This window comes from Vigna angularis, chromosome 6 (genome assembly GCF_016808095.1).
Source record: "Vigna angularis cultivar LongXiaoDou No.4 chromosome 6, ASM1680809v1, whole genome shotgun sequence".
Lineage (NCBI taxonomy): Eukaryota > Viridiplantae > Streptophyta > Magnoliopsida > Fabales > Fabaceae > Vigna > Vigna angularis.
The window spans coordinates 5,233,234-5,305,322 of NC_068975.1; the positions used below are offsets into that span (position 1 = coordinate 5,233,234).

Consider the following 72,089-nt stretch of genomic DNA (forward strand, 5'->3'; position numbering starts at 1 on the left):
TGTTGATGATGATGATATGGGCTATGTGTGTTCGGGTGTTGGGGATGAAAACGAAGAAGGTATTGTAATGGAAGTGTGTCGGGAGTATTGAGAGGGATGAAGATGAAGGTGATGGCCGTGTTGTTGGCAATGGCCCACGGTCAAAAGGTGGATGAGGAATGAAGAGTAAAATGAAGATGATCGCTCCCCAGTAACCGTGGGTATATTTGGGTTGTTGGGAATGGATGAAGATTGAAAGATTGGGTGATGAAGAATGGCAGTTTGAGGTTAGGCCGTGTTCAGGATAAAGATGATGGATGTTGTTGGATGTGAGGAATTGGGAGTGAAAGGAAGTGCAGTTGGGATGGTTACGGGTGAGGGACTGAGGGAGCCAGTGTCCCACGGCTGTGGTTTCTGGGTTTCTGGATTGTGCCCCCCTTTTCCTTTACTTTTTGTGATCGCAGGTGTTAAGATGATGGACGTTGGCTGTGAGGTCCCTTTTGAAGGGATGAAGATGTTGTTGCGGAATGATGAGGGAAAGGACGATGGTGAGGTACATCGGGATGGTTCCTTTAGGAACAGAGTGAGGTCGAACTGGAAGTTTGAGCTGGATTTTGATGAGTGAAAAGGAAGCACTGGAAAATAGAAGGATTCTCTGAATCTGTGGAGTGATCAAAAGCCCAAAAAAGATGTTTTCCCCCGCCCCTTTTCCCTCTGCTGCTTGTTTTCTTTTATAGCCAAATCTCAGAACCCGTGAGCCTCCCAATCTGTTCAGAATTCCTCCCGTGATCCTCTTTTCTTTGCATGCTGAGCTACAGTTTTTTGGCCGTGAGAAAATAGGGTGAGGGCCCCTCAATCTTGTCTTCTTCTTCATACGGTGGACACCCTGTGCGTGTGGTTGCTTCCTCTTCTGTGCATGCTGGATGGTGAACCGAAATTGCTTCCCAAACTGCTGGAAGCGTGAGCTGCTGTTGCAATTTTGGAGATGCGCTTCTGCTGAACGTAGAACACCAAAGTGAAGGCGTGAAGGCTTGCTTCTTCTCCCATGCTGGATTGGACCGTGAACTGGTGTAGATGAGTTGATTGAAACTGGAGCTGCTGTCCGTGTGTGCTGGACGGTTGTTGGACGCTACTTCTGGAGTTGGACGTGTTGGAGCTGCTGGACAATGGCAGTTGCTCTCCAAGGTTGGCCACTTGCTGGATGTGCTTCTCCCAAGTGATAGCACCTCTCCTTTTTCAATAATATCACATGTGTGGCAAAAGTAACGTGGAGGATGCAATTCATGTTTCAGCTTTGTTAAAATGAAGCATTTCCTCCAGCTAGGCCGTGGGCATTTTGTGTGGCAGGAGCACTTCTTTACGCATACTCCAAGTTGCTTTCCTGGACGAGTGGTAGAAAAGGGTGAGTTGGACGAGCGTAGATGAGGGGGAACGAATTCGGCGAGCGGTCGCGCAAAGGACGAGTGCTCAAAACCGAATGCAGGGAATACGAACGCTGGAGGAGACCGAACGTTCAAAAGAGAAACCGAGTGTCCAAGTGATGACCGAACGCTCATTAAACAATAAAAACCGAACGCTCAATAAACAATATAAAAACCGAACGCTCACTAACACATAACACTTCAAAACCGAACGTTCACTAACACAAACATGACCGAACGCTATTTGCTGAACACCACAATGGGACGAACGTGCAAAGCCGAACGCTAAAGACATATATCATTGAGCCCGAACGTTTGTCAAAACATTATGACCGAACGATTGAAGATGAGGACGAACGTCCTAACACAACGAAAAGCCGAACGGTTAAACAGTGCAAAGGACGAACGATCACTGTTTGGACGAGCGGCCACAGTAACAGACGAACGATCACTGTTTGGACGAGCGGCCACAGTAACAGTGGGGAAGGACGAACGGCCACTGTTTGGACGAGCGCGAGATCATAGGGGACGAACGTCTGATCCTTTTTTTTTTTTATTATATATTTTTTTCTTTTTATATACACACATTTTTTAATTTTTTCCTTTATGAGGGTAAAACAATAAAACAAATTATTTAGTCAATCCGGACGAAATTGAGTGTTGACAGGAACACATAGGTGGCTTCTCTACATAGTATTGATAGTGATCTGAAGGCTAAGATTATGAGTGTTATGCTTTCTATCGAGTTGGTTGCGGTTGAGGTTGGGTTTCTTTATGGCTTGACCATGTTAGTTTTATCTCTCGCTAAACCTAATATTGTTCTTTGGTATCATAGAGGAAGATGGAAATGTTGTTCAGCCAGGAGTGAATGCTTAAATTTTAAAATCTCTCATATTTAGAGAAGGTAATAAATGTGTTTATAGTTTAGCAAGTTTACGTGTGGATTTGAAGCAAAAGTTCGTTTGGTTTTAAAATATACCTTCTTGTCTAAAGCAAGATTTTTTTAGAAAGAGTTTGATTTAGTATAAATTTTCTTGATTACATAAGTTTTAGTTTAATCCTCGTATTTTTGTTTTTATCCTTTTTTCTTTTTGTTGGTTTTTCAATAAAAAATATGATCAAGGAACATATAATTATTAAGATATAAAGTACCAACCTAGTTGGAATGTCATACTCTCCAATTGATACCTTTATATAGAAAAAAATATACATTGAGTATAATTTACAAGTGTACTGTACATAATGTACATAATGTAATTTGTACTGTAAAACTCATCAAGAAATAGACAAATGTAGGAAAGAAACTCGGAGAAAAGGTAAAATCAAAATTTGTTACGATGGAAAAAATCTTAAATTGCTATCAGCAGTCTATTGAGTTTACCCAAATGACGTGTTGTGTTGACGTTAGGATCGTCAAAGATGTCAAATTTGTTGTCAAATACAATCAAACGTTCTTCTTTTCTTCCGCCTGCAAAATAAGCGTTAAGGATTATAAAAATGTTTGAAATGATAGTTTATTTCCACACACAGAAGCAACATAAAAGTGCAAGGGAATGCCATCAAAGACATTTGGATTTTGAAAGTCTAAAAAAATAAAGATCTTTAACTTCAACAACAAACTAGTATAAGTAAGATGGAGCAATGCTCTGACTTGAGGAGAAGCAACTAACTAAATTTCGTAGAAGCAACATGTTATTGATTTCTTTTATGCAGTTTCAAAGAATCCCATTTTAAAATCATTCAATCAGCTAGTTTTGCTCAAACCTGATATTCACCTACCCTCTAAAATAAATATCAATCAGCATGGAATGAGAATTTGAAAAGTCACAGCTAATTATTACAAATAATGTTATACAGGAGTTGCATCACACTCAGTTTTAGAGTTCTCACCAACTTCAGTGTCAAACCATTTTTTCCACGATCTCCAGAGTTATCTTGCCGCGATCTTTGGCAAGCACGATATAGTCTTCGGATAAACTCCTGTACATGATTATAGATGCTGCATAGAATTACGTCAAATCAAGGTTAGACACATACATTACTTCATTGATTAGTGATTGTTCAGAACTATTACTGTTGTACATAATAAAATATCTCAGGGAATATCCTAACAGATCAAAAAAGCATTATTTCCACATCTCCAAATTTCCTAAAGTCCTATTGTTGGAATCTTGTTGATTTTAGAGTCTTATGGATATAGTAACTAATGATATTAGGATCAATTATATGGATTCTGTATTTTTTTATGTTATTAGCCTAAAATAGGGTAAATAATTATTCTATAATTTTGTTTTCTCCCCTATAAATTGAATAGCTCTCGATTGTGGTCTAAACAAATCATTCGTCATGTCTTCTCAACATAGTATCAAGAGTATAACGAGAAGTGAATTCTAATACTTGCTTTCCTTATGGAGCCACTACTCATAGGTTTACACACTTGAGAAATTGTAAATGTTTTCAGTTTCTGTTTTTTTTCCTATTGTGTCTCACTGTTCACTTTCCTAGTGGTATTAAAATCGCGAGTAAACTTGCACGATCCTGAGTTTGCCCTGCCAAGCAGCAAACAGACGTGGAGGATGAATCAAAAGTTGGGTGCACTGAAGCGATTATACAAGGATGTTCGTTCGGAGGATCGTGTGGCCGTGATTTTTCTGGAAGGATTGTGTTTCGCATTTCAGAACCAAAGGAGAAGACCCACATAAGGTACGAGGAACTCATTAAAGAGCTCAAATTTGAAGAAAGTTCTCACAAGGCACATTGTGTGACAACTAGATAATGCATTTGACATCAGCTCTAATCTTGTCTTTCAAGAAAGAACCATATATATTGAGGCAAATTGTTATTTCGTAAGAGAAAAACTCGAGTTGGGGATAACATCACTAGATTTGTCAACTCTAGTGAATAGTTGGCTGGCATATTCACGAAGTCGCTAAGAGGACCAATGATTGATCATAGCAAGCTACACATGTTCAATTTATATGCTCTAGTTTGTGGGAGTGTAATAATTATAGAAGCATGGAACTAATCTGTATGACCAAGAATGTCTAGCTTATATAATTATATAATACACACACACACACACACACACATATATATATATATATATATATATATATATATTATTAGAAATGTTTTTATTTATTTCTGAATCATATCTTTGTAATTACAAGATATCAAGTGTCCTCTATATATTATATTGATTTCTTTTTTAAATGTAAACAAAGCCAGAGACTGTTATTTGAGAAACACATGGTTTCGGCTTAATGTTTATCTCCTTCCTAGAGTTTAACAAACACAATATTTACGATCGACCATCAACACCAAATTAAAATTGATCATCGACCAAAATTAATGAAACCCACAATTTCTCAAGACAAGTTTACCAACCACTGTCCTTTAAGCTATAATGCATAACTCAACCATCACACGACCAACATTTTACTTGAAATGCCATTTTATGTTCTTTCAATTTAAAAACAGAATATTGTACCTTAGTCGATGCCTATTGCAGGCTGTGAAGAAGGCAACAAACCCATAGACTATGCTCTTGAGAGCACGGAAAATCTAGAAAAGGAAAAAGAAAAATATACCAAATTAGGATAGTCTTTAATGAAACCACTGACAACCAAAATAATATTGTAATGCCATCTTACAACCTGGGAAAAAAGATCATTCCAAAGAGTTCGCCACATGGATACTTCAGAGGCAGTCACTGTAGCTTCAGAAGTTGCTGCAAACTGAAAAATGCTGCTAAAAAACTGCCACATCTTGCCAAGTGTATTGAAAATGTACAAACATGTTGAGGGCAAAAATCTGAATATCATCAGGATGAGACGAACAGGAGCATATAGTAATTCCCAGAGAACCCAAAATAAAGGATATAAGATACATGTAGCTGCAGTATATTCAAAAAACGTAAACGGAGGCAGTTAGTAGAATATCAGATGACAATTGATGTTGCCAAAAACAAGTATAAACTTAACAAATAATAGACAGTACCAGAAAACTAAAACATATGACTTACCGATGCTCCAAACAACATTGAAGACAAACCAAAAAGGGGAAAACAGTAGCTCCAGTACATTTCCCACTATATCAAAAGATGTATCAACTACTAGCCAAATAACAGAAAAGATGCTTTCAGCTATGTCAAACAAAAACTTCAAGCTTGGGAGAAGAAATCCAAAAATCTCCACCAGTGATTCTACAAGAGGTTGAACAAGAACTGAAAAGAATGACCTCGTAGCATGTGAAAAGGCAAGAAACCACCTAACAGCCTTTTGGAAGTTATGTAGAAACAGCATTGTCCCTAAGTATTTGACCCTTGAAACCATCTCCCAAGTTTCAATCCAATCAAAAAGAGGCCCACATATACGAGATGCAGTTGCCTTAAGAACAGGAACATTTTTGTATAAATCATAGAATCCAATGAGAACAGTAACAAATGATATCAAAACATATAAAAGTCTTGCAAGTGGGCACATCCAAGGACGATAAAGATTGCATAACACTGGATATGACTGAAGGAAGATGACCCAAGATGGAAGACCAGCCTCCAACAAAGTAAGCAATCGCAGATCAGATATAATGACTTCCCTTAGTTTAAATGGGAGGTCGTGATCATCAAACCTAAATAACAGTAGAACATCCCTATATTGTGTTGCTTTATCTGCAACATCTTGAGTGGTTTCAACTGAATCATCTTGAGTGACTTCAGCTGTATCATCAGAAAAGCAGCTAGAGGTCTGAGAATAATCCAATGAGTCATCAATTTCACCTGCAGAGTAGCCATCAGCTTCAACTCCAGCACTAAAGGAATTCATTAATTTTCGTCTCTTATAAGGTCCAGAAGGAGGAGGTGTGTGTAACATATCTGTTGTGTCTTCTATATCATCAGAATATACTGCAACATTGGTACCTAACATATCTTCAACAGTGACATTTCTGCAGACATTATCATTGTCCTCGTTGTCATCATCAACAGATACAACACCAGAAAAATCTTCACTGGCATCATAAAATATTTCCCCTGTTAAAGTTGCAGCAAAGAAGTAATGTTCATTGAAAACCCATTGGTTTAGAATTTAAAGAATTTCTATAGCCTTTAGTTGCTATAATGTAAGTTAGAATGTGAAACCTTTCACAATTAGGCTATGTGTGCTGGAAGTTGATAGCAACAACAAAACAAGGGTTTATAAAAACAATGAAAAGGATGAAACATGGGGGATAAAGGGTTATGATATGAGTTTAAAAAGACAGGAATGGAAAAGGTTAAAAGTTTTTAATAAGTGTCACTATTCATGCCCCCACCTCAAAAAAGGAAAAATAAGATTGGATGCTTAGGAAGAAGATTAAGTGGGGATGAGATCCTTCCTTTCCCTTTATTTCTGAAATTTTATAACCATTCAAACAAGGTAATATCTCGGCATACACAGGGTCCTATTATCAACACAACTTAAGTGTTAAGTAACTTACAGCAATTTTCTATATAGTGAGTGCATGTGCAAGACATGCATGCATGCATGTCTTCCTACACATAAGTATATTTCTACTTGCATGAAATACAAATAGGTGCATGCTTCATACATTACTATATTCCTACTCACATGAAATACAAATGCTACAGCCATAAAGGCAATCCTAAATCCATATGCATTATGCACACTAGGTAAGAAAAAAATTATGAGAATCCCAATTACCACCTGAGGCAGAATCCAGGTGTTCTTTTAGAAGCATCTGTTCAGAAGGGGTTCCTGAGAACCATGAAGACATGCACCTTGCAGCTTGAGCAATACTATCAAATTCCCATCTTTTCATCAGTTTAGCTTCTATAGCCAGTGATGTATCCGTCTGCAAAACAAATGAAATAAATCAATACATGAAATTGTGTAGAATCTAATGAGAACATAACAAGAAACATGCCAAAGAGAGTACCTGAAGCTCATTATAGTAGTTGATACCACGAACACTAGACCATGCAACTTCAAATATGATAAAACCATAGAGGGTTCTATGCAGCTCACTGCTCAATTGTAAAGAATTCCTTAAGTTTTTCACAGGCAACAAAACTCTCTTCCTTGATAACACCAATGCTTCAATCAATGAGAACCATCTCATAAGTTTCTTTGAATTGCTTGAGCTTGATTGAGGACAAACTTCCTTGCCTTCACTCCTCTCTCTTCTAGCTTTGGAATATGCAAAGGGAGATAGCCTTGACTGCAAAAACATACTTATATAATTCTTATTCTAAGACTACAACTACTTGAAAATCACTTTCAATAATGAGTTTACAAACCTTAGTAACCATTAATTGCCAAATGTGTATGCCCCGTGAACCAAGGTCACTCAACCATGGTCTATTGTCAACCAAAATATACATTTTTTTGCTATCATTTGCAAGGAAAAGGCTAAGATCTGCAAAATAAGATTGCAAGTCTCTGCAGAATACACATCACGAAGAAGAAATAAATCAGCATTAGAAAAACAGAAACACAAAACAACTCTGCTAACCCAGCATAGTTGATCAATTCAAATACAGCAGATAACAAGCATCCAGCTGTGACAAATGTTCTTGAATAGCCAAAGAAAATTTTTAAATGCTGAATCATTAAGCTGCTGTAACTCCAGGTTGAGTAGAAGCGGTAACAGTTGCACTTCCACATTTTCCAATTGTCCCACACGATATATTATTCAAGATAATATGACAATCTAAACGCAGTAAGAACTGAAAAATTACATAAAGAACTTCGCCAAAAACGTTCCTGATCCATTGCATTTTATGAAACCAGAAAATGCAGGTAAACTGGCAACAGAGTTCAGAACATCACGATATTTTTCTTTAAAAGATCAGGAATACCATTTGCAGTTGACTGTAAAATAGCATCAGTGAACTCAAATTTCATACACAAATGTATCCAAAAATAAATAAAAAGATGCACAACACTGTGTAGAGCTCATGATCATGAAAGAAACAACAAAATTTAATTTAAAAAATACAAAAGGAGAGGGCGTGGAAGTAATAATTTTTCTCAGATATAATAATTAATAAATTAAGGGGGAGAAAAACAAACGCATCATGCATCATCAAATAAAATTCAAACCCTTTCACCCGAAAAGTAAACAAATAAATACATTCAATCCAGCATCAATTTAACAACAGATGCCATTCGTTAATCATGTGATAAAATATACAACAAACCACGATCGCACATCATCAGAGCAAATCATGAATACGAAAAGAAGAAAAAGAAAGAAAGAAAGAAAGAAAGAAAGAAAGAAAACATACCCAATTTGCAAACTCGTAAGAGAAAAAATGCAGCGTCCATCGTCACCTTTCCCCATTAAGATAAACAACACCCTCGAACCCCGTCTTATTACCAAAACCTTCTTCTCCAGATTTCTCACTAGCACCTGCTCCAATTTCCAAACACAAAAGAACAGAAAGAAAACAAAAAAAAAACATTAATTGTCCACAATCATTCTCTTAATTTCCCTTAAAAGAAAAAGAGGCGTAGAAAGAGGACCAGAGGAATGGGTGTTCCATGAAAACGAAGAAGAACGAAAGGCAATGGAACCCGGAGCGAGTAACTTCATAACAAAGAATATAAAAGACAAGGAAAAAAAAAAGAGAGAAAAATCCAAAGAGTTAAAGGTTGAAAGAAGAGTGCATATATGCTCCTTTGTAACTAATTTTTCTGATGGCGATGATGCTAATTAATTTGTAATAAATTTGGTTCACCGTAGAGAGAGCGAGAGGAGAATCAGAGAGAGAAAGTAGTTGTCAAGAGCACGTTCCTTGTGTTTTTTACTCTTTTCGATGCTTTGTTTGTTAGTGCTGTTATTAAAACCTTAAAAATAGGAAGGGGACAAGAATTTAGTGCTTTTGTTTGGATATTATGGCTTTTCACACTGCATCAAGATTAATTCTACAGCCATCAAAAACATTTAGTACGTTTGTTATGAGGTTATGATTCCTCGGAATAGTAATTATTATATAATTAAGAAATTACTTTTAAACATGTATTAGAAATGTGTTTGATTAACTTACTTATACTTTTATGAATTCTAATTAGTAGAAGCTAAACTTACCTTATATAATGGAGGGATCTAATCCTTTTGCAAATAACTTTTTATAATTTTCTAACCAGTATTAGAATAGGATTCTTTCTATTTTTATACAAAGCCAGCCAAAAAAACTTATGTGAGAAAAAAACACTATCATTGAGATACTCTATAAATAGGAGAAAACTGATATTAAGAAAAGTAAAATAAAATTAAATATAAGTTGCTTCGTGAAAATAAAAAATAAAATGGAAAGATAAAAATATTTAGATTGAAAATAATAATTTTGATATATTTTCTCATTTATTCTTAACGTAGTTTTTCTTATTTAGTACATAACATTTTTTTACCATTTAACAATTTATGTTTAATGTTACATTCAATATGGGTCTCTCTTTTTAAGTGTAAAAGATGTATGAATTTTTAAGTTTTGTTCCTCTTAATTTTCCCTTTTATCTAAGTTACTATATTATCTAATTAATATATTTACTTTCTTCACCTTTTATATTAGATAATATAATTTATTCTCAACATTCTTATCTCTCTTGGATTTTCAATAAATTGAAAAAATAAGAAATGAGTTTAAGATAAGCTCATAATATTCTAATAATTAATGAAGTCTACTTGATTTTTGACTATGAATTCTGATAGTCCTTACTTTTTATGATTTTTCCTAAATAGGTTCCTCACTATTTTTTTTCTCTCCATTGGGTTTCTATTTTTGAAAAATTGAAAACAATTAAGTCTTTGTTGTTAGTTCCGTACTAACATGGTTAAAGAGGTGTCACGGGCTAATTCATGATTTTTTAAAATTTTTTAAACATTTTTTGAATTATTTTTATATTCATTTTTTATTTTTTTGTTGATAAATAAAAAATTTGTCACGTGTCAAGCTGACATTATGTCACATAACAATGATAATGCACTTGTCCTTGTATTTTTTTGTTTCAATTTTGTCTTTGTATTTTTATTTTCTCTCGTTCGATTTTTTTTAAAATTAAAAATTTTTTTCCTTCCCAAATGAAAACGTGTTATTGAGGAAGTACTGAGATTATTTTTGTGTAGATCACCTTCACAAAAATATTTATTATTGAAATGTTAACTATTGCTTATTCATGTTATTTAGGTTAAATGATTTTATTTGTTGTTTAATTTTGTAGAAAAATTTTAAATGACTTTCTTTATTTTTATTTTTCTCAATTTATTTTTATTTTACAAACTTTAATACAACTAAGTTATTTTCTTTAGTACTATATAAATAAAAATGTGTTATATGTTAGTTCGTAATTTTTTTTATTTTTCTAATAAAAAAATATCAATTTGTATAAAAAAATTGTAAAGATTTATATACAAAATAAATTTTGTTTGAATTTGGAGAGGAACAAAATTGTTTAATTTTTCAAAAAAAACATAGAACAAATTGAGACAAAATAAAAATATAGGGACCAAATTGAGACAAAATAAAAATATAGAGACCAAATTTAGACAAATACAATGACACGTGGCATTGTTAGTGCTATGTCGTACTACCATTGCCACGTGACATAATGTTAGCTTGACACAGGACAAATTTTTTATTTAAAAAAAATTAAAAAAATTAAAAAAAACCATAAGTTGACACATGAAATCCTCTTTAGCAGTGTTAGTACGAAACTAACTGTGAGGACCTAATTGCTTCAATTTTTCAAAAATAGGAACGTAATTGAGACATAAAAAAAGTGAGTGACCTAAATGAAAAAAGTAACTAAAAATAGGAACTATCTGGATGATTAAACATTTATCTAATGAGAGTCACTACGACGAGACAAAGATTAATAGTTATTCTACTTCTTCTTTCCATTCAAGGTCTTACATAAAAACCTTCTTTTTTAGAGGAATTTTGTTTCTTCTAACTTTTTTTTTTTGACCTTTTTGCATTTTGATCTTTAAGTATCCAACTTCTTACATGCATAATAGACCACTTGAGTCTTATTTTCTTTTTAGTTCTTTTCTTGTTGAAGTTGTCACATAACCTACCACTCTCATTTCTCACACTTTTCTCTTCATCCTCCGTTACTTTCTTTTCCATTTATTTATTCTCTCAATTTTCACCTTTACATCTCTTTCAGAATTTAATCCTCATAATAGTTGAGGAGTTAAAAAGCATATTTGTAGAGTAAGTTCCTATTTACTGTAGATTCTTTTTTTTTCATACTTTTTGTAAATTTTATCATTAATCTTGGTAGGATCAATTGATAAACGTCATCCTCATACTACAGAAAAAAAAAGTTGTTATTTACTACTAAAATTTATATCTAAGGTAAAAAATTTATAAATAAAATAATGTTACATATATATTACATACGAAAAAAAATTTCACAGATAAAATGATTATAAATAACATTATATTCAGATTTATCCGTAAATAATTACATACGAATTATCTACAAATTAAATTTGTATATAAATCTATGAACTTATCTGTAAATAATTATCTACTGATAAATTCATATATAATTTGTCTATGAATAAATCTGTATGTAATTACTTACGTATAAATTCATAAGTAACATAATTGTTAGTTTTGTTGAATAACTTCTTTTTTGGAATAATTATACAGATCCAAACATAGATTGAGATAAACATATTGTGACAAACAATTTATATTTAAAAAATACTGAGTAAATAAATAATGTTAATATACAACCATTTTCATACATAAAAGCTATAAAATTCAAATATTGTAAAATTGAAATGTCTAATACTAATAAATAAAGTCTAAAGTCGATAAATGCTTAAACATAGTAATAAATAAAGTCTAAAATCTCTCAACGAGCAAATTAAAGGATTCTTCGTCTTGTTGTACTTGATCATTGTCCTACAACTCTCCGTTTGAATCAAATTGGCCTTCTCTACTACATTGGTGTTAAGGAGTTCTCCTTATTGCTTGTAGAAGAACTTTCCGTCCTCCACAACAATTTCATATGATTGAGGGGGGATGGTGGACGGTGGACGTTTGAGTGGTGTTGCAAGAAGATAAGCCTTCACAAGTTTATAAACTAATATATCTAAAGGGAGTAGTCGGCTGTCATCCCTCAACCAAGGATGACCTGCATGTGCAGAAATATGCAATAATTAGTTTAACAGAGCAATACCATTTAATAGATTACTTTTTTATGATAAATTCTAATTTAAGGGGAAATTTATAATTACATTATATTTAAAAGAGTAAAATTTTGTGGGGGCAATTGCCCCCAAAGTCTACAAAGTAGATCCTATTTTCAAACACTTAAATACTCTCAAACATACTAACTCGGTGTGGATTTAGACACCACCACATAATACTCAATTCCTTGTCAAAATAAGAATCTCATTAGAGGTGGGCAGAGTATACTAAATTGCATTATACTATAAAGATTTGTAGTTAACTATAAAATGGTTTACCTCAATTGAACTGAACTAAAAGATAGTTTGGGAGAACTTAATTGAACTAGTTTTTAGTTCACTTATAGTACAGTGCAGTTCAATGATCTTCTCTCAAATATTTATCAAGCTTTGATATATAATCAAATCTACCTCCCGTAGCTCTTAGGTAGAATTTCATGCCATGAGGATCATCATCATCATCATCATCTAGTTGAGAACCCTCCTCAATACCTTGATATTGTTCATAAAGTGTTTTTAAAGATGACAATAATTTTGATTTCAATTCACTGGCCATACTAGATTCAAATAGGTAGTCAATGAAGTAAGTAACAAAAAAACTTACTCTTAGGGTTAAGCATAACAACAATCAATAATAAGATTTTAATTCCATTAAGATTTCCCCAATATTTTTCATACTTGTCCTTCATCCTCATTGCCATCAATTTTATGCTCACATCACTACTCTCATAATATTGTTGAATCCTTTTAACAATTCCAAACACCTCATTCATATACATATGACTGGTGACATAAGAAGAACCAGAAATGCGTAGGGTAGAGTCATAAAACATCCTTTCAAATGGTAGAACAGACCTCACATATTTCCAATCCTCTTCTAATGGCACACCACCATTACTTTTGGCCATTTCAACACCAAATTTCTTATCTTGCATATCTCTGTACTTCAAGCTTGCCTCTAACATTAAGTGAGTTGAATTCAACCTAGTTTCAACATCAAAGCAAACAATACCTTTATAAGAAATTCCTTCTTGTTCAACACATGCCTTGAATCTAGCAAATCTAGATGAAGAAGATTTCACATATTTAACTACACTCCGGATTCTTGAAATTGAATCTTTGATCTCTTTTAAGCCATCCTTCACAATCACACTTAATATATGAGCACAACAATACATATGGACATATTCTCCCTTTAAGAAGAGACAGTTCAATGATAACATCTTTCTTTTTAGGTACTGGACCCCAACATCATTTGCTCTAACATTATCCAGAATGATACTAAGGACTCTCTTCAACTCCCAGTTATTCAAAAAAGCCTCAACATGTTTAGCAATGAGCTCCCTTTAATGTCTCGTTGTTTGAGAAAAATTCAAAAATGTTCTTTTGAAGTTTTCAATCATTATCAATAAAGTGAGCTGTTAAACTCATGTAATTTAGGTTTTGGATTGAAGTCCATGTGTCTATAGTTAAACAAACCCTCTCACATTGCTTTGATAGAAACATTTTCAACTTTGCTTTTTTCCTTTTCATAAAGTTCCCACATTTCATGCCTCAATGTTGTGAGGGATGGAAAATCAAATTGTGGGTACAAGGACCATACAAAGTCACAAAAGTCCTCATTTTCCACAAATCGAAAAGGAAGCTCAGACTTCACAAACATCTTCACCAACTTCATTCGAGATTCATTTTGGTCAAATCTATAAATAGTTGGTGAAGGGCCAACACTAACTTCTGTAGTTGACGATGAAATTTTTTGCCTTTTGAATGCTTCTTTATAGGATTTTCTTTGCATCTCGTCAAATAATGATTCCTCATCCCACTTGTTCCAGCCAAATATTTAATCAAATCACCACAATAATTACATTTAGCCTTCTTCTCAGAATAAGAATTTTGTTTAGTAAAATGTCCCCACACATTTAACCGTCCTTTACTATTCTCAGTTGACGACATATTGATATAAGGAGGTAAATGATCAATTCTAAAAGTATCTAGTGTGAGAGTTTTTACGATTTTAGGCAATGTAAAATCCATCTAATAACAAAAATTAAGATTTAAAATTTTTGTATTTAGTATGTTCTTTGTCAATCTTCTATGTGCCCCTCTCCTACCAAAATTATAAAATGTAGTTGAGGATACAAACCTTATTAATTTAACCAATCAAAACAACCACACAATCTAATAAGAAAACTCCATGACAGAAAAATCTTTCTAGTTAACTTTCTAATAGAAGCTATGAGTAGAAAAAAAAAGGTTTGGAATATAAGGTTTAACTTTCCAAGGCAATGAATATAAGGTCTTCACTACTTAATAAGTTAAATAGGATAGGATAAGATGAGAATGAATATTAAGACAGTATGAAAACAACCAATCCATTAACTCGCCTCTTCACTTGTAAGTACAATGTCGTAGTTTTGAAACATGGAATTTTGATGTAAATAAAAAAGGGAGTACATAAAACATGTTCTGATATATTAATGACCGAATCAAATAGAGATCTTCAGAATTCAGATTAATAGCAATATGCATATAACAAAAACTAGAACATTTAAATGAATTCATCTCTTAATCTTTTATTATAATTGTCATGAAAATATAAACTAGCACTCAAACTTCTTCTGTTTAGCAACAAGAAGTAGGAAAGTGTAATTAGATGTGTACTCAAATAATAAACAGTTATGTAATGATCGAATGTTGAAATCCTCCTGTAAAACTTCCCTATAATGTTTCATTCTCTATAAGATAAAATTATCTCATACGCAACTTAATTTATAGAAATTTTCTCGTGTCACTTCACTAAATCTTTATCTTTTAACAGTGCAAGTCTATTTCTTTTCGTTCTCTCCTAGAAATCATTACGGAGAAGTTCATTCAAAGACTCTAAATCAACAAAAGCGTAGCCAATATTTTCAACAGAAAGGTACACAAAATCAGCAATTCATGTGCGATGAGGGAAAGCAATCCTCTTCGGCCAAGCGATGCGGAAAGAGGATGGGTTCGAGTGTCGTAACCTCTCGCTTGTGCAATGTAGTCAGGAAGGAAAATATGTTTCACTCTATAGCTCTGACTCGTTGTTGAGTATAGTACTCAGTGTGAGATGCTGCGATGGCAAGACGACTCGACCACGTTGTTGTGGGTATTGGTATTGTTGATGTTAGACCATTAAGAGGAAGGTATCAGAAAAGAGTTGTTGGTTATGTTAGGAAAGAGTTGTTGGGTATGGTCAGGAAAGAGTTGTTGGTCATGGTTAGGAAAAGATTTGTTGTTATGAATGATTGCTTGGATGTGTCCTTTTGTTATGTATTGTGTTGGTTGTTTTTACTATGCATATGTTTTTACAGTTAGCTCATCCATATTTGTTTGTGTTTATGATGATGATCGTATATAGTTTGTGTTATACGAGAACATATGTTAATGCATATGTTTTAGGTGTTGTGTAGACATAAGAGAGATGGGATAAACTAGTAGCAGGGATTTTATAAAGTTATTTTAAATTTTATTTTAAGTTATCAGAGTTTATGTATTTGAAGGATTTAAACTTACTTCTGATCATGTAATGGTTATTTTGAACTATGTTAAATTCAATTTCAAACATTTAATTGTAATTGTGAAAAAAACTAAGTTTTAAAGCATTTTAATGACTAAACTAATTAGGGAGTTACAAATACAATTAGTATTCCCCATGGAATACACACTCTCACAACCACTTATATTCACTTTACATATAAAGATAGTCCCTAATCTGCGATGTTCCGAAGTTTTTACTCTAAAGACCTTGATGAGCAAGGGAGACGGATCTGATGTTGCGATGGTAGGACGACTCGACCACCTTGTTGTGGGTATAGTATTGTTGATGTTAGACCATTGAGGGGAAGGTACCAGAAAAGAGCTGTTGGTTATGGTCATGAAAGAACTATTGGTTGTGGCTAGGAAAGAGTTATTAGTAATAATGAGGAAAAGAGTTGTAGTTTATGAATAATCGTTTGAATGTGTCCTTATGTTATGTAATATGTTGGTTGTTTTACTATGCATATGTTTTTACTGTTAGCTGACCCATATTTGTTTCTATTTGTGGCGATGATCATATAAAGTTTGTGTTATATGAGAGCTAATGTTAATGCAAATGTTTCAGGTGGTGTGTAGACGTAAGAGAGAATGGATAAACTTGTAGCAGGGATTTTATAAAGTTGTTTTATATTTTATTTGAAGAAGTTATCAAAGTTTATTATTTTGAAGGATTTAAACTTACTTCTGATTACGTAATGGTTATTTTGAACGATGTTAAATTCAATTATTTAATTGTAATTGCGAAAAAAAAAATTAAGTTTTAAGGCGTTTTAGTGACTCCCATAATTAGGGTGTTACAAATACAAATAACATTCTCTAGTGAATACACACTCTCACAACCACTTATATTCACTTTACATATAAAGATAGTGCTCGATGTGAGATACTCCGAAGTTTTTACGTAAGACCTTAGTGAGCAAGGGAGACGAGTCCGATGCTACGACTCGACCACCTTGTTGTGGGTATTGGAATGGTTGATGTTAGACCACTAAGGGGAAGGTATCAGAAAAGGTTGTTGGTTATGGTCATGAAAGAGATGTTGGTTTGTGGTCAGGAAAGAGTTGTTGGTTATAATCAGGAAAATAGTTGTTGTTATAAATGATTGTTTATGTGTCCTTATGTTATGTAATATGTTGGTTGTTTTACTATACATATGTTTTTACATTTAATCACGGTCCAATGTCATCTAAGCATGTTTTTACCTTATTAATCAAATTGTGAAATCATTGATGTGTAACATACCGAAAGGTTACCAAGTCGGTTGGTGACCGTTCGACTAACTTTGTTTGAGATTTTCGAAGTTGACTTTCTATGTAGTTGACCAACCGAATGACGTAGATCGGTCTATACGGTACATTAAGCAATTTAGATTCTTCAATTTTTAGGTTTTCATGACTTTATTCAACTTTTGACATGATTATCCATATTTTTTTACATGACTTGAAAAATAAGAAAAAAAATTATTTAATGGCAATTAATATAATTTTGAAACTTTAAATTAAGCAAACCTAAACATATATTCTAATAAGTCCAAAAAGTATAATATCACTTAAAAGATAAAACCAATAATAGTTTATATACGCATTTTCATCTTAATCCACCAAGACTTCTTTTGAGACAAAACAATACTTCATTAATGTACTTGAATTCACATCACTATAAAAGTCTACAAATTACATCTAAGCCTTCTTCTATATTCGATTGAATCTTAACCAATACATGATTCTGTTCGAAATTTTTGAAACACGATCATACCTTCCGATAAAATGTTTTCCACAAAACATTGTATACAAGAATAGTATAAAGCAGAAATAACTTTTGATGATGAACTAACCAAAAGACAAATATAACAAAATACATGTTTTTCTGAATTTATTTGGAAAAAGTAGTATCAGTTTCAGAGGGTATATCCACAAAAAGTAGTATAAACAAGTTTCTTCAACCCAAGACTTTTATTCCTGCGCCTTATAAAATTCTTGGACGACTTCCATTCATTCTTAGAATATATAAAACATTTTAGAAATCCTATTTCAGAATAAATGAAAGAGACTCAAGAATCATTTGAGATCCAAGAAACACTCAGTTTAAATAAACTATGCAACCATAGGCAAAGTTACCTTCCCAACTATGCTACGATATTGATAAAGTAAATCGACTAAATTCAATTGTTGGCATACAAGTTATTATTCATAAATTTACTTCTGATTCTACTTTGAAGAACCTTGCCAATCTCGTACCAACACATGAGAAAAGTTTACTTTATTGAATCTACACAGCATAGTCCCAAATGCTTTACAATCCTCTGCTGGACCAAGGTTTTAGATGGTCAACAAAAAAATCGGGTGTTGATAAAGGAAGAACAGCATTTGTTAGTCATAACGAATTCTGGAATGTGCAACTCAAAGAAAACCTAAACTACCTTGGCTGGTTCTCATTTTCCATCATGTAGGAGGGAAGAACCTGTTGAGATTAAAAGGCAAAGTATAGAATTCTTCGTTTCTGTTGTCACCTCTAAATGTTCTAAACTTCACCCACCACGGCATTCCTCGGTCCTTCTTCGACCTCTCAACCTCAAGAGTGTTGTCAAGGAACACTGCCACGATCAAACCTACCGTTGCCGGCGACGAGAATATGGTGTTCAAGAAAGCATTGAACTGCAATTAATAAAAAGTATCATTCTAGCATTTAGAAAAAACTACTAATTAAGACAATGTGACAGTAGTCAATATAGTGAGGAAATTCTTTTGTTGTAATCATTAACTTCTCTAGTTACTATAATTGCGACAATGATTTATCCTAGTGATAGTAACTAGGAAAGCCTAAAACATTGGTCCTAATGTGAGTAACTAGCAAAGCTAGTAGTTATGAGAAATCATGAAAGGGGAAGAAATCGATTTTGCTCATTACAAATGTAAAGGTCCATAGCTATTAACAAACACTCACCCATCCAGCATTAGTATGAACAGGACCGTGGTGTGAACTGGTCCAATATTGATTGAAAAAATGAGGGACGGATATTCCGAGGAACAGTGTGAGCCCGGTGATAATAAGGTTTCTCATAGAGTTCATGTTTGTGAACTGAAGAAATGATATGCCAACTGCAGCTGATGAGTATGGAAAAGCATTAGTGAATATATGAGCAGGAACAGCTTGTTACAATGCAATCTCAGTACTTACCAACAAGGCCAAACACAACACAATATATTGCAGCAAATATCGGGAAGGGAATGGATGCAAACACAGCTCCAAACTTTCCTGCAGGTGGTAATACAAGTGAAACAAAGCACAAGATCATGTAAGCAAAACTGTCTTCTTTTCTCTCATTGCCTACTGTTGTAATACAAGTGAAACAACTTTGATTGATCAAATGATTTGGAACCAGATTGCTCTTATCATAGTCAAAACTTGTGTCTGAAACATCAATACTTACCTAAAGTAGAGAAAAATATCATAAAACCAGCTGAAATTTGAACAACTCTGCGACTTCCAACACGGGTTAGACCAAGGAGTCCCACATTTTCCCTAACCAATCATCAAAGCTCATCAAGCTATCATAGAAAGATTTAACGGTCATATTCAGGGATCAAACTAGTATTAGCGATTCCTATTGGGCAACTTACACAGATACAGTGGAACCTGTTCCAGTTCCATAGAGACCGTCAAGCAAGATACCAATCCCCTTAAATAAACAAAATAATCTCTTAGATACATCTATCATTATTATTACTATAATTAACTAGGGGTTTGTTTGACCAAACTTCTCTATAAGGACTTCTACAAAAGAGAAATAAGAGGGAAAAAATGAAATAAGTTTCACCAAATGTTAAAATTAGCTAATGCAAAAGTTCTCTCATGACTTTTGTAAAATTTTATGTTCCGCTTTATTAAGTTTTAAGTCTTTCATAAAGTTGGGTATTTTCAATAGGGTCTCTGTTAAATATTTCTATTTTACTGTGTGTCCAAAAGTTTTATATTTTTTATTTGAGTATCTGCCAATTGATTTTTCCGTCAATGACGTAACATGACCATTACCTTGCATTATCATTGGTTACATGTCTCCACATGGAAAATAAAAAATGTCATAATTATATTTTAAGTTCTTCATAAATTTGGATATTTTCAATTGAGTTCTCATCAAAAAATTTAGTTGTATTGCATATCCAAAATCTTTCATTTTTCAATTAAACAAATTTTTAATGGAACGAAAATTATTAATAGGGATTCAGTTGAAAATACCAAACTTTAAAAGGAACTTAAAACTTAATTACGTTATTTTTTATCTTTCATGTGGAAACATGAAAATGCAAGATAATGACCATATCACCCTAGTTAAAAATTCTAGGCACTCAATAGAACAAATTTTTTTAATAAGGATTTAATTGAAAATAATTAAATTTATAAGGAACTTATTAAAACTTAATTAAGCTTTTATGTTTTAACTTGTACATGAGCTAATTTTAGCAAATGGAAAACTTGTTTCATCTCTTTTGTTATCTTTTTCTCTCATAAATCCTTACATGGATGTTTGTTCAAACATGCCCTCCCCTTGTCAAAGTAAACTTACCTGCCAACCAATGCCTCGACTCAACACATAAGCAGGAGGTGGAGTAGCAATTGCCAAACGAGATGCTGCCTTGTATGCACCAGTTGACTGCATGAAAATTGTATCGTCAAGCCATTGTTGGAAATTCAACCAAATGAAGGAAGGGATTCTTGTTATGATTATAAATCTCCTCTGAAAGTATTACTTTGTCTCTACTAACCATGATTGGGGGTAAAATACTTTACAACAACTTAAGCAGGTTTCAAGATGAGAATACTGTCATAATCAAGTTATAGAAGCAATATAGTAATTTTCTGATCTGAAGATAGGCAAAAGCAAACCCAAATAACAGTTGTCTGGGAAGGGGAACAAAATAAGAAACTACTAGGAAGGAAAAAGGTACCTCCACCATTGATACAATAACTGCAGACATCATTGCAAATGAATGACCAGCAGAAAAAGTGGGTGGACCCCATTGGAGAGGATATGGTAACATGAACCTATTAGATTTACGAAAATAAGTAAACTTAGAACTCGCCAAAACAAATGAAAATCGATTATACAAAATTAGTTTTTCAGGGTACCATGGTGCAGTAGATATCAAATTAGCTCTGTCTGTGCGACAACTGTTCTGTGTTATGGTGGCTTTGTGCCTATAAGCTCCACTGGCAGTCAAGATGACAGAGTATATCCAAACAATTGTGACACAAATCAAAACAGGAAAACGCTCAAAGATAGGAATGTCTCTATACAGTCTCACATGCTTTAGATACTGCAAATTACACCAAATTAGCTTGCCTGAAGGAAAATTTTTAATAATTTTGTGAACACCATTTTCTGGTTATACTAAATCACTTACTTGTGACAACCCAACAATCAACAACAGCATTGGTATGCCAATTTCTACACAGTTCCCCAACTGAAACCAAAAGTAATAAAGAAAGTTATGAAAAATAGTATGGAAATATTGTTTTTATCAGGCTATAGTGACCATGGTTAATCAAATATTTTTGTAAGTGTTAAACAACCATGAAAAATAAAATAGATTGAGCCACACCTACCGCAGGAAATCCTCGTTGAATGAACCCTAATCCAACCAATCCAACAACAGGTGCCATGCCAAGAGGACTGAAAAATCTGGAGAAATACATATAATAAATGCTTGAAAACTTGTTTTACTATTTTCTAATTTTGAACACAAGCAACTAAAATACCTTGAGAAAAGACCCCATATTTGGCTGTAACCGAGGACTATCTGAATACTAGAGGCCACAATTAGAGCTCCTTGTATAGCGCGCATGGTTTGTAAAAATCTCTGCAAACCAATCAGATTGCAAGATCTCTTTCAATACCCTATCAAATAAGAAATTATTTTAAGTATATTTCAAAGAAAACTTCAATAACTTTATGGAAGATCCCCAAATTAGTTTTGGTTGCCAATATGATCTATCCAAACATCTAGTTCACATGTCACTGGAACATATAATTTTAAACCAGAAAACCTATTAAAAATTGAGACTAAAGTCAAGTTTGATGATTTGGGACTTCCCTAGTACCATGATGCTTTAAAACCCTGGGATTCTACAAGTCATCTAAAACTCGTCATATGGATTCAATGAATTTCATAAATACTGGCAAGTAATTTTAGAGTTGATTAACAATTGGCATATCCCCAACTATAATCCTCCTATTTTCCCTTTTGAATTATTATTGTAAGATGTTAGTGCAGAATATCAAATTCGGGCTTCTGTGACCTCTGAAATGGTTGTTTCCCAAAAATGCATTCGGAGAATATCTGTCATCCATCACATCCAAAATCCGTAGACGGCTATTTCAACCCCCAAAATCAAATTGAGTCACCCGGCTCGATCCATCACGGGTTAGTTACTTAGTGAGTCAATGTAACCTGGTTTATTTATCATGGAAAAAATTTGAACTCAGTCCCGCCCATCACGGGTTGGTGGGTTAGATGGGTTGCCTCACTTACTCACTTAATTACAAGTTTTGTTTTTCAATTAAAAAAAAATCTAATTCAAATCTAAATAAAGGAAGAATCTTAAATTATATTTATGATCAATCAAACATAATATTTTATTCACACAAAGATATCACAAACAAAATTTTGAGTAGCTTCCTAGTGATTCAAATTTGTTTTCACATAAAAATTGAGTTACTAAGTATAAATTTGTGGATTTTTCATGCTGATTAATTATTCCATACAAAAGTAATTCCTCGCTAGCCTCCATTTCAATATTTTTCAATATTTTGTAAAATGACTAATCCAACAAAAAATACTTATTAAAAGGGTTGGTGAGCCAACCCGATTTACCACGGGTTCAACCCGGGTGTGCCGGGTTCTTAGTAAGCCGGGTCAAAATTGGTTCGTATCGATATCTCAAATTTTTTTTAACCTAACCCGACCTAAACCTATGGTGGGCCGGCTTAGCTCACAGGTTCAATCCGTTTTGACAACACTACTTAAAAGCATGGGATTCTACCAGTCATCCACAACCTCATAATATGGATTAAACAAAGTTCATATATACTAACACCAGCTCATCAACAATTAGCATATTTGCAACTAAAGTTCTCCTATTTTCCCTTCCAAATTATTATTCATCGATGTTTACTAAGAAGGTTAAATTCTGAACAAACATCGAATGGCTTCTATGAAACTTTTAAAATGGCAGTTTCCAAAAAACATTTAGAGCATACCCATCACGTATCCAAAATTGATGCTTCTTGATCAGTCGTTTAATGCTAAGAATTAAAAGCCAATATTTAAATTTATGTTTTTCAAAATATAAAAAGAAAATGAATAGATAGAGCAGGAAACTTACTTCATGAGGATCATTAATTCGCTGCAAGGACGAGTCACTAATAATATAAGCAATTGGAATTACATATGCAAACGAGCCTCCAACTACAGCAGGAAGTCTCGTTCCAAAGAGTGCTTGGAGAAGTGTGTTAATACCGGCTACAAAAAGCAGTGTCTGTATTACTTGCGCCTTGTCACCCTGTTTAAACAAGAAACAAAATAAGTAACATTTAAAATCGGTATCAAATGACTATGAAAAGAAACAAGTGATTTACACATGAAATGGTGGATCCTACTAAATATGATCCCTTCCAAAAATATTAACATGAAAAGAAAAAACCGCTTAAAATAAAATTGGACAAAAAAGATTAAATCCTAGAAGACTAAATGCATGTCTAAGTGTCACTTTGTGAATGAAGAACATCTAAACTAAATAACACAAATTCAACTTACAGAACTTCCTCCCATAGCTGGAACAAGCATTGAAGGGATCATCACACTTGTGCCAAGCATCAATATATAATTTTGAAATGCTAATAGGATAGTTTCCACTGCGATACAAGTTATTCAGTGAGGGAAGTAGAAAAGTAATAGATAATTGATTTCTCGGTAGCAACAATTAGAATGTAAGAGAATCACCCCCCTATATGTAGATTTTAACTTTCAAAATATATCCTTTAAATTATGCAGAACATCAGACCGATTGCAATATCACCATCCCCAACACTGGAGAATTTGTCTATTACTTTAGCACAAAAAATAAGGTTTAGTTTTCAAAATCAGAAGTGGCCCTAGATACTCACTTCTCATGAACAATGTATCATGAGCCTTAAGAGATACCCACTTGTTGAAAACTGAAGACGTTTAAATTCTATTGATCTATCTTCCATATTTATTCTCCTCATAGAACCATCAGAAAAGTTAAACCTTCTTTCTCTAGCAAAGGACCAAATGAAAGAAAAAAACATATATTTTATTTTCAACAAGCAAAAATAAATAAAGGAGCTTACTATAAGTATACTAACTCTTTAAAGAACCAGCTGAGAAATGGATCTCAAAATTTCATCGTTTAGTGAATAGCACGAGAGTGACCTTAGAAAAAACACAAGTCTTTTGAAGAAAACTGTTGGACAACAACATAATTAACGGAGGATCATGCCACAGAAAAAAAAAAATTGTCTTCTTTTTTCATAACTGAGAAAAAGGAGTATCCAAATTCCAAGGAAGTTACTGCCGGTGCAGCACTTAACGTAAGGTCATGAAAATTAAAATCATCATATATTTTTCAATTTCATCGTAACAGAACAGACTAGATCCTTCAGTTCTTAGCTGCAGTGTACCATGTCCCACAAACTTAACTAGTTTCAGATAACCCATTGAAAAAATCCAAGAACCCCAGAACATCAAAACAATAGAAAAACAATTCAAAAAAATGTGCGTAAAGAATACATTAGTATAAGTCGGGCCATAACTTTCAAAACATTGTTACAGTAGTAGATATTGTTTTAAAATGACAGGGCATAATGGTAACTGCATTATAAGGTCATGATTAATAGTTTTATTTTAGTATGGTTATTACTTATCACTGTTTCAAATAAAAGAATAACCTCCTGAGCAATCATAGCCAAACAGAAAGATGAATAGGTTCTAATAAAAGAAGAACATGTTTAAAAAAACAGTGTAACAGAAAAGTGCAGAGTCTCACTCTATCAAAACGACAACATAAAGTTTTGAACTGTAAATCCACATTTTCGGGACTAATGTAACAGCATAGTCTTACACTTCTAACAAACGTTAAGTGACATATCACAGAAAACCCCAACACACGAAAGAGCTTCAATTCAAGTAAAGCAAAGAGCTTTCACTCATTTCTTCAACCCATTGGAGTTCTTTACCGTAAAAGGAATCAACTTGCCTAAGAAAGCGTCGTCAAGGAGGTCGCAAATAGAAAAAGAAAAAAGCTTACACAGGTCACATTAACAAACTCTTGTTTTGGGATGGAAAGGAACATTTGAAACTAAAAATAAAGTGTAAAATGAGGACTGAAATAAGCAAGTTTGAAAGAGAAGGACCCTTTTTGAGTTTAGCATGAGTGTGAATTCTGTGTGGAATGTTGAAAACAAACAAACCCAATAATGAGGGAGAAAGAGGAACAAAACAAGATACCCCATGGAGGATTGGAATCTATGCAGTACTCGAGGTCCTGAAGCTGTTCCATTGGCGGGTGGGTAATGTCAGCCATTGTTGAAGCTTATTCAGAGAAAGAACTTCGAGGGAGAAAGGAAACTAAGTAGAAAAGCAAACACATGTGAAAAAGAAAACGAAAGGAAGGAAGGAGGAAACAGAGAAGAAGAATTCAGAACAAAATAAAGTGCAGATATAAAGTGAACTGCAAAAGTATGAATATTTGCTTATATTTATATTCATATTTACGTAATAAAGTAAACCAGAAAGAAAGGTTTGCGCTTGTGTTATACTCTCTTCTGTTTTGTCATATTTCAGTTTCTTTTCTTGATTACTTTTTTTTAATTTGAAACAGTGATAATTTACAGAATTACCCCTTCAACTCAATTTAACAAAAGTAGATGTGCCCCGCAAATTTGAAGGTGAGGTATGTTGGTCATAAGGCTTCTAAACGAGTTGACTGATGTTCAATTATACTTTTTATTTTTCTGATATATATATATATATATATATATATATAACTATTTTTTATTTAAAAACATAGAAACTGTCTAAAGAAAATAAGATATATAATCTTAGTGAATTTAGATATTAAAAAAAATATTATTATTATTAGTTATTGCAAATATTTTAAATGACATGAGATATTATTATATATAATTAGATATTATGGTTAGATAATAATAATATACATTATTGATAAATTTATAATAAATTAGAATAAAAATGTATTATCATAAATAAGAAAATAGTAGAGAAAGAGTTGGATTGATTCATAAATATTAAGATATAGAGAAAGGGGTGATTTGGTATTTAGAAACTGTAGAAACTCTAAATTAAAGAGACAAAATAAAGGAAGAAAGGAGATTGGCATTTTGGAAGAAAAAGAGAGAGAGCAACGGGAAACTCTTAGTGTAAAAGAAGATTGGTGGTGTTTTAAGGTTGTAGATAAAACCTTATGATTGACCAAGGTATAGGGAAACTTATTGTTTCGGTTATGGGGCTAAGTCACCAAACTCCTTCACAATTTGCCTTCTTGTCGTCCGGTCTCTCTCCAAGCTCTGTTGTCTTGCTCTTCCGTCCGGGAAGGAACCTGTCAAAGATCCTCCGATGCCAAAGTCAGTATACGAACCGTTCGACAATTCAATAGAACAGTAATAAATGTGCAGTAAATGCAACCTATCTACCACTTACCTTTGACCTGTATTTATAGTTTTCGCCGTGGGCTTGGGATTAGTGAAAAGTTAATCACGGCCCAATTCTAGCCCAATGGCTCTAATCGCTATTTACCTTAATCATGGTCTTAATGACCTAGAGAACCTACCGGCCGGTTTAGTATAATCGTCCGGTTAGGTTGATACAGCGTTTCCTTCTTTGGACCGTCCGGTCAGTATGGTACACAAGCCCCCCAAGCCCTAGTGCATGTAGTGAACGTTGGGTTTAAGGTCGGCTGATATCTTGTTTATGGGTGTGTGGGTGATGACAAATTTATGAACACCGAAAACGGTGCCACAAACTTGTTTAACAATCGGCAAGTGTGACCGAATCGTATCAAGTAATAAAACTAGGTAAGACCAAGTATCGTTTTCCCAAAGGACTCACGACCTAGTTAGTTATCTAATTTGTTGATTATTTAAGACTTGTAAACGATTGATTGTAGGTTTTTAATGCAAAAGACAGTAATTAAACATGTATGCATGAATTTGATCAATGGCAAAAAGAGTAAAACAAACACGTAATGAATGATATGGATGAGTATGTTGTTGGGGTTATCAATTTCATCTTATCCACTCTCATATACTTTTAGGAATTCATCAATCTTTTCATCAATGTTAATGCCACTCTCTAAATTATCTTGTCAAGAAGGCCTATCCTTAATTATGAGTTCATACAATTCCTACCATTCCTAGTAATTAGTTCTGAAGTGCAGGAGCTTAAAGGCAACCAATATGCTATTGGGAGAAATTCCCCAAATCTAGATCTCCCCGTACGTTCCCATATCGACAAAATCAATAATCATAGCAATGAATGAGTTAAACAAAGCAAGCATTAAGCAAAGAGGAAAAACCCTAACTAATGATGAAAGAAAGCATGTATCTTAAAGTAAGATGTTAAAACACAAATTCCATATATGAGAGTTTCACAAGACTACATTGATTCCCCAACAACAATACAAGGTTTAGTTCACCATATTCATGGTGAAACTAGATGAACAATAATGAAAGAATGAAAGATAAAACCCTAGAAAGGTGAAAAGGTAGCCTGAGCATCCAAGATCTTCCTTCAAAGGGGTGGAAAAGAGAGTGTTTGCTTCGTCCCAGCCAAAGATACAAACCCTAGGAACACCTAAAGCTTATATATTGTTCGTAATAATACAGAAAATTAGGCCCAAGCCCAAAATAGTGCCGCTCAGCGGTAAACTACCGCTCAACGGTAAGTGCGTGAGTTGTTTTCCTCCCCTCAGCGGCCTTTTCACCCCTCAACGGAGCCAACGTGGGTTCCTGAGTGTCGCTCAGCGGTAAACTGCCGCTGAGCGGTAGTTGCGGCTTCTCCTTTTGCACTTTTTGATGTCTTTTCTGATTCCATTTCTATCCTTCTTCACTTCTTTCACCAAATTCACCTTAAAACCTGCATAAAACACTAAAATCAAGCATAAACTTGTCCAGCTCTCTTATTTCCAAAAATATAACCAAAAACATGATTTCAAGCTAGTTTCTAAGTGTTAAAGGTTGCTTTTAGTATCAAATTTAAGCATGAAAATAACAGTTGAAAAACTGTTATCACAACCCCAAACTTAGAACTTTGCTTGTCCTCAAGCAAACAAAATGTAACTCAATCTTCTACCAATCTGTACAATGGTTTACTCCATTCAAAATCCTCTTTTCAAAATAAGTAAAAACTTCAATCAAACTCATGACAAAGATTTCAATCAAGACATGCACATGCTTTGGGTGTTCACAAAATCACTTAATATCCAACAAATGCTATTTTTCATGAATGATCAATCAATTAAGCATGGATGTTCATGTGCTCATGGAATATTTCCTCACTAAGTAAAGTGTTTCACTCAAACACAAGTGTATAAGAGGTAATCACTCATTCGCTCTACTATCACAATGTCACATGAATTGGCTTTGCCTTTCATTTAACCACAATCAAATAAATTCACAAGCATGCATCATCACAAGGACTTTTCAATGGATTATAATGTGGCTGGGCTAACAAGAAAATTGGTTTTTCTAGATCACAAAACCCTTGAGTTAAGAGAATCATAAAAACACAATCATTCTTACTTTCCCAACTTTCCTTTGCATTGAGCTTTGCTTTTTCTTTTCTTTTCTTTTTCTCTTTTTCTTTTGCTTTTCACATACTTAATTCTTAGCTCTTAGCTTAATGCTTTCAATTTCCCTTTCTATTTTCCAACAACCCCAAACTTGAACATTTATCAATACCACAAAACATTTTCTACTGAACTCAAGGTAAAGTTTTCAACAAGGGTTTTAAATTTGTGTTCAAGGCTAAGGGTTCAAAGGATAGAACACATAGTGTTCTCTTTTAGTGGCTTATTTCATGCAATTTGGCTAATATAAGGGTTTCCAACAAACGACCTTGATCATATAATGCAAACAAGCAATTGATTCAATCATAGAAAACCTAGGCAAAGTTATTCATGCTTCCAAAGTAATAGAACTCAATCACAAAAACTCTAGAGCTCAAAACCTCACATATAAGCTCATTCACATTTGACATACACATCCTGCTTAATATCACAATCATAATCATAATAACTTGCATTTGTTCACAAAGCTTGTGAACCACCTGTATAAGCATGTAATGTGCACATCTCAACATCAATCTATATCAAAGCATCATCAAGCATTACTTATCAAACATTCACAATCATAAGCAAACCATCATAACAGATAAAGTTTCCAATTGAGTACATCAAACCCTAAACAAAAACACAAATAAATAAGTTCAGAAAACCAAACAAAAACATAAGTCCTGCTTTAGTTATGATAGCATTCATCAGTAAATGCTATCTCAGCTCCTTATCAATCTGAGCTGTCATCTATATCCTCCTCTTCTTCCTCATCTTCAGCATCCTCAAATGCATCATCCTCATCATCATCAGCATCATCTTCTTCCATCTCCATAGCTGAAGCTTCAGCTGCTTCAACTCTATCTCCTTGTACCTGCTCTTCTGGCTAGGCTACCACATTATGAAATTCCTCCATAGTCCACCTGTGTGCTGGAGGTGTATCATACATTCCGACAATCATTTCAGTAGTGGCCACCTACCCTCTATGGATAGACTGTAACTGTTCACCTATAAGAGACATGTACATGTCCCTCATCTGGAAAGGTTCTACTTCATGAGTCTCAGCAGATGCCTGACTCTATGCTTGCCCTCTTTCTCTGCGAGTACGGTGTGGTGGAACTGGCTGAGCTGCCTCCTCACCTCCATAGTATTGTTTGTAATAGGCCTCATCAATTGTTTTCCTTGGCCTTTCAAATGGTGAAGCAGAAGTATCCACCCCAGCTATCTTGCAGAGGTGCGTAATCAAAGAAGGATGTCCTAAGGGTGCTTTGCTGTTTGTTGTGTTGGCACACATCTTTATCTCATCAACTATTACCTGTCCAATATTGACATTCAAGTTCCTGATTGCACAGTAAAGGAGGAGTGCCCTACTAAGAGTGATGTCTGACACATGAGAACATGGCTGAATGTTGGAATGAGAAAATGTCATCCAATACTTTGCAAGAGGAGTCAAGTCAGTTCTCCTAATGTTAACCACAGAGCCAGTTCTATTCCTCTGAAAATGTCCTCCAGGTACACATAAAACTCTCTCCACATCATCAAAATCACTGCCTTCTTCCATATAGAGAGCAAACTGGCACTGCTCACCAGCCCACACAGTATCCAAAAAGTTGTTAATGGAATCAGGATCATACCTAATAGCATGGCCTCTGGCATAGCCTAGGTAATTCTCAGCTGGATAATCACCAATCTTTCTTGCATTACTGTAGAATTCTTTCACCACAGCTATATTGGCAGGTGTAGGGTATGTGGCTAGCTTCCCCCAATCATTCCCTAACAATTGCTCTCCAAATTGAGGAGCAAAGTTAGGTATCATTCCAACCTTTCTCTCCATAAGTAGTCTCCTATCTTGGACCACCTTGAAGTGTTTCTCATGTTTGCGAGATAGGAACCTACTAGAATGGGGTTGTTCTGGTTCCTTTTCTTTTCTTTTGGATGCCATGGTCTTCATTCTTTTACTTGAAGAGGATGCCATTCCTACATCAAACAAAGATACAAAACCACAAGCATGTTGTTAATCATTAGTAAAACACATACAACACCATTATTTCGAAGCTAAGCCACCGCTGAGGGTCAAAATCACCCCTCAGCACCACCAGTGCAGCTATCCAGAACGCAACTCATCAAAAATCACAAGTCTGTCAGAGTGTCGCTCAACGGCAATTTACCCCTGAGCGGTAAATCTGCAAAATTTTGAAAAACTTCTTTTGGCTTATCCTAACTCCACCCACATGCACTTTTCAGTTTTCCAGATCACAATCATTCAGTTTAATCGGTTCAAACATCAATTAAATCATCAAATCATGCATAAAGATCAAAACACCTAAAAATTCATGCTTTAACAATCCAATTCAAACTCAAGAACCCTAGAATGAAAAATGCTTGACTTACTTGGGTGGAGATGCTAGATGAATGGAGAATGCTTTCAAGCTATGATGCTCTCTTCCAACCCCAAACTTAGATGGAAAACTAGTGAGAAAGTGAGTGAAAAGGAGATTTTCTCAAGAGGGATGAGGGAAAAATTGTAGAGATCCTTTGAAAGAGTATGTAGCAGTGTGTGTGCAGAGAAAAGTATGATAAAAGAAGCCAAGGCGCAGATTAGGGTATAAAAATACCCTAATGGGCTCGGGTTCCGCTAAGGGGCAACCTAAGCCCAGTCTGCGACACTACCGCTCAATGGTAGTTTGCCGCTCAGCGGCACTTTCGGGAAGTGTTCTTCTTCTTCCTGGCTTGACTTAGATGCGTCCTAAACATACCCCTCACTGGCTTCCTGCAATAAAATTCTCAGATCACTCATGCACAACCCTATTATGCAACTAAAACAGAATCAAAACAAACAATACAGATAAAAGCAATTAACTGGGTTGCCTCCCAGGTAGCGCTTGTTTAACGTCACGAGCCTGACCCAAAATCCACCAACACCCATCAGTAGGTGTAACAAACCTAGTATCCTTCAGTAGATACTTAACCACCTAGCATCCTTCAGTAGATGCTATATCCAAAAAAATATTTACAGAAATAATGTCCAACTGATTAAAAATTACAAAACCAAAATAAAATCAAAAGAAATATTGTCCTCAAATCATTGGAGTGCCTTCCAGCAAGCGCTCTTTTAACGTCATTAGCTTGACCCAATAAAGCTCATGTTCTTTCTTCTTTTTCTTCTTTCTACTGAATTTCTTTAGGAATTTGATAAAACCAGGAACCTATTGCGGTGTCTCAATCAGAGGAACTTTAATCTCCAATTTCTTGAAGATTTCCATAAAGCACTTAAATTTCTTTTCCTTCCTATGATACTTCTTTGGATGAGGAAGAGGTTTTTCATATGATTCTTTCTTTTTTTCTCTCATCTTCTTTTTCTTCCTTTTCCTCTCCCTAAAATTTTCTCTTCTTCTTTTCTCTTATTTTTTTTCTTCCCTTTTCTTTTTCTTTTCAACTTCTTTATTTTCACACAAATTCTCTTTCTCTCTTCTCTCTCAACCACTTCTTTTTCTTTTTCTTCATCTTTATCTTTCTCACTCAACTCTTCTTTTTCTTTTCTCTCTATCTTTTCCTCATCTTCCCCTATTTTTTTCTCATCAAGAATCTTGTCACTTTCAGTGACAATGGCTTGCCCTTCCTCCTTAGGGTTAACTTCAGTATTAACATTCAATCTCTGACTAATGTAACGAAGGTGCATCTCCATCCTTTTACATGATTCTTCAATGCTTTTCTGAATAGAGTCGGAATTTTTCAAAAATCGCTGAAGGGTGTCATTTAAACCATCCAAACTTTCTGATAGAAAGGGTTGTTGCTGCCATTGTTGTGGTGGCGGCCATTGTTGTGGTGATGGCCTATCAAACTCTTCGACAGCTTGAGTGCTTTTGTGCTGACAATTAGGTATCTGTATGTAGTGTTGAACTGCCTCCTCCAACGTTATCCTTCTTCTTGATAGAGAGGGTCATTTCTGCCATTGTTGTGGTGATTGATTCTTAAATTGTTCGCAAGCTTGCCAAAATTCCATGCTTGAGTGAGGTTCCCATTGGTGGTTAAAATTACCTTAGTGAAATTTGAGTGCCCATATAGTTAAATTCTTGTCCGAATTGCATCCTGCAAACATTAGGCACAAAACTCTAGAAAATATTTGTTAGCACAAAAAGATAGAGAAGATAGATAAAAAAAATCAAAGGATATAATTGAAAAGATAAGAAGATAAGAAATAAAAACAAAAAAATAAAAACAGAAAAGTAAAATAAAACAGAAAACAAGTCAAAAATAATCAATAATCAAACAAATAAACTAGTTAAACCACGAGTCCCCGGCAACGGCGCCAAAACTTGATGACAAATTTATGAACTCCGAAAACGACACCACAAACTTGTTTAACAATCGGCAAGTGTGACCGAATCGTATCAAGTAATAAAACTAGGTAAGACCAAATATCGTTTTCCCAAAGGACTCACGACCTAGTTAGTTATATAATTTGTTGATTATTTAAGACTTGTGAACGATTGATTGTAGGTTTTTAATGCAAAAGACAGTAATTAAACATGTATGCATGAATTTGATCAATGGCAAAAAGAGTAAAACAAACACGTAATGAATGATATGGATGAGTATGTTGTTGGGGTTATCAATTTCATCTTATCCACTCTCATATACTTTTAGGAATTCATCAATCTTTTCATCAATGTTAATGCCACTCTCTAAATTACCATGTCAAGAAGGCCTATCCTTAATTACGAGTTCATACAATACCTAGCATTCCTAGTAATTAGTTCTGAAGTGCAGGAGCTTAAAGGCAACCAATATGCTATTGGGAGAAATTCCCCAGATCTAGATCTCCCTGTACGTTCTCATATCGACAAAATCAATAATCATAGCAATGAATGAGTTAAACAAAGCAAGCATTAAGCAATGAGGAAAAACCCTAACTAATGATGAAAGAAAGCATGTATCTTAAAGTAAGATGTTAAAACACAAATTCCATATATGAGAGTTTCACAAGACTACATTGATTCCCCAACAACAATACAAGGTTTAGTTCACCATATTCATGGTGAAACTAGATGAACAATAATGAAAGAATGAAAGATAAAACCCTAGAAAGGTGAAAAGGTAGCCTGAGCATCCAAGATCTTCCTTCAAAGGGGTGGAAAAGAGAGTGTTTGCTTCGTCCCATCCAAAGATACAAACCCTAGGAACACCTAAAGCTTATATATTGTTCGTAATAATACAGAAAATTAGGCCCAAGCCCAAAATAGTGCCGCTCAGCGGTAAACTACCGCTCAACGGTAAGTGCGTGAGTTGTTTTCCTCCCCTCAGCGGCCTTTTCACCCCTCAACGGAGCCAACGTGGGCTCCTGAGTGTCGCTCAGCGGTAAACTGCCGCTGAGCGGTAGTTGCGGCTTCTCCTTTTGCACTTTTTGATGTCTTTTCTGATTCCATTTCTATCCTTCTTCACTTCTTTCACCAAATTCACCTTTAAACCTGCATAAAACACTGAAATCAAGCATAAACCTGTCCAACTCTCTTATTTCCAAAAATAGAACCAAAAACGTGATTTCAAGCTAGTTTCTAAGTGTTAAAGGTTGCTTTTAGTATCAAATTTAAGCATGAAAATAACAGTTTTTCAACTGGTATTAGTGGGCTCCTCTTGTTGACCGTCCGTCCTCTACATTGGTTGGGCTGAAGGGCATGCAACTTGGCTACTGGCCCGACTCTGTTGGGCTTCTGCTCACCAATTTTTGAAAATTGGTTTGGGCGGGAATACACGTGTCGTGCGCATAGAGGCGGAAGTTGAAGGGTCCCCCCATCTAGACCGTTAATCATGATGAAATTTGACGATGAGGATGCATCGACGGTTACAAAATATTTCCTATAAATAGGAGGGCGAAAACGCTGCCATTTTCACTCTCTTCTTCTTCTGTTTTCAGAGCATTCTTGTTTCCCTCAGGTAATAAATGATAGTCGTCCATGTTGAGTCTCCTTTGGAGTTGTCGGGCAGAAGTGGCGAGGGGTCGACGGGCGGTGAAGGCGAGCGTGGTTCTTCTCCGAGCTCAGTGTCGTTATCCTTTTTGGAAGAGTCTGACCGGTCACCGGGGTTATGCTCTCTTGTAAATAATGAGGATCAGTCGCCAGAGCCTAACTCCCCCATGGATGTGGATAAAATGATTATCTTAGGGATACTCATCCATCTTCTCAAGGGTGGTATTCCCGTAGATGACGCGCCATTAGAACTGGACAATGACGGGACCGTTATTCTGGGGTACAACTGGGCACCACACGATGCCAGTTTGTTTGCATCAGAGTATGGTACTAAAAAGGCGTTAACATGGAGAATCGGTCGACTCTACATTTTCAGAGACGTGGAGGATTCCCGATTGATACGGGCGGGAGTAAGCCTACGGAACGAGCGGGTTTATCATGGGAAGGGGTCGAGTCCGAACGATTTCTTCTTTATGTACACAATTTTTTCAATCAACCCTGTATTCGGGTGCCTTTTACTAAGTTTCAAATGGCCGTTCTCCGGGAGTTGAACGTTGCCCCTGCACAACTACATATGAATGCTTGGGCGGTCGTCCAGACATTTTTGGCGATGTGTTCGGCGATTGGAATAACCCCGACGATCTCGGTTTTCTTTCATTATTTCGACGTTCGCCCACTCCCGAAGGGTGGTTGGGTTTCTTTAACGTCCAGCAAAGATAGGACCCTCTTCCGTCCTTATTCTGATTCGTTCAAGAATTTCAAGAATCAATTTTTTAAAATCATCATTGACGAAGCCGACCGTCATGAGTTTCATGATGCGACGGGAAATCCTTTGTTCCCTTTTTATTGGACAAGGAACCCCAAGAAAATAAAAGCCTACTCGGTTGGTACGATGAACTCGGTCGACTTGGAAGCCGTTCGAACTATCAACGCTCTCCCCCGCCGCCTCTCTGTCCGCAACTTAGTCAAATGCCTTCATCATGAGGATTGTGAACGAAAGGCGTTCGGTATGGTATTTTATGTTCAGTTTGTCTTTTTCAATAGGTCGGCATTAACTTAACTGAATTTTCGTGTTTTTGTCAGATATCATGTCTGCTCCCCCTCCCCACAAATCCAACTTCATGGCTTTGAGGAAAGGAGCCGGTGCTATCTCTTTGAGCATTCGGGAACGGGTCACCCAGTCTGCTCTCCGTCCTCCTATCATCAAATGTGCATCTTCTACCAACCGGATACCGACAGTTCCTCCGACCGGCTCCAAGGCTACTCTAGCCGTTAATGTTCCTGAAGGCGTCGTTGTCACTACGGGAAGCGAGCCCCCACATAGCCTTCTGGCCGTATTCGTAGATCCCTCATCTGAAGCGGCCACCACTTCCGCCCAACCTTTTGTTAGGAAGAGGAAGGGGCACAAAGAGGGGGAGAGATCTGCTTCCAAGAAAGGGCATAAGGAGAAAGAAGGGTCCTTCTCCTGATCGACCTTTAAGAAGGGGCGTAAAGGAAAAAAAGGGGTCCTCCTCCCAGCCGCTTCCAGATGGGGTTTTCAGCCCTGTATTCAACATGAGTGAACGAACGAATTTTCATATGAGTTCTACACATCGAACTTTAATCGAGCCGCTGTCGGAGGCAGAGTTGACTAATGCGATGCTGGAAATTTCTACTCGGGCGGCTTCTATGGCTTGGTATCTCAGGGAGTTTGCTGATTGCAAGGGAGTTGGAGACGTCCGGGCCGAGCTGCTCGCCGAGAAGAATGTTACTGAGGATCTTCCGGCGGCCATGGAGCAAGTGCTGATGGCTCAAGACGAGTCCGATAAGAAGAATGACGAGCTTCAAGCCGAGCTTGATGATGTCAAGGAGGAATTAGCCGAAGCCACGAATCAGCTTCGCGACGCCCGGGCGAACTATGACCGGCTAGTGGATGAGTGCGGGCAGCTAAAGGTAGTAGTTGCCCGCCAGAAGAAAATGGAGGGCGGACTCCTCCAGAAGAACCGAGCACTGGCGAGCAACTTGGCGAAGGCCAAAGAGAAGATATCCGAGTTGGAGGCGGGTATCGTGTTTGAGCACGAGGAGGGTTTTAACAAAGCTCTCCGTCAAGCGTTCGTCCTCATGGGGTGAAGGAGTCGTTTGCCTTGGGTTTTGACATAGAGAAGGATGTGTTTGATGGGGTCTTGGTCCCACTCGAGTCACAGACCACCGAGGAGATGCAACCGGAGTTGGAGAATCCTCCGACCGTTGAGGCCGCGGAGAAAGAGATTGGGCTTGATTTTGATGACGTCACGGACAATGATGACGACCGTTTGGCCAACTAGGGTTTTTGGTTTTATGTTAGGGGTTGTTTTTGTTTTTTCCAAAAACATTTTTGATGTAATCATACGTGTGGTCGGGCGGCCAACATCATAACGTGTGTTAGGTGTTGGCTTTACCGGCCTACTGCTGACTTTTTGTATGCCCTCATTTGCATCAATACAATTTCTTTATGATTAGCTTGCTATTATTATTTTCTTTCTAGTCATTTGATTTTATTATCTTGCTATCTTTATCAATAGCTTTTATCGATAGAAATTCATCAACTCGGGATTTTGTGCAGTCTGGGCGGCAGTGGTTCTTCAGGAAGAACTCGTCGTTCACCGCCCGACCAAGTTGATAGTGGTTCCGTTTGGAACTCTCCGTTCATCAACTTGGACTTTCGCACGATCCGGACGGTAGTGGTTCTTCGGGAAGAACTCGTTGTTCACTGCCCAGCCAAGCTGATAGTGGTTCCATTTAGAACTCTCCATTCATCAACTTTGAATTTAACACGATCCGAGTGGCAGTGGTTCTTCGGGAAGAACTCGTCGTTCACCGCCCGACCAAGTTGACAGTGGTTTCGTTTGGAACTCTCGTTCATCATCTTGGATTTCTTTTTGATTAAGCGCTTACAGGATTATGTCCTTATCGTAGAAATCTTTGCCAAAAGTGGGACGCCCTATCATTGTATTAATCATCTCAAAATAAAATGTACAATCGGAAATAACTATTAACTGAAATAAAATTTGAGGTGAGTGGCGTTCCAAGTGTTTAGAATGGGGCGTCCGTCCGGATGCAATAGCCTGTAGGCTCTGTTTCCCAGGGCTTCTGCAATTCGAAAAGGTCCCTCCCATTTGTGCGTGAGTTTGCCGTGACTTTAGAGTTGTATTTTCTCCATATTAGATCGCTCTCCTGGAAGTTCCTAGGCTAGACTTTAGAGTTGTATTTTCTTTCTACCATTCACTTGCACGCTTCAGCCCTTAATACCGTCTGATCCCTTTGTTCTTCCAGGGAGTCAAGTTCTACCCTTAACTCTTCATCGTTCAACTTGACAGGGCTGATAAACTTAGGCAAAAGACTAAAGACCATAAAGAGAGAAACCTTATGGAAGAAGTATGGAAATCTGTTGAGTCTAATGGAGGTGGAAGTACAGTTACCTGCTATCACATCTCTTGCACAGTATTACGACTCTCCGCTAAGATGCTTCACCTTTCAAGACTTTCAACTGGCGCCAACTATAGAGGAGTTTGAGCACATCCTAGGATTGCCACTAGAGGGTACCACTCCATATCAACACTTGGAACATCACGCCTCTATCCCTACCATTGCCGCCATAATGAAAGTACATCCCAAAGAACTTGAAGACAGGTTGGTAATAAGGAATCAAGTGCGTGGACTGACACAAGGATATTTGGAGCAGTACTTGCATCATCTAGATGATAAGGAAGAGTGGGAGACTTTCATGGACGTGTTAGCCCTTACCATGTATGGCGTCATTTTGTTTCCCAAAGTAGAGGAATTTGTGGATTATACCGCAATAGATGTCTTCGTGGCAAAAAAGACAAGATCAGAGAATCCATTGACCGTAGTCCTCGTAGATGTTTATGGGACCATGAGTTTTTGCCATGAAAGAAAAGGGAAGAAAATTCTTTGTTGTTTGCCGGCACTGTATGCGTGGATGACTGTGCGTATATGTAAGGGGGCGATTGATGTCAGGTGTCTGTCGGAAGATCCGTCGCACCAAGGGCTTAAAGACAAAGGAGGAAATGAGTGGGCCCAATTCTTTGCTGGTTTGAATGGAGGAAAAGTAAAATGACGTCTTCCTTGGCTTGGGATTAAACCCTCTATCCATCATCGTGGCAGCTTTCCCAATGTACCCCTCATAGGTACCCGATATTGCATCAATTACAACCCTGTTTTAGTTCAAAGGTAATTCGGACATCCCATGAAAGGGGCACCTTCACTGGATTATCTCACGACATTGTTCATCTATTATGAGGACGGGCACTTCACTGAAACGTTGAGGAAAGTTAGAAGTACTTGGGAAAGAGTTATGCAAGCAGAAAAGGATCTGAGGTTGGGAGTCGTGGACGGCAAAGTTAGTTATCATACATGGATCCTGAAAAGGGTAAAGGAAGTCAAACTGCCTTTCAAGCTAATCAGTGATCAATCGGCTAATGAAGGGCCATCCCAAGACCTAGAGAGTGAAGAGATAAAGGAGTTGAAAGTGGAGATGGAAAAGCTGAGAGAAAGGAATGCTAGGTTGGGAAATGAATTACAAATGGCGCGCAATGACTTTGTTGATATAAGGAATGCTAAAGAGGAAAAAGCGCGGGCCTATGAAGAAATTGTTAGAAGCTAGAAGGCCGAAAGAGATTATACATTCCGATTGAAGCAAGATCTTGCGACCGCAAACAAAGAGCTAGCCATAAGAGTGAAGGAAAAATGCGGCGTTGGAAGAGGGAAAACAGTGGAAACACCTCTACGAAGAAGCCAAAAGAGATAAGCGAGAAGCCCTGAAAAGACTAAGAGAAGCGCAAGTTCAGGCAGAAAAAGTTGGGCATTAGATGAAAGAAATGGCCACTTCATTTGAGGCAGATATGAACCAGGAGCGTTGGCGGCTAGCAGAAGTAGAAGAAGGGCATCGAGCCATGATAAAACAAATGGAGGATTATATTGTGGAGTAAGAGGAGCGATGGAGGTCGATGGAGTGTGAAGAAAGGCATCAAGCCTTGGTGAAGCGAATGGAAGATCACATCGCGAAGCAAGAAAAGGCTGTGAGGCATTGGAAGGAAAGTTTCTTCCAATTGGCTACGTTGGCAAACGGAGCAATTGAAGACATCCCCAAAATGGTGTTGGACGCCGAAGCAAGTACTCACTTTTGTAGCCCACCAAAAGAGATCGAACTTTTTATTAATCATTGTAAATGGTTGGTAGGCGAAATGAAATCCTTCATCGCTCGAGCTCAGGAGTGATGAGATCCTTGTATTTTGTGCCTTTAGGCAATGTATTGAATTGATTTTTCTTTAAATGAAAGAGGGGAGATGTTCGTTTGGTCCCGACATGTGTTAATTTCCATCAGTAATGTTATCGTGATCCTGTGATTTCCACTTGTCACTAGCCTGCATCATGTTTTCTTTTGTTTAGCATATCTCATTCTTATCTAATTTAAATTGATTAAAATAATAAAACCGTACAAGTGAAAGAAATAACGGCCAATTTTCCACGACATCCCTACAGGACTCGGGCCAATTCAAGGGTCATGGAAAGCTGGGAGGAGTCGCATGAATCCATCAAAGCTGATGTTAGCCAGTTGAAATACTAGATCGGCCAGATCTTGGCAGCCCTCGAATCCCTAAAGACTACTAGGGAGTCTTCATCTACACGAGTTGAGGGGAATGCCCACTTTTATCCCCCGATGTTCAACGCTGTAAGCCAATCGGTTCCTTTCCCGATGTATGGTTTACCTCCAGGTTACACTCCTCCCATAGGAGAGTACTCAGAAGCAGAGCATGCTTCATTCTCCTTTCCCACAATTGTGAATGTACCGCCGATCGGCACTCAAGGACCTGTTTCAGTGTCGGTTCCCATGGCGAATACAGGGATGACTAAGACAAACACAGTTGAAGGAACGCGAGTAACTGTAACGCCCCACATGTTTACTAGAGAGAACTCTTTAGCCAAAGTCATACCGCACACCGTGTTGCATGGGGTAGTTAGTAGCGTCGATGGAGCTAAAAGTAGGCTGGAGATTCTAGAGGAGAGATTGAGGGTCATTGAAGGGGTTGAAAGCTATGGATTTGGAGATGTTGCAAGGCTGAGCTTGGTTCCTAGGGTGAAGATACCGCATAAGTTTAAAGCGCCGGAGTTCGAGAAGTACAAAGGTAATACATGTCCAAAAAGTCATCTAACCGTGTATTGTAGAAAGATGGCTGCATACGCTTACGATGACAAGCTACTCATCCATTTTTTTCAAGACAGTTTGGCTGGGGTAGCGTTGAACAGGTATACTCACCTTGAGCCATCTCGAATCCGTTGCTGGGCAGACCTGGCAGACATTTTCGTGAAGCAGTATATATACAACACGCATGTCGCACCGGACCGACTGCAGTTGCAAAATATGGCAAAAAAGGACAGTGAAACTTTTAAGGAATATGCCCAACGATGGAGAGAGTTAGCTGCGCAAGTTGAACCGCCTTTATATGACAAGGAGGTGGTGGCAATGTTTGTGAACACTCTCCAGCCGCCATTTTATGAGCACATGGTCGGGAATGTGTCTGCCAATTTCGCTGATATCATTATAATAGGCGAAAGGATAGAAATTGGGGTTAAAAATGGGAAAATTGCATATGGCCCGTCCCCGACTGCAAATTACAAAAACCCAATTTCAATTCAGGAAAGAAGAAGGAAAGGGATGTACATGCAGCATCGACAATGCCTGTGTGGAGAGGTCAAGCTCCCACTCATTGTTATCGACCATACCTGGGTCAACCCCTTTATGCAGCTAACGCGACATTTGCTCATCAAACCAGGCCTCACCAACAACAAGGGTATTATCGACCACAATTGCCCCCAATTGATACTTGGAGGGCTGGGGCAAACGTAGGTCCAAATCTGAATGCGGGTCAAGACACTTATCCAAGAAGGAACCAATTTGTTAATTTCACCCCTATCCCTACAACTTACACAGAATTGTTACCCCACCTCATCAAAAGGGGTTTGGTTCCTATCTGTCCGATGAAGCCTATGCAGCCCCCATACCCTAGGGGTTATGATGCAGATGCCAAATGTAGTTATCATGGGGGAGGCGTTGGTCACTCAATTGAGAGGTGTTTGGCTTTTAAATATAAAGTGCAGGCTCTAATCGACTTTGGGTGGCTAAAGTTTCAAGAAGATAAACCTAGCATCGAGGCTAATCCCACTATCTGGGCATGGGAGTGCCTCGACGAATGCCATCGAGGATAAAAATATGAGTTGATAAGAGAGGCAAGTGAAATCCGGAGTTCTAGAAAGTTTATTTTTAAGGCGTTGATAAAAGTGGGCCTTTTAAAAGGTGATTATGATGTGGGTATAACGTGTGCGCTCCATCCGGATGATGGGCACTCTATTGAGGAGTGTGTTGAATTCGAAGATATTCTGCAAGACTTGCTTGACAGAAGTTTGATGCAAGTATGCCACAAGGATAACGAGGAGGAAGTTTTTACACAAATTGGTGTGGAATCTGACGTAACTCTGCCAGAACCGTTGATGATCCATTTCACTAGGACCACCCCTACATCAGTGGCTGAAGGAAAGCCGTCTGTCGTCATCCGGGCGCCATCCCCCTTTCCTTACAAAAGTGAGAAGGTCGTCCCTTGGAGGTATGGAGCACATGCGTTAGATGAGGGGAAAGGCACAGATCCAGCCATTGAAAACATATCAGGCATAGGTGGGATGACAAGAAGTGGTCGAATCTTCACACCATCAATGGTGACAAAAGAAGGAACCAATAATAATGAAACAACAATGGCCGCAAAAGCCAAGGAGTTCTTAAAAGGGAACGGTGTGCAGGCAGAAGAGACCCCTGACAAGGAAGAGAAGAAAGAAATATCTGAAGAAGAGGCTTGCGAGTTTTTAAAATTCATACAACAGAGTGAGTATAAGGTGGTGGAACAATTGAATCGCATGCCCGCCCGGATCTCCTTGTTAGAATTGCTCATGCATTCTACCTCTCACAGAAAGTTGTTGATGAAGATACTTAGTGAGGCTCACGTGGAGCAAGGTGTTTCCCTGAACAAGTTTGAGGGTATTATTGGCAACATCATCGCTAACAATTACCTCACCTTTACTGATGAGGAGATACCCACTAAGGGGAGAGGGCATAACAAGGCTCTTCATGTCTTTGTGAAATGTTTGGATCACGTTATAGCACGTGTCTTGATGGACAATGGCTCCTCCCTGAACGTCATGCCAAAAACGACATTGGAGAAGCTACCCTGTGATGGAATGCATATGAAGCCAAGCTCTATGATTGTGAGGGCGGCAGTAAGAGGGAAGTGATGGGAGAAGTGGAATTGCCGGTCCAAGTCAGTCCTTGTGTCTTTCAAGTGACATTCCAAGTTATGGATATCCTCCCAGCTTATAGTTGTTTGTTGGGTCGCCCGTGGATCCATTCTGCAGGAGTTGTGCCTTCCACACTGCACCAAAAGCTGAAATATGTCATGGGAGATAAGTTGGTGATAGTATTAGGAGAAGAGGATCTCCTTGTGAGCGGACCATCGTCCACGCGTTATATTGAGGCGGCTGAGGAAGCTCTCGAGACAACTTTCCAATCATTAGAGATTGTGGGAAATGCCTATGTGGAGCCATTCCTAGGAAACCCGCATCTGTCACGTGCATCTATAATGATGGCCAAAGTCTTGATGAAAGAGGGGTATATGCTTGGTAAAGGTTTAGGCAGGCATGGGCAGAGGCGAGCTTTCCCTCTAAAGGTCATTGAGAATAAGAACAGATATGGCCTAGGGTACAAGCCCACCAAAGAGGACAAGAAAAGGTTGATGGAAGAAAGGAGAGAGCGTAGCCTAGCTCGTGTGACATCAGGAAGAGCTTTCATAGTGTTGGATGGGTAAACGCGGGCCAAATAGCAGCCGTGGAGGATGAAGATGGATCTAAAAGCTCAAGTTTCGTGCGGGCCTGCTCCCCAGATGCACCACTCAATAATTGGGAAACTCTGGATTTATCCGTGATGCTTAATTTGAATAAAATGTAATAGTTTTAAATAATCCTATAGCCTCACCTAGGGCTTCAGGAGTCATGACTTACGAGTTGACGTTTTTAGTTTTTGTGCTCAGCGTGATAATCAAATCGTGTTTGTTTGTGTTTTATCATCATTTGGCATTCTTCATCATTTTTCCTGTTTATTTATTCTTTTTCCATAAATTTAAATAATGCAGATATGACAACGAAAGTTTTGAAAATAACAATGTCGATATTCCTAATTTTGAGCACCCTGTCAATAATACGGAAGATGATTGTGAAGATGATCCGGAACCCTCTCCAGAACTCTTAAGATTAGTGGAACAAGAGTCTAAAGAGATAAAACCCCATCAGGAAGAGGTTGAAGTACTCAACTTGGGAGAGGAAGAGGAGATAAAGGAAGTAAAAATTGGTACTAGCATGAAAAAGGAAGTGAGAGGAAAGTTGCGTGTCCTATTGAAGGAGTTTAAGGATGTGTTCGCTTGGTCTTACAATGACATGCCAGGTTTGGATACCGATATTGTGCAACACAAGCTCCCACTTAAGCTGGAATGTCTTCCAGTCAAGCAAAAACTAAGAAGAATGAAACCAAATATGTCCTTGAAAATCAAGGAAGAGGTGCAGAAACAATTTGATGCAGGATTTCTGGCTGTGGCGAGATACCCACAATGGGTAGCAAATATTGTACCAGTGCCTAAGAAAGATGGTAAAGTCCGAATGTGTGTTGACTATCGTGATTTGAACCGTGCAAGTCCAAAGGATAACTTCCCGTTACCGCACATCGACACTTTAGTTGATAATACAGCCAAGTTTTCATTATTCTCATTCATGGATGGTTTCTCGGGATATAATCAGATCAAGATGGCGCTTGAGGACATGGAAAAGACGACCTTTATCACGTTGTGGGGAACTTTTTGTTATAAGGTGATGTCTTTTGGGCTCAAGAATGTCGAGGCAACATATCAAAGGACGATGGTGACGCTTTTTCATGATATGATGCACAAGGAGATCGAAGTTTATGTGGATGACATGATTGCAAAGTCTGAATCGGAAGAAGAACACATTCTCAACTTGAAGAAATTATTTGAGAGATTGAGAAAGTATAAACTCAGGTTAAACCCCGCCAAATGCACGTTTGGAGTGAAATCTGGGAAATTGTTGGGTTTTGTGGTTAGCCAAAAGGGGATAGAAGTTGATCCTGACAAGGTGCGAGCGATAATAGAAATGCCTACGCCTAGAACAGAAAAGGAGGTTCGAGGTTTTCTGGGTAGACTGAACTACATTGCTAGATTCATCTCCCAATTAACCACTACTTGTGAATCAATGTTCAAGTTGTTATGAAAGGATCAGGTTGTGGTTTGGAACGAGGATTGTCAAGCCGCTTTTGAAAAAATTAAACAATACCTGCAAGACCTACCTGTATTGTGTCCACCCGAGCCAGGAAGACTACTCATTTTGTATTTAACTGTATTGGATAAGTCAATGGGTTGTGTATTGGGTCAACATGATGAAGCTGGGAAAAGAGAGCATGGGCTGCGAACAACGATATTCGTCGTTAGAGCGAATTTGTTGTGCATTGGCGTGGGCTGCTCATCGCTTAAGGCAATAAATGTTGAGTCACTTTACCTAGTTGATATCCAAGATGGATCCTATCAAGTTTATTTTCGAAAAACCTGCCCTCACTGGAAGGATAGCTCGGTGGCAGATGCTATTGTCAGAATATGACATCGTATATGTTACTCAGAAATCCGTCAAGGGTAGTGCTCTAGCAGAATACCTGGCTCATCAACCCATTAGCAATTATCAACCAATGCAACCTGAATTTCCCGATGAAGATATCATGTTTCTACTTGAAGAGAGCGAAGAAGACCGAGATGAAAAAGCATGGATAATATTATTCGACGGAGCCTCGAATGTGATGGGACATGGAATAGGGACAGTGCTTATTTCTCCAGAGAGGCAATACATACCAATGACAACAAGGTTGTGTTTTAATTGCACGAATAACATTGTAGAATATGAGGCTTGTGCTATGGGTATTCGAGCGACAATCGAATTTAAGGCAAGAGTTCTAGATGTATACGGAGACTCAGCTTTGGTCATCCACTAGTTGAAGGGAGAATGAGAGACTAGGGATACAAAATTAATTCCCTACCAGGCTTACATTAGGGGATTAATGGAGTATTTCGATTCCATCACATTTAACCACATACCGCGAGAAGATAATCAATTGGCAGACGCGTTGGCTACCTTGTCATCAATGTTCGAAGTTGACCAAGATGCAGAATTACCAATGATTAAAATGAAGAGCCATGCAGAGCCAACATATTTCCATTTCATCGAGGAGGAATTAGATGGTAAACCTTGGTATTTTGATATCAAGCATTATCTTAAGACCCGAGAATACCCTGAGAAGGCGTTTGAAAATGATAAAAGGTCGCTAAGGAGATTGGCTGGCAGGTTTATCTTAAGTAGGGATATTTTATACAAGAGAAATCACGACATGGTCCTCCTAAGATGCGTGGATGCAAAGGAGGCCGAGCTGATATTGAAAGAAGTGCACGAGGGTACCTTTGGCACGCACATGAATGGGCACTCAATGGCTAGGAAGATATTGAGAGCTGGTTATTTTTGGTTGACCATGAAAGTGGTTGTTGCACACATGTGAGAAAGTGTGAGAAATGTCAGAAGTATGCAGATAATATCAATGTGCCACCTACGACCCTAGACGTGTTGTCTGCACCGTGGCCATTTTCGATGTGGGGGATAGATGTCATTGGAGCTATAGAGCCGAAGGCGTCAAATGGACATCGTTTCATACTAGTTGCAATCGATTACTTCACCAAATGGGTTGAAGGATAGCTTAAAGGAATTGATTTGACTACTCATATCACCAAAATGCATTTACTTTTCGGTAGCCTGACCCATAAGAACTCCATGGTTAAGCGTGCTTAGCTTGGAGTAATTCTGGGATGGGTGACCTTCTGGGAAGTTTTCCCGGAAAGTGTGCGAGTGAGGACAAAGCACACTGGAAAGCCTGGTGGTGATCTGTGGGGGCAGTCGATGGTCCCTGCGAGTTGCCGGGACGTTACAGATGGTATCAGAGCCTAGCCTCTCCTAGTACGGTGTGGTTCGAGGACGAACCAAGCGGAAGCTGGTGGGCACAGACAAGGAGCGGCTCCTGGCAGCTTCGGGTGGAAGGGGTACATGGACGAATCGAACATACACCGGAATGAGAGGGATCTGGAGACTGTGTAGGTATGGGACTATACAGTTGAAGGATAGCTTAAAGGAATTGATTTGACTACTCATATCACCAAAATGCATTTACTTTTTGGTAGCCTGACCCATAAGAACTCCATGGTTAAGCGTGCTTAGCTTGGAGTAATTCTGGGATGGGTGACCTTTTGGGAAGTTTTCCCGAAAAGTGTGCGAGTGAGGACAAAGCACACTGGAAAGCCTGGTGGTGATCTGTGGGGGCAGTCGATGGTCCCTGCGAGTTGCCGGGACGTTACAATCGGCCCTCTACTAGGCAATGGTCGAATCTCGTTTCTTTTTGTGCTACCGGCCCTCTACTAGACAATGGCCGCCTTCTTTTATTGCAATCTCACATTTTTCATGGATTTGGCTAATCTTATGTCTCGTATTCATCTTCCTTCATTTCGCCTCCTTAGAAATCCAGACGAAATTAGTATTTTTATATTTACTTATCTTTTACAATATAATATGAAAACATCACTTTGTCATATTATCTAGTAAAATCTAAGTAAAGAGAGGCAGCTGTCAATACCGAATTTCGTTCGGATTGGTTTTTTGACTTTACCATAGGTTGTTCTCCTATGTTTTATTATTTAACTTTTTTTATTTATTTTCGTTTTTATTTTTTTATTATTTTTATTTATTTTTTCATTCCAATTTTTTTTATTTTATTTTATTCTATCTTTCTTTTATGTATATATATTTTTTGGTTTTCAGTTTATGTTTTTTAGTTTTTGTTTTTTAGTTTCACCTCTTTATATTTTATTTTGTTTTAATATAATTAATATAGCTAAAAAGAAAAAAATAGGGCGTTTTGTCTTTAGTAAAAAATATATGAGGAAAGAAAAGTGTTTTGGTTGGGGGTACAGCATGTACGTGTGTTGGAGGGGGAGGGGGCAGAAAATCGTTTTCTGCAGATAAGGACTACGAGAACGGGGGTGGTGGCAGAGGCGATTTGGGCATACAGAATTGGCAGGGATTTCGGCACAAAAAGCACAAAGGGGGATGGAAGGGGAATGAGCACAAAAAGCACGAGGGAAGGGTTAAGAAAGGGAGAGAGATTTCTTTGGAGAGGGGATCATCATCCATTTTCTGGAAACAAGAGACATCATTCACATAGGGAAGAGAAGGAAGAAGCCAGCCAGCCAAAGGAAAAGGAGAGACTCATTGGAGACACAAGGTTGGCAATAGCAAACAGATCTTCAAGAGGTAAGTAATGTCTTGCACTCCATGTTTTACTGAGTTGGTTACTTGCCCTTGAACATGTCTCGATTACGTTGTTGCTAAGTTTGCATATAATTGTTGTTGAATACATTCCTAGTGTTGTGGATATTTGTATATGCCCATTGTTACCGAACATCATCGTGACCCTCCCCACACCCACTTCTATGGTCCTATTTCTCTCCTCCAAGCGAGTCAATCTACTCAACCAACAGCCAAACGAGATTCGATAATAAAACTATGCCCCCGCACCTTTGTCCATCTCCAATCGTCAACAATGAACTTGAATCATTAAACTGGTTACTCACCAAAAAAAAAACACAATAGAAAGAAAAATAACAAAACAATATCTTCATCTTCATAGAACCACTCCATTCACCCATTAAAACCTCCATCCCAACTCAAGCATAACATCATCATGCCCGACTTGCACTGCAAAAAGCTACAGAAATAAGAATCAATCACCAAGAACAAAACCAATTGCGAGTACCCACACACAAGCTCGTATCCTGCCTACACTGAACGCTCTCTCACTCACTCACTCTCTCTCTCCCTCTCCCTCTCTCTTTCTCTCTCTACCTTTCTTAAATTCATGGTCCCACGCACCACCCGCTGCCGGAATCGGAGGCCATGAACGTCGGCAGAACCGCCACCTTCCAATCCATCCTCGACAAGCCCCTCAACCAGCTCACAAAGGATGACATTTCTCAGCTCACTCGCGAAGACTGTCACAGATTCCTCAAAGAAAAAGGGATGCACATGCCTTTATGGAACAAATCGCACGCGATCCAACAGGTCATTACCCGCAAAGCGCTTCTCGAACCTTCCGACGATGTCCCCTACCTTTTATCCCTTTTTTTCTGCCTTTCTGCTATCACACAACAATGTGTAAATCAAGGGCAAGAGAGCATGGGTTTCGAATGAATGCGACGGAGGTGGGGAAGCAAGGCTTGCCCACTATTAATGGCGCGACAGTGTTGAGTTCCTGTGGCCTGGGCTGTTGAGGGGGAACCCGGTGGCGCGATGATGGAGGAGATGAGGGCGTTGTCGCGATGGTCATGGGGGTTGGCGAACTCGGTGGCGCTTGCGATGAAGGCGGACCACTCGATTTTAGGGCTTGGGGGGCGTTTCTATGGCGGCGGCTCATGACGACGGCGGCAGGCGGTGCCCAAGGTGGAAAAGCCTCAACCCTAGGCTAGTGCGAGAGAGAGAGAAGGGGAGAAAACGCCGCGGCCGGCCGGGGGGCACCTGCTGTGGCGCGGTGGCGCGGTGGCCAGTTCTGGCTGAGGCGGCGACGAGCTTCCGGAAGGGGAAAGAGACCTTGGGTCTCTTGAGAACGAGTACGAGTGTTCTTGTGCTAAAAACCTTTTCTTTTTTCTTAAATAAAAAATTATAAAAATATGTTTTAAAGGTTAAGCACACGTGTGACCGCTCGCGTCAGATAAAAACCTTTTTTTCTTTCTTAAATAAAAATCGCAAAAATATGTTTTAAAGGTTAAGCACACGTGTGACCGCTCGCGTCGTCCTTATGCTAAAAACCTTTTCTTCTTTCTTAAATAAAAATAACAAAAATATGTTTTAAAGGTTAAGTACACGTGTGACCGCTCGCGTAGTCCTTGTGCTAGAAACCTTTTCTTCTTTCTTAAATAAAAATTACAAAAATATGTTTTAAAGGTTAAGCACACGTGTGACCGCTCGCGTTGTCCTTGTGCTAAAAACCTTTTCTTCTTTCTTAAATAAAAATTATAAAAATATGTTTTAAAGGTTAAGCACATGTGTGACCGCTCGCGTCGTCCTTATGCTAAAAACCTTTTCTTCTTTCTTAAATAAAAATTACAAAAATATGTTTTAAAGGTTAAGTACACGTGTGACCGCTCGCGTCGTCCTTGTGCTAAAAACCTTTTCTTCTTTCTTAAATAAAAATTATAAAAATATGTTTTAAAGGTTAAGCACACGTGTGACCGCTCGCGTCGTCCTTGTGCTAAAAACCTTTTCTTCTTTCTTAAATAAAAATTACAAAAATATGTTTTAAAGGGTAAGCACACGTGTGACCGCTCGCGTCGTCCTTGTACTAAAAACCTTTTCTTCTTTTTTAAATAAAAATTACTGATACGACTGTCGCGGTCATACAAACTTGGTGTGCAATTAAGAATGCAGTATAACTAGGAAGTGACTCCTAGGTTGTCTCTCAAGGACCAATATTATGGGTTCAGTCTCAGATTTTTTACACGAAGGGGGGGGGGGTTTGTGAAAGTTTTTGGATGTAGAAAAATAAAATTTAAAATTGGAAATTAAATGAAACTGAATTGAAAAACATTGAAATAAATTTTAACAACAGTAAAAACAAGCGGTAAAAGATAGTAAAAACGGAACAGTAAATATGCAGAAACGGTAAAAACATTGTAATTAAAATTTACCAAAAGCATCAGTAAAAATAAAGGGTAAAAACAACATGTGAAAATAAGATGAATAGAAAAATACATTGACAGAATTTTAACGTTTCAGAAAATAGTAAACGATAAAAATAGAAGACTGAAAATAAAATTCATCAAAGATTAACACTTGAAATAAAACTCTTTAACAGTGAAGGTAAAAAAATTAAATGAACAGATCCAAATACGGTGACAAACTTCTAATCTACTACACGTTTCAGAAATAAAATTACATTTTCACTGTTTGAATTGGAATTTCAGAACCTCTGGAAGAGAGGCCCGAGAGTACTTCCTATACTACTCCTAAACTACTCTCAATTCTCCACTAAAATCTCACACTCAAATCTACTAATCTACACTACTTGCCCTCTGCAACTCTCCTACCCCCTCTTTTATACACTCAGGGCACCACCTTTTCATTTTTGGAATTGAGAGACATGCTTGTCTCTGTGTGTCCTTCCACCCGTGAGTCTCCCACTATTACATTCTTTCATGTGCTAAAAAAAATAAATAAATTAGGTAGACCCCTCCATTCTCGGTGGCTTCTTTTGCTAGACTAAGCTGTGATCTTCAAGGGTGCTGGATGCTTGGCCTTCTCTTTTTCCACGGTCTCTAAGCTGCTGGATTGCTCATGCTTCTTCTCTTCAACTGGATTCCAGCCATGGCAGTGTGCTTGTTGAGGACAGCTGGTTCTGCTGCCGTGACATCTCTGTAATCATCCGTGAGCTACTGTGCATGGCAGCTGTGACACTCTTTGCTCTCATCTTCTCTTCCTTGTGCCACTTCTAATTTCCAGCTCCTCCAAAGGGACGTGACTGTGTGGGCACTGCATCTCCTTGATGCCACCTTGTTGAACTAGGCTGTGGAATGTCCTTCTTTCTTCCAGCCATGTTGGTGTTTGAGTTGTCCGTGGACCTTTTATTCAGATAATTCAGAATTGGATTTTTGGACACATTTGCTAAGGCATTAGCTGTGAACCAGGCCCTCTTCTTTGTTTAATTCCAAATGCTTGCCAAAAGAATTGAGTTGCCGTGTGCCTCCACATTCTTTACGTGAAATGGTGGCCTCAAGCTAATAAAATAGAATAACACTTCTCTTAACCAAAACCGTGAATGGAATGTGGTCCCTCCACCATTTCATTTCAGCACTTTTGCAAATTTGGAGTTTGCTAGCGTGACTTGTCCATGGACCACTGACTTATTGTCTTCCATGTTGTTGATAAAACCGTGAGGTGCATATGTGGTGGTCGCCTTTTATTCTAAACCAAATACGGGATATTTTGCTAAGAGTTGGCAGAAAGATGATTCAAGAGCTTTGCTTCTTTTTGAATGCTGCTACAAAATTTACGTGAAAGCCATGCATTTATGTGGATGTTTCCAAATGCATTTTCTACCATGAAGTGCACTTCCTTGTAGCCAATCAAGAAGCTTAAACTCCTTTCAATTAGTTGTGACCGTGAGATGCTCGTACTTAATTACTTCCCAACAAAATTTAATCCTCAATAATTTTCCTGCAATCATTAATGAAAATAATAAGCTCAGATAATTCAAATTAATTAAAATAAGAATTTATGATCAAATTACGATAATTAACGAAAACGGAATAATATCGGACATTTAAGCACAATTCCCCGATTAATTTTAGCACAATAAACTAAGTGAAGTGAAGAAAATAATGATTCATCAATTACAAAAATATGTTTTAAAGGGTAAGCACACGTGTTACCGCTCACGTCGTCCTTGTGCTAAAACCCTTTGCTCTTTCTTTTAATAAAAATGACAAAATATGTTTTTAAGGTTGACCACTCGTGTGATCGTCCGCGTCGGCCTAGTACTGATTTCCTTCTTTTTTTCGAAAATATCAAAAATATAAAACCTTCAAAAACTAAAAACACCCACACTTTCAAACAACAAAAACAATGTTTTGGCTAGAACTATGTGATCCTTGATTCTCCATCAAAAGTGGAGATACGTAGGAGCAAGGCTAGTCCTTGTTAGGTTCACTTCCCAAAAATCCAAAATTATCCATAATCATTTCCAAGTAAAATTCTCAAATAATTCTCCAAACAAACTTTCCAAATAGTTTCCAACAGAACTACGTAACCCTGATTTCTCATTCTGAATGAGAATACGTAGGAGCAAGGTCAATCCTTGTTGGGCCCGAAAATCTAAAAAATATATTTTGTTTCTTTAGAGTTTTATTTTAGGGGATAGTTAAACATTTTTTAAACCACATCATTTTCGTGCATTTAGTTAAAGGTATTGCCTTAGGGCAGGCGTTATAGGGTGTTAATACCTTCCTTACACGTAACCGACTCCCGAACCCAAAATCTGGTTTTCGTGGACCGTGTCTTATCATTTTATGGTTTTTCCGTAGTTTTCCAGAATAAACTATGGTGGAGACTCCAAATCTCTTTTTCTAAAACCCATTTTTTTTGGATCGTCGTCTCGTCGCGATTCCGGTTGCGATAATGACCTAGAGAACCTACCGACCGATTTAGTATAACCGTCCGGTTAGGTTGATACAGCGTTGCCTTTTTTGGACCGTCCGGTCAGTATGGTACACTTACCTTTGTTTGTTTATGGTTGTATGTTATATGTGTTTTTGATTATTTTGGATTGATAATCCTTGTTGATACATGTTTATGTGATTATGATTATGACTATATGTTGCTATTGTTGGGCAATGGTTTGTGTATGCATGGGCATAGAGTTTATATAATATTTGTGTTGGGTTTTCCCTATGAATGTATGTATGGTTTGTTGGGTTATCCAAATAGAGGGTTTGATGCTAAGGGAGAATAAAGTTATGATGTTTGAGGGTTTCCATGCAAATATATGTTGTAAGTGTTGGGTTATTGGAATCCCTTTCTATGTGGAGAATAGGCAAAATAATGTGCACCATTATGTCTCATTTTGTTTTAGTGGAGATGTGTTAGATTAGTAGGGCACATTAGAGTCATTTGAAGAGAAGGAAAAGTCAAGTGAGAGAGAAAGGAAGAGAAGAAGTAATTTCCGCATAACATATAACCTGCACTGGTGTTTTCGTTGTGTAGAAGTTGTTCACCGTTGGATCGTGTTAATTTTTGGACAGTGGGTTCTAGACATACGGTTCTTCATTCATACCGTTTGGATCGTCAATCGGAGGTTTAGTTTGGGAGAAAACAGTCTCGCATTAGCAACTCTGTTTTGGAGAATTTTCATCTTCTTGGTTCTCATTTATAAGCATTATGCTTAGTTAGTTTGGCTTATCGAAAACCCTATTTTGGTGTTTTTATCAGAGACTCTTTTGCACCCTATTATTAGGGGTATAACATGTCAATGATTGGATTTGGATGATACAAGTGATGTATTATATGTGTTTCAGTATGTGTACATGGGTATGCTTGAATGCATGTATGATGTGTTAAATATGTTTCCACGTGATCTAGGATTGATGTATATATTTTTGAATGCTTGATTCATGTCCAGGATGTGTGTCGATTCAACATTGGTTTTGAGTGTGATTTCGGGAATAATCGATTATCTGGGATGATAATCGATTATCCCATACTGCGTGATGTTCTTCAAGAGTAGGAAGTTATCTAGTGTGGTGGCAGTCATACCCTTAACGTTAGGATCTCTCTTTCACCTTTGTGAGGTAGGGGAACAAGACGGGTTATTTGAAAAGCAGTAATGGTTTTTCGTGATCATTGATTAGCTTAATGAGAGAGTCATGGTGTTGAACCAACCACGTGGTGTGATGGTGGGTATGTTTTAAGTATGGTTTTTTGGTTATACATAGTTAATCTGGGGTTGTACCTTTCCTCTTTCGAAGAAGTAGAAAGGTAGTACCTTTCCTTTTGTAAGGGGGTAGAAAGGTGGTGACCTTTCATCTTTCGAGGGGCTAGAAAGATGGATCTCTTCGTCTTTAAAAAGGCGGTGGAAGAGATGAATCTCTTCGTCTTTAAAAGGCAGTGGAAGGGATGTGTCTCTTCGTCCATGAGGGTGGTAGAAGAGATGGGTCCCTTCATCCATGATGAGCGATGGAAGGGACTGAGATTCGAGTGTTGCTCTTTCCTCTTTCGAGGGGGTAGAAATGTAATCACCTTTCCTTTTGCGAGAGGGTAGAGGTGAATCTTTTCGTCTTTAAGTGGCAGTGGAAGAGATGAGTCTCTTCGTCCTGGAGGGGTGGTGGAAGGGACTAGGATTCGAGTGCTACTTTTTCCTCTTGCGAGGGGGTAGAAAGGGATGGAAGTCTCGCCCGAAGGGTTCCGACTCGTGTTGAGTTTAGTGTTGGGGTGAACAGTTGGGAACAGGAGAGATAGGTCCAAAGTTGCGGTGGAAGACCAGAAGAATTATCTTGTTTTGATAAACAGGAATGATACGATGAAATCTGGAAGTTGAAATACATTTATAATGATGGTTGGATAGATACGAGTTTCCTTAAATTGACAGATGGTGCAAAGCTAATGGGTTGAACATGAATTCGTTTAAGGGAATGTAGGTGTGGATATCACATTGGTTGTGATGGAATTGTAATAAGGACTTAACTATTATGATATAAATGTTATATTGGTGATTTTGGTGTTTATTTTGGTATTATTCTTAATGCATTGATCAATTTATTATAATGTTGTAAGGGGAGCTAAAATTCTATGGTTGTGATTGTAGATGTTGTGTATTTCCTAGATCACGTTATTTGGTTGAAACGGTGGGGTTTTAATGGTGTAACTTATGCATGAGGGGTAGAGTTCTCTACCGGTATAGGTGTGGTTCTTGGGGTGTGTTGCTTTGATTTTACTCATGGGTGGTTTGGGTAGTAGCGAATCAATTATCTTAAGTGATAATCGATCATCACAGTGCATTTTGGTGAAAAATGGCGAATTTGATGAAGAATGGACGTGAACCAAACTTGAGGAGAGTGAAACATGATGATAATCAGTGATTGAGGTTTGTGGTTATGTTTATGGTTAGTTTGACTTCGGTTGAGAGTGGATCATGAGTGAGTGTTGAGCCTGAGTATGTGATTGATGAGCATGAAGGTTGAGGATAAATGTACTTGTTGTACCTCATAAATCCTTGTTCTATCTACAGATAGGTGCTTCCTTTTGCCTTGGGTACATTGGAAGGAGATGACCTGTAGGTGAGGCTATAGATGTCCTGTAAGGGAGGCTACAAGTGGGTTGTAGGAGCGACTACAATCGGTGAGGTAGGGTACATGAGTGAGATGGACTCTTTCTACTATGATATTATGGTACGGTGACGATCATGGTGTTGTTCTTGACTGTGATAGTCATGAATGTGGTGTATCTATGACGATGATGCTCCAAGGAATGCTATATTGGTAGTAATAGGATTATCTAGTGTAGACAACATAGGTGTTGGTGAACGGATAGACTGCGGTCTAGATATGTGATAATCGAGGATTGAAGATCGGGGGTTCGAAGATTTAGTAATTTATCATGATTGATTGTTGGGTTAGAGGTTTAGGAATCCTATTGTTATTATTTCTATGTATAGGGTGTTTTATTATTGTTGATATAATATTCAATATGTATGTATATTATTATTATGATTGTTTTATCAATAGCTTACCCCATATATGTTTGTGTTTATGCATGTGAATGCGATGTTATACAGGAGCAGATGATGCTACAAATAAAGATAAAGCATGATAGATCCGTGAGATGACGGGGGATAGACTTGGAGTTTTATTTAAAGCTATTGAGTTTTAAGACAATGTAATTGGAGTTATTTTATTTCCTTCGTTATTTTGGTTTTATTTAAATAATGCAATTGGACAAGTATTTTGGAACTATTATGAGATGCAAATTTAAATGCTGAGGTTTTTGAAAATATATTTTCGCGCTATGATAAATTTTTAATTTTACCTATTTTTAATAACTCATGACGTCTCAGAAATTAGGGTGTTACATTTGGTCTCAGGGCCTGGTTTTCAAAAAACCTTTTGGGGTCTTTGGGGAGTGAGCTCGTCTAGCTTTAGTTGTGTTCCTTTGAAGTGTGAAGTATTATGTGTCTTGTATTTTGATTGTTGTGGTGTTTGGTTTTGTTGTGTAACCTTGTAGCTTGTATGTTGTTTGCAAGGTTTAGTTGTAGTTTTCACAATGTTTGTTTGGACGTTAGCAAGTGGTGGGGTTTTATATGGGATAATAGAACTTGTTGAGTTTGGTCCTATGATACTGGAAGTAAGGTGTATTTCACTAAAATAATTTAGAAAGTATAAGGTCTTCCTCATTATATGCGAATGTGCGGAGTTAACCCTACTTGAATTGCTTACGGTTGTTGCGTAAGTGATATGAATTGGTAAATCTTGTTCGAGTTTGATGTTTAAGGGTTTGAATATGGTATGTTTGGATACATGTTGATGTGTGTTTGCTTAAGTGCAATTTCATATATCATTTTATATTAATTTTTTGTGTGATTTTTATATGAAATTAGATATTTGGGTGCTCTATGCTATTAGATGAGTGAATATGGGTCTGGATTCGAGTTTCAAATTCATATGGTGTGCTAATATAGTTTTGTGTGATGTTATTTGAGCTATTTAAAAGTTGCCTAAACTGTTTGATTGTATATTTCACTAAGTAACATGGATATACTAGTTTGGAGTGAGTTTGAGACTGGATAGAAATTAGACAAATTTATGGGAGAGAGCTATGAGTGGATATGATTGTAACATATTCAAGTGTATGAGTGTAGGCTTTGATTGTACAATGTTTAAGTCAAAGATTGTTTTAATAAAGTTGGAGCATGATATTGTGCCTTGGGTTACAAATGGTTGTTTGTAATATTGTTTGGATGAATAATGTAAGCATGATCAATTTGAAATTAGGTGCTAAAACTTGCACATAATGCCATGTTGATGAATTTGTTACGAATTATAGGTGGTCATTAAGTGGGCATGTTTATGGTTTGGGGATCTATATGTAAATTGTTCTAGAATTGATTTAGTTTTATGGTGAAACTTTGTAGCTTATTGTTTGCATGATGAGAATATACGTAGAGTTTTCTTGCAATTTATATATTGTGGTTTTGTTGTGTATGATGTAAAATATAATAAGCCGTTTGTTGTGATGCTCTTTAGATCTGTTCGAGAATTATTGTTGTTATTTTATTATGGAAATTAGGTGCTTAAAAGTTTATGTAATTTTATTATCACTTAAGATAATTGATTCGTTACTACCCAAACCATCCATGAGAAAAATCAAAGCAACAAACCTCAAAAACCACACCTATACCAATAGAGAACTCTACCCCTCATGCATCAATTACACCACCAAAAACTTCACCGTTTAAACCAAATAACTTGATCTAGGAAATGCACAACATCTACAATCACACCCATAGAGATTTAGCTCTCCTTACAACATTATCATAAAATGATCAATGCATTCAAAATAATACCAAAACAAATACTAAATCACCAATATAACATTTATATCATAGTAGTTAAGTCCTTATTACAATTTCATCACACCAAACAACATCAATTCATAATAAGACTATAACAACCAATGCGATAACCACACCTACATTCCCTTAAACGAAATCATGTTCAACCTATTAGCTTTGCACCATCTTCCAATTTAAGGCAACTCGTGCCTATCCAACCATCATTATAAATGTATGTCAACTTTCATACTTCACCATATCATTCCTGTTTATCAAAACAAGATGATTCTAGTGGTCCTCCACTGCCACTTTTGGACCTGTCTCCCATGTTCCCAATTGTTCACCCTAGCACTAAACTCAACACGAGCCGGAACCCTTTGGGCGAGACCTCCTTCCCTTTCTACCCACTTACAAGAAGAAATAGCATCTCTCGAATCCCAGTCCCTTCCTCCGCCCTCCAGGACGAAGAGACTCATCTCTTCCACCACCACTTAAAGACGAAGAGATCCACCTTTCTACCCTCCTGCAAGAGGCAAGGTGACTACCTTTCTACCCCCTCAAAAGAGGAAAGAGCAACACTCAAATCCCTGTCCCCTCCATCGCCCATCATGGACGAAGAGACCTTACTCTTCTGCCGTCTTTTAAAGACGAAGAAATCCACCTTTCTACCCCTCGAAAGAGGAAAGTCACTACCTTTCTACCCCCTCACAAGAGGAAAGGTACTACCTTTCTACCCCCTCGAAAGAGGAAAGGTACAACCCAAAATTAACTAAGTATATCCAGATTAATGAGGCAGGTCTCTCTCTGTTCCCTTTTTATTGCATGACCCCAAAAGATCTGGAAGCCGTTAGGATCATCAATGCCCTACCCCGCCGCCACACCCGTGGCTTCGTCGAGTGCCTTGGTCACGAGGATTTTGACCAGATGGCGTTCGGTATGGTGTCTTCCATGAATTCCTTATTGTCTTGTTGTTTAACTTAGCTAAATTTTTGTTTTCCTTTCAAGCTACATGTCTCTATCGGCCTCCCACAAACGTTAGGGGGAGGGTAGTTCCAAGGGTCGTGATCCTCGGACAGCTTCTTCTAGTCGCTCGTCTGCGTCCCTGAAGGCCTGTCTGGTGGTTCCTCTTACGGAGCAAGTGATAGTGGCTGTTAATCAAGCTCCAATAGTAGTTGATCTGGAGCCTTTTACCGGGACCGGGACCGGGAGGGGGGGGGGGATATTTTGTTGTTATTTTTTGTAGTGGGGCCGAATGTAAAACACTTATATTTGTTAGGTTCCGTATCGGCCTCCTAATACCATCTTTTTGTAAATGACCTCCTTCTTACAATTATATGAAACATATTGACCTTTAAACATTGTACTGATCTTTGTATTTTGTTTGCTTTAAGTGCTGAACGACTATATTATTAGATTTTAACATGGTTCATCAACTTGTATTTATTCGTACCGAATGACAAGGTTTATCGTCACCGTTCGGCTAAGTTGAAAACAGTTCCTTTGAGGAACACCGTTCATCAACTTGGATTTTATTTCTTCGTACCTAGCGGCAGGTTATACCGTTCACTGCTTGGCCAAGTTGACAGTAGTTCCTTTTAGGAACTCTGTTCATCAACTTGGATTTTATTTCTTCGTACCGAGCGACATGTAATATCGTTCACCGCTCGACCAAGTTGACAACAGTTCCTTTTATGAACTTCGTTCATCAACTTGGATTTTATTTCTTCGAACCGAGCGGCAGGTAATACCGTTCACCGCTCGGTCAAGTTGACAGCAGTTCCTTTGAGGAACTTTGTTCGTCAACTTGGATTTTATTTCTTCGTACCGAGCGGCAGGTAATACCGTTCACCTCTCGGCCAAGTTGACAATAGTTCCTTTTAGGAACTCCGTTCGTCAACTTGGACTTTGCTTTTTCGTTCGTTCTCCATTGGTTATATTGTAAGAATCTGACTAAAGATAAAGACCCTGAATATCGTATTAATCATTGATAAGATGAGTACAACGATTGATAAATTAACTAAAGTAAAACTTTAAATGAGTGGCATTCCAAGTGTTCGAGATCTGGCGCTCGTCCGGATGTGTAAGTCTGTACGCCCCATTGCCATGGGATTCCAAAATTCGAAAAGGCCCCTCCCACTTAGCAGCAAGCTTGTCGTGGGAAGCCGTCCGACGGGCTTCACTAGTTTTCCTCCACACCAGGTCTCCTTCTTGGAAGCTTCTTGGCCGAACCTTGGAGTTGTACTTCCTCTCCACCATTCACTTACATGCTTCTGCCCTTAACGCCGCTTGTCCCCTACGCTCTTCCAAGGTATCGAGTTCCACTCTCAGCTCTCCGTCATTTAGATGAATGTTCATCTAGCGCCGCAAAGATGGCTCTCCCAGCTCGATTGGACATAGCATCAGTACCGTACGTCAAATCAAAGGCCGTCTCCCCGGTTGTTCCATGCGGGGTACATCTGTAAGCCTACAATATTTCCAGAAGCTCGTCGACCCATGCTTTTTTCTTCTCCCCTAGGTGCTTTTTCAATTCGGCCACTATTATCTTGTTCATGGCCTCTTCTTGACCGTTCGTCTAAGTGTGTTGTACGGAGCTAATCATGTGTTTGATTCCCAAACCTTTGTAAAATTCGCCCAATTTTCTATCAATGAACTATCGTCTATTATTTGTGACGATTGTGCGGGGAAGACCGAACCGACAGATCAGTTTCCACGAAAATTTCTGTACCCGTGACGCCGTTATGGTAGCCAAGGCTTCTGCCTCCACCCACTTGGTGAAGTAGTCGACCACTACAAGGAGAAACTTCTTCTACACCCGGCCTATAGGGAAAGGGCCAACGATATCCATTCCCCTTTGAGCGAACGGCCAAGGCGAAATTAGGGTGTGTAGAGCGTGCGGTGGTGAGTGCATGCTATTGGCGTGTGCCTGGCAGGTGAGGCATTTTTGAACAAAGGATTTTGTGTCCCCCTCCATGGTCGGCCAGTAGTATCCAGCCCGCAGCACCCGAGCTTTCAGAGCTCGACGGCCGGTGTGGAAGTCGCAGATGCCATTGTGAAGGTCGTTCATAACGTATAGTGCCTCTTCCTTAGTGAGGCATTTGAGGAGGGGGGTGGAGAATCCTCTCCGGTATAGGTCGTCCCCTACCACTAAGTAGCGAGCAATCTTCTTGGCGTCGGTTGGTCTCAATGATTGGCCTACGTCCTGTTGGGTTATTAACGCTCTGATCTCCGTTCTCTAATATTCGCCTTCATCTCTTGCAGTAGTCATACATTCTACTGATGATTGTAGTAGGACTTGGCGAATGATCGTGGTTAATTGCCTTTTTTCTTTCTAAGAGCTTAGCTTTGACAACATATCCTCTCAGGTGTTTTCTTCGCGTGGGATGTGTCGGATCTCCACCTTCTCGAACTCTTTGGTCAAAGTCGTTGCTTTTGTGAAAATAACGGAGAAGATGCTCCTCCTTCAACTGAAAATCTCCATTCATTTGGCCTACCACCAGTTGGGAGTTTGTTCGGCACAAGACTTTCCGTGCTCCCATATCTCTGGCTAGCTCCAGCCCGGCGACCAAGGCTTCATATTTCGCTTGATTATTGGATGTTTTGAACTTGAAGATCAAAGAATGCTTAAGTAGGAAACCATTCGATCCTTCCAGCACTATCCCTGCTCCACTTGCAGACCGTCCAGACGCCCCATCCATGTACAGATTCCAGTCCTCGCCCACCGTTGGGGGCAACTCTGCTGCAAAATCAGCCAAGTGTTGGCCTTTCACCGACCCCCTTGGTTCATATCGTAGGCCGAACTCAGAAGGCTCGACCGCCCAACCAACCATTCTTCCCGCCAGGTCTGGTTTCCTTAAGATCTTGGAGATGGGGTGATCTATTCGAACCACGACCTGGTGACTTTGGAAATACTGTCTAAGCCTCCTTGATGCGCTATGTAGGGCGAAGGCTACTTTTTCCACCTGGTTATTCCGCGTTTCGGTCTCCTGCAATGTTCGGCTTGTGAAGTATATCAACTTCGGCTCAGGCTTTTCTTGCAGGAAAACTGCCTTGACTGTTGTATCCGAGACTCCCAGATAGATTTGCAACTCGTGCCCCAGGGTCGGCTGGTCCATTGTGGAAGGGTTCATGAGGATCGTTTTAACGTCCTGAAATGCTTTCTCACAATCGGCGTCCCAATTGTCGGCCGGTCCTTTTTTCAATCTTCTAAGGATAGGGTGGACGCGCTTCGCTAGTCTCGGGATGAACCGTGATAAGGTTGTGAGACGTCCAACCAGTCTTTGAACCTCCTTCAAGGTGTTAGGGCTTTGCATCTCCAAGATGGTCGTGCACTTGTCCGGATTGGCCTCTATACCCCTATTAGTGAGCATGAATCCCATAAATTTTTCGGCTGCCACCCCGAAAGTTCACTTGGCAGGGTTTAATCTCATCCCGTATCGCCTGACCTGACTAAAGACCTCCTCTAAGTCTTTTAGGTGTTGTCGACAGTCGGCCGACCAGACCACCATGTCATCAACATACACGTTCATGCACCGACCGATCTGGTTTGCGAAAATTATGTCCATCTAGCGCTGATATGTGGTGCCAGCATTCTTTAAGCCAAAAGCCATGACTTCATAGTAGTAATTAGCCTTATCGGTGATAAACGCGGTTTTCTCCCAATCGAGACCATACATAGGGATTTAGTTATATCCAGAGTATGCATCCAAAAAACTTAACATCTTGTGGCCGAACGCCCCGTCGACGAGGGCGTCAATGTTGGGCAAAGGATGGGAATCCTTGGGGCAGACTTTTGTTTAGGTCGGTGTAATTGGTGCACATGCGCCATTTTCCGTTTGACTTCTTCACCATGACCACGTTGGCGAGCCAAGTGGTGTACGTCACCTCCCTAACAAATCCGGCCTCCTTTAGTTTTCCTACCTCAACCTCTACCGCTCTCCTTTTCTCCTCCCCCATTCTTCTCTTCTTCTGGTGATCGGCCTGGCTTCCTTAAACAATGACACCTTGTGTTTCATAACGGACGGGTGGACTCCCGGCATGTCAGCGGCTGTCCATGCGAATAGGTCCCTATTACTCCACAGGACGGACCTAATTTCCCTCTCCATCTCCAGGTCTAGTCCCCCTGCCATAGTTGTGGTTTGGGAACTTTCTTTTTCCACTAGAACCGGTAGTGTGTCCCCCAACGGCTCGAGCCGGTCCTCTATATTCGTTCTCGGGTCGAGGTCCGCCATAGCCACCTCCGACCCAGTTGCCTTTCGCTTGACTGTTCAGGTATGAAGCTTTAAGTCGGCTGCATAACATTCTCTTGTTGTCCTCTGATCCGCCCGGACAGTGCAAATCGTTCAACATTCAGACGGGTACTTCATCGTGAGGTTAGGGGTCGACACAATCGTGCCAAAGGCGTTCAGACAGGGTCGGCCCAGAAGCACGTTTTAAGAAGTGTTGGCTTCCACCAACAGATATATGACCCTCTTCTCTTTGTTGTCTCGTCCGGTACCCAGGTGGGTGTGCAAATCTATATAGCCTCGAGTGTCTACCCTTTCACCCGCGAAGCCCACTATCTATTCATTATAGGGGACGATCAGGTCATCCGAGATATCCATCTTCTGGAATGTTTTCCAGTAAAGGATGTTCACCGAGCTTCCCTGATCGACCAACACCTTGTTGTCACTATAGTGTCCAATTTCCGCAATCACTACCATAGGATCATCCTGGTGGGGGTCGGGGGCGTGAAAGTCTTCGTCTGAGAAAGTTATGGGCGACATCGTTCTCCGTGGCCTATCTACCGCGTGAACGGACCGCAAGGCCCATACATGTCGTTTCTGTGCGGACGATGAGGACCCTCCTCCCGCGAAACCCCCTAATATGTCCTCGAGGGGACGGTGGTGACTCCTACTGCAGCTTCGGCTTCGTCGCCTTTCGGTCCGAGCACGGTCTGTCAGTCCATGCCTCGATCTTTCACTTCTCTCCGATCTTCGGGCACTCGTACGTCAGGGACTCCTTGGTCGCTGTTGTGGTACCTCGGGACGATCAGTCTTCACATATTTCTTTAACTGTCTCGCTCGGATTAACTCTTCAATCTTATCCTTCAGGGTCACACACTCTTCCGTAGTGTGACCCATGTTCTTGTGGTTTAAGTAGTGTTTGTTGTCGTCCGCCTGGACGGTGTGGGTCGTTTCTTCAGTTCTCTAATTAACTCAATGTTCAAGGCCTCCTGAAATATCCTCGCTCGCGGGGCATTCAACGGGGTGTACTGCTGAAAACGCGGTCCTCTGGGTTCTCTTTGTTTGAACTCCCTAGGTTTTCCGGCTCGACCGTTCGACCTCGATCTGTCACTCTTATCCCCTTGACTTCTTGACCCTCTTTCTTGTACGACTATTTCATGTCTTCAACCCTAATCTCGTCGGCTGCTCTCTCTTGCAGCTCCTCCATGGTTTTAGGGACTCGCCGACAAACACTATCTTTGAGAGGCCCAAGCTTGAGGGCGGGCAGAACGTATTGAAGGGAGAGTTTCGGGCTTAAGCCCTTCACCCACCGAACGGTCTTCTGATAGCGATCCATGAACGCTTTTAAGGTTTCCTCCTTCCCTTGCCTCAGGTTGACCAATTCGAAGATAGTCCAGTCTTGGGTACTACTACTTGCGAATTGACGGTTGAACATGCATTGTAGTCTCGCAAAATTCTCTATGGAGTTTGGGGGAATTGAATTGAACCATTCCAGTGCCTCCCCCTCCAGTGAGAGAGAAAATGCTCGGCACCTGATGACATCGTTGCTCGTGCGGAACGCCATTGTGTTGGAAAAGGTCTTAATGTGGGCCTCCGGGTTCGTTGTCCGTCGTATATCTTGAACTGGGGCGGAACGAACTATTCTGATATGTGGACGTCCATGATCGCCTAGACGAAAGGGAGCAAAGTGGATGAGCTCTCGATCTTTATCGCTAGTTGCTTATTCGTTGCGACGCTCTCAACATGAACAGATTTAGCCTTACTTCCTTCGACTTCCTACTCAGTTGGTTTCCACGTTTCATCCAGCGAGCCGCTACGCTCGGTTTTATCTTCCACAATATCCTTCCTGCGCTCCTTATCGCGCTGCTCTCCCTCCTTATCTTCTGCTCCGGATTCCTTCTCCTGGGCAATTCGCGTCGAACATTCAGCCCTTACGGCTATGAGTTTCATTTCGTGACGCTGCTGCATCTCCTCCATCTTCTGTTGCAACATCCGAATCATCTCTACTGGATGGTCTACGCTCATGTTTCTCGTGGTCACCATTGGGTCAATGAAGAAACTCGGCCCCACGGTGGGCGCCAAAATGTTTCGGTTATGGGGCTGAGTCACTAAACACCTTCACAATTTTTCATTCCTCGTCGTTCGATCCTGCTCCTTGTGTTTCTGGTTCGGCCGGTGTGTACCTGTTAAAGATACTCCGATGCTAAAGTCAATAATCGAACCGTCTAGTTATCCAATGTAACAATGACAGTAATTAATGCACACTAAATGCGTCTACCTACCTGTTACCTTTGACTTACATTTATAGTTTTCTGTCGTGGGTCTAAAATTAAAGATGTTTTAATCTCGACCCAATCCTAATCCGGTAGACTTAATTCATAATTTGCCTTAATCTTCTTAATCATTATTTGCGTGTGCTTATGAAACCGGCTGTCCATATCGGTCAATTATTCTCTTTGATGACCGAACGATCATGTCTATGTAGACCATCCGGTCATTACGGTAGATATTCCTTTATATCTTTCTTCAAATCCAAACACGGATAGGTATGGGCAGTCAAAAACTTATAGTTCAACTGACTTCATTTTATCCGTTACATCAAAAGAAGAAGAAATAGTTGGGGGAAGAAAAATATGAAACGGCATGTTGGAAGAGACTTCATTTTATCCGTCACATCAAAAGAAGAAGAAATAGTTTGGGAAGAAAAATATGAAACGGCAGGTTGGAAGTCACCGGTGAGCTCAAAATCGCGTTTCTAGTTTTGAAAAGTCCACACCACATAACGTGCTCTTACTTCTTAGCACCGGAAAATGACACCAAATGTTCAACTTCGAGGAAAATGTACTAAAATTGAAGTCTTTTTTTCTTTAATAACTGGATATTCCTATTATTCCCCTATAACGATATTCGTTGAATTTCTTGTCAGAATTTGCTTTTGCATATACTCTTTAACAATCTAAAATTTAGACGGTAATAAAAACAATGGGGATAATATAACAAAATATTAGGTTTCATATATTTTAAATTAAAAATATATTAAGATTTCCATCTTAATAAATTTTGGCATTTGTATTTATGCTTAATATCGTTTATATTAATATGCTAATTATAGTTTATTTATTTATTATATTCCTATCAAATAAATAATTTAATATGTTTTCAAATAATCAATAAAATAAGTAATTTCTATCTATATTATAAATTAAAAATAATTGGAAATAATGTATAATGTATTTTAACTACGTTACAGAATATTAAAAAATTCCCTTAAACCGTTTTAGATGCACGGGTTTCGTTTAGAGTGCTTTTATACTACAGTACCTCAACTTTATATAAAATGACAATGATACTTTGACAATATTTTTTTGACAATATTTTAACACTGTCTACATGTCATTCTTTGATTGGTCCAAAATTATTCCACAATCAATAATAATAATCATAAACACCAATATAGACCAATCACAGAATGACACGTAGACAGTGATAAAATGTTGTCAAAGTATCATTATCCTATATAAAATATGTGTGAGCGAGTAAAGAACTTGAGGAAAATTATTACGAAAACGCTTCTTTAACACCAAATTTTGACATAATTTTGACACTGCCACGTGGCAAATAATCATTGGTCGTCGTTTTAAATAAAGAAGGAATAGGTATTTCATCATGGGAGGGTATAATTGGAAGGAAAAATTACGAATTTTCATCTTCGCGGTTACTTTCACCTCTCGCCTTGTCTCTATTGTTGCATTTGTTCATCTCTGTGAGTGCTCCCACCTCTGTCGTGTTGAATCCCTAAAAAGGAATCGTTGTACTGGAATTTTGGTTTTGGTTGTTGTGGGTGTGTTGGACTTAGGTGTTGTGTAGGATTGAAGCCGTGTTGGACGACGTTGTCGACTGTTGTCATTGTCGCTGTGTTGGTGTTTTTTGGTAAGCAGAACGAACCATAACCATCTTCTCCATCATTGAACTTTATGTGTTTGGCGGACCCTAACCATGTTTACGAACATTGTTGTTTTCTTTATGTTATAATTGTAGGTCCAATGGCATCCGAAAAAGAAAATGTAAGATGAAAGGTAATTTGTTATTTGTAGTGATGATTATTTAGGCAGTGAGTGTTAGTGAATAATACATTCTTGTTATTGTTTTGTAGTGGCGCCTTCGCATTTCAATGGAATCAGCCAGCATTGTTGAAATGAATAGGTTAGTTGGAGACGCTCATGTAGAGCGCATTAGGATGACTCCTTTTAGGTGGTGTTTTCACATTCTAGAGCCGTTGGAGGTCAATTTGAAATTATTGAAGATGATGGTCCAACGATGGGCTGGGCATGATGGCAGTTTTAGAGTTAGTCAACAATTGGTCCCATTTAGTGTTCTTGATGTGTTCATGACCACATGTTTAGATATAGGTGGTTTAGATATCCCTTTTGACGAATCAATTATTGGAGTGGTTGGTTATATGTTTAATCCAAGAATGACTACATTGAAGGAGGTGATGGACATGTTTCGTTTGGTTGTCCGGGATGAAAACATAGAGGTTGATGTAGTCTGTAGGTTATATATATTAGTGTGTTTGATTTCATTTTATTTTCCTAGGAAGTCTAAGTATATTTCTAACATGCCTTGTGAAGTGTTAGATGACTTAGATAGTTTATGTCTATATGATTGGGCGACTGGTGTACATAAACATATTGTTCAAAATTTAAATAAATGCATGAAGAAAATAATGTCTGGAGGAATCGCCTGGTCACTTAGTCTTAGTGGAAATGTGACCGTGTTGCAGGTGACATGATTTATAATTGATTTAGTAAATGGAATGTACAACAAGTTGGACTTAGGTGTTGTGTAGGATTGAAGCCGTGTTGGACGACGCTGTCGACTGTTGTCATTGTCGCTGTGTTGGTGATTTTTGGTAAGCAGAACGAACCATAACCATCTTCTCCATCATTGAACTTTATGTGTTTGGCGGACCCTAACCATGTTTACGAACATTGTTGTTTTCTTTATGTTATAACTGTAGGTCCAATGGCATCCGAAAAAGAAAATGTAAGATGAAAGGTAATTTGTTATTTATAGTGATGATTATTTAGGCAGTGAGTTTTAGTGAATAATACATTCTTGTTATTGTTTTGTAGTGGCGCCTTCGCATTTCAATGGAATCAGCCAGCATTGTTGAAATGAATAGGTTAGTTGGAGACGCTCATGTAGAGCGCATTAGGATGACTCCTTTTAGGTGGTGTTTTCACATTCTGGAGCCGTTGGAGGTCAATTTGAAATTATTGAAGATGATGGTCCAACGATGGGCTGGGCATGATGGCAGTTTTAGAGTTAGTCAACAATTGGTCCCATTTAGTGTTCTTGATGTGTTCATGACCACATGTTTAGATATAGGTGGTTTAGATATCCCTTTTGACGAATCAATTATTGGAGTGGTTGGTTATATGTTTAATCCAAGAATGACTACATTGAAGGAGGTGATGGACATGTTTCGTTTGGTTGTCCGGGATGAAAACATAGAGGTTGATGTAGTCTGTAGGTTATATATATTAGTGTGTTTGATTTCATTTTATTTTCCTAGGAAGTCTAAGTATATTTCTAACATGCCTTGTGAAGTGTTAGATGACTTAGATAGTTTATGTCTATATGATTGGGCGACTGGTGTACATAAACATATTGTTCAAAATTTAAATAAATGCATGAAGAAAATAATGTCTGGAGGAATCTCCTGGTCACTTAGTCTTAGTGGAAATGTGACCGTGTTGCAGGTGACATGATTTATAATTGATTTAGTAAATGGAATGTACAACAAGTTGGACTTAGGTGTTGTGTAGGATTGAAGCCGTGTTGGACGACGCTGTCGACTGTTGTCATTGTCGCTGTGTTGGTGTTTTTTGGTAAGCAGAACGAACCATAACCATCTTCTCCATCATTGAACTTTATGTGTTTGGCGGACCCTAACCATGTTTACGAACATTGTTGTTTTCTTTATGTTATAATTGTAGGTCCAATGGCATCCGAAAAAGAAAATGTAAGATGAAAGGTAATTTTTTATTTATAGTGATGATTATTTAGGCAGTGAGTGTTAGTGAATAATACATTTTTGTTATTTTTTTGTAGTGGCGCCTTCGCATTTCAATGGAATCAGCCAGCATTGTTGAAATGAATAGGTTAGTTGGAGACGCTCATGTAGAGCGCATTAGGATGACTCCTTTTAGGTGGTGTTTTCACATTCTAGAGCCGTTGGAGGTCAATTTGAAATTATTGAAGATGATGGTCCAACGATGGGCTGGGCATGATGGCAGTTTTAGAGTTAGTCAACAATTGGTCCCATTTAGTGTTCTTGATGTGTTCATGACCACATGTTTAGATATAGGTGGTTTAGATATCCCTTTTGACGAATCAATTATTGGAGTGGTTGGTTATATGTTTAATCCAAGAATGACTACATTGAAGGAGGTGATGGACATGTTTCGTTTGGTTGTCTGGGATGAAAACATAAAGGTTGATGTAGTCTGTAGGTTATATATATTAGCGTGTTTGATTTCAGTTTATTTTCCTAGGAAGTCTAAGTATATTTCTAACATGCCTTGTGAAGTGTTAGATGACTTAGATAGTTTATGTCTATATGATTGGGCGACTGGTGTACATAAACATATTGTTCAAAATTTAAATAAATGCATGAAGAAAATAATGTCTAGAGGAATCGCCTGGTCACTTAGTCTTAGTGGAAATGTGACCGTGTTGCAGGTGACATGATTTATAATTGATTTAGTAAATGGAATGTACAACAACATTGTGAAATTTGGCTAACTATTTATTTTGATATTTTAAGGCTTGGGCGGTTGAAAGATTGTCTTTGCACCGTCACAATTCGTCAAACTCCAATCTTTATGCGGGAGTTAATTAGCATTCGTCAAACTCTAATCTTTAACGAAGAAGCTGCATTTGGTGAGGGTGAAGAAGGTGTTGGTGGTGCAGAGGAAGCACCTGCAGGTTGCAGCGATGAAGAAGATACTGGTGCAGTTGATGAACAACCTGGAGGTCCCTCTAATGAAGAAGCAGTGGATGAAGAACCAACACATGAAGATGACAAACTTGCAGCATCGCAAGACATTAACATGAAGAAGCAACGTTGTGTTTGTATTGAAATTGATGATGGCGATGATGATGATGATGCAGCGGAGGCAGCGAAGGTACCATTGGAGATCCGTCCTTTGCGCAATTATGTTGGTGACCATCCAGTTCTGTCGATGTTGACCAATTGTACTATGCAGTGAGCGCAAGAGACAAACGACATAAGTAATTGTTATGAATGTTATATGTCATTGGTGTAAGGTGATGTTTTGTGATTGAAGGAAATTTTAAATTTTTTCAGGGTTGTATGTGAAATCATTGGCCAGACGTTTAGCACAACTTCAGTTCACACTTTAGTGCCATTCAAATATGTTGATAACATGGTAACTATTATGTGACATGTGTTATTGTGTACTGTTGAGAGTTATGTTATTGATTTGGACAATTTTGAATGTGTAGGTGGTGTTATTTGCTGCTACAATTTTTATGCACTTTGAGAAAAGGTTGAGCGTTAATGTTAAGAGGATTCATTTCAGTTCATTATATGAGGTAAATGACAATATTTTAAATTTAATATATTTGATGGTAGGAGTAGTGTCTAAGGCAATGTTGATTGATGAATTTGAAATTGTCCACAGAACCATGTTATTAGTGATTTTAGGAAATGTCCACAAAATCAACATGTGTATACCCTCCATAATTACCAGAACTATATGTGTTCTGATCATTTTGGACTTCGAGACATTGTCACAACTGACTATGTGAGTAAGGTGTAATTTGTAAGCATTATGTTAGGCAATTTTTGTTTATGTATGTGTTGACATTTGGTTTTCTTTGTTTGTAGTTGTTTATGCCATTTGTCCATGATGACCATTGGTGGTACTATTCTGTGAAGCTTAGCACATTACAATTATTTGTGATTAACTCATTGGGCAAAGGTGTCAGAGATCGGTAAAGGATTGACAATTTTGTTGTACGATTCCAGAATTGATGTTTGCAAATAAATTGATTATTGTCATTTAATGTGTTCTTTTTTAAGTGGTTGATGTACTTGTTTTTTGGTAGGCTGAAAATAGTGCAAGATTCTTTTGCATGTTGACCAATAGACCAGGAGGGACTATTGGACCTTTGCCAATTGTACAAGCAAATATCCCCTCCCAACCAAACTTGTAAGTTGTTATAACCATTGTATTTAAATATTCATTGTCATTATTGTTGATTGTCATAATTTGTATATGCTGTGGTTGTGTTATTTCAAACATGACTGCGGTGTTATAATGTTAAAAGCAATGGAAATTTGGGATGGTGAGGACAAATACAATGGCAAGAGCATGCCTCAATATACGAATGTAAGTATCATTTTCATTGGTAGAAATAGTTAAAGATTTTTTTAATGTATAAACTACAAAATTTTGGTTTTAGGAGGAGTTACGTGAAATTAGGAAGAATTATGTAAGGGATTGGATCC

General features: G+C 38.3%; 3 protein-coding genes and 1 pseudogene across 10 annotated transcripts; 2 read left to right on the top strand and 2 right to left on the bottom strand.

The window, feature by feature from the left end:
* Positions 1 to 2,589: 2,589 nt before the first annotated feature.
* Positions 2,590 to 9,222, bottom strand: LOC108343222 (uncharacterized). 4 transcript variants are annotated; one of them, XM_052879250.1, is made up of 11 exons: positions 8,924 to 9,222; positions 8,686 to 8,810; positions 7,696 to 7,837; positions 7,335 to 7,616; positions 7,100 to 7,250; positions 6,319 to 6,429; positions 5,425 to 6,177; positions 5,057 to 5,295; positions 4,891 to 4,964; positions 3,291 to 3,399; positions 2,590 to 2,868 (listed from the first exon to the last, which is right to left on the bottom strand). In XM_052879250.1, the coding sequence occupies exons 2-11, from the start codon at positions 8,739 to 8,741 to the stop codon at positions 2,845 to 2,847; spliced, it is 1,941 nt and encodes a 646-aa protein (XP_052735210.1). In that variant the 5' UTR covers positions 8,742 to 8,810; positions 8,924 to 9,222; the 3' UTR covers positions 2,590 to 2,844. The 4 variants fall into 4 exon arrangements, with proteins under 4 accessions (XP_052735210.1, XP_052735211.1, XP_017436842.1 ...); XM_052879251.1 differs by having other exon boundaries at positions 7,103 to 7,250; positions 8,924 to 9,221; XM_017581353.2 differs by having other exon boundaries at positions 5,425 to 6,429.
* Positions 9,223 to 18,416: 9,194 nt separating this feature from the next.
* On the bottom strand, positions 18,417 to 25,905 carry LOC108341179 (nucleobase-ascorbate transporter 1). Of its 5 annotated transcripts, XM_017578840.2 has the most exons (14): positions 25,700 to 25,905; positions 23,987 to 24,084; positions 23,556 to 23,732; positions 21,930 to 22,030; positions 21,777 to 21,852; positions 21,575 to 21,634; positions 21,300 to 21,487; positions 21,119 to 21,215; positions 20,737 to 20,823; positions 19,793 to 19,851; positions 19,603 to 19,694; positions 19,350 to 19,427; positions 19,116 to 19,276; positions 18,417 to 18,826 (listed from the first exon to the last, which is right to left on the bottom strand). In XM_017578840.2, exons 1-14 carry the CDS (start codon positions 25,773 to 25,775, stop codon positions 18,614 to 18,616), a joined length of 1,563 nt encoding a protein of 520 aa, XP_017434329.1. In that variant the 5' UTR covers positions 25,776 to 25,905; the 3' UTR covers positions 18,417 to 18,613. The 5 variants fall into 5 exon arrangements, with proteins under 5 accessions (XP_017434329.1, XP_017434328.1, XP_052735703.1 ...); XM_017578839.2 differs by having other exon boundaries at positions 21,119 to 21,487; XM_052879742.1 differs by lacking the exon at positions 19,793 to 19,851 and having other exon boundaries at positions 18,688 to 18,826.
* A 16,117-nt stretch (positions 25,906 to 42,022) lies between these two features.
* LOC128197475 (uncharacterized) lies at positions 42,023 to 43,324 on the top strand. The gene is made up of 2 exons (XM_052879523.1): positions 42,023 to 42,214; positions 42,311 to 43,324. The coding sequence occupies exons 1-2, from the start codon at positions 42,023 to 42,025 to the stop codon at positions 43,322 to 43,324; spliced, it is 1,206 nt and encodes a 401-aa protein (XP_052735483.1).
* On the top strand, positions 43,324 to 46,688 carry LOC108341348 (uncharacterized; annotated as a pseudogene).
* Positions 46,689 to 72,089: the final 25,401 nt, after the last annotated feature.

Coding starts and splice junctions, on each gene's coding strand:
- LOC108343222 (XM_017581353.2), bottom strand. CDS start 8,741: ATGGGGAAAGGTGACGATGGACGCTGCATTTTTTCTCTTACGAGTTTG. Junction 7,838..8,685: donor CTTACGAGTTTGCAAATTGG/GTATGTTTTCTT, acceptor TGTATTCTGCAG/AGACTTGCAATCTTATTTTG. Junction 2,869..3,290: donor ATGGTTTGACACTGAAGTTG/GTGAGAACTCTA, acceptor CTTATTTTGCAG/GCGGAAGAAAAGAAGAACGT.
- LOC128197475 (XM_052879523.1), top strand. CDS start 42,023: ATGAAGCCTATGCAGCCCCCATACCCTAGGGGTTATGATGCAGATGCC. Junction 42,215..42,310: donor AGGCTAATCCCACTATCTGG/GCATGGGAGTGC, acceptor TTTATTTTTAAG/GCGTTGATAAAAGTGGGCCT.
- LOC108341179 (XM_017578839.2), bottom strand. CDS start 25,775: ATGGCTGACATTACCCACCCGCCAATGGAACAGCTTCAGGACCTCGAG. Junction 22,031..23,555: donor GAATTAATGATCCTCATGAA/GTAAGTTTCCTG, acceptor ATTGGTTTGCAG/AGATTTTTACAAACCATGCG. Junction 18,827..19,115: donor TTCATACTAATGCTGGATGG/GTGAGTGTTTGT, acceptor TATTAATTGCAG/TTCAATGCTTTCTTGAACAC.